Source organism: Astatotilapia calliptera, chromosome 7 (genome assembly GCF_900246225.1).
Source record: "Astatotilapia calliptera chromosome 7, fAstCal1.2, whole genome shotgun sequence".
NCBI classification, from domain to species: domain Eukaryota; kingdom Metazoa; phylum Chordata; class Actinopteri; order Cichliformes; family Cichlidae; genus Astatotilapia; species Astatotilapia calliptera.
In genome coordinates, this window is record NC_039308.1 from 13,207,532 (window position 1) to 13,273,324 (window position 65,793).

Here is a 65,793-nt window from a genome sequence, read left to right on the forward strand (position 1 = left end):
GGAGTCACAGCTCCCCGATACCTTGTGTACTCTCTACATGGGTTGATGTGCCAGAGGCACCACCCTCATTTGTCACTCTGTCAGAAAGATGGCTGTAATGCTGGTAATGGTGGGGATATGAAAGAAGTCGGGATCCCTAGATGGAGCAGTGTGGAACAAACGGTGCCTCTGTGTGATGGCTTTGAGTCATCAACAGCTCTTAAGTGTGGCAGAATTGAAATTTACAAGTGCAGAGGTCAAACCCAGGATACATGCTAGTTACAGTGTGCGACATGGAACAGAAGTTTCTTGTGTACAGTAGGCCTTTTGTCTCTCTTTTCTCTACTTTACAAATGAAGTATAGGTACAAGTGGCATCATGTACTGCTGCTTTATGTTGATTGCTCAATGCTGAAATCATTGTCAGACAAAAAATAGTCAAAAAATTTGTATGACATACACCACAGCCCTCTCCCGTTGTACGCTGGCTCCCACCCCCTCTTCCAATCATCGCTTCTCTTCTTTCCAAATCATTTCCGCCAAATCCGTTTTGATACGACACCACAACGCAGCGCAAAGCGAAGATAATCCTTGACATTTTTATCATTCACACACACCCCACCCCTCCCCTTTTATTTAGTCTGCGCTCCCCTTGCCTGTCTTGTTTGCTGATAAAATCTGCCAGCCGATGCAAGCCTTGGTGGATCGCACATCAAAAAGGTCCATTTCTCCCCAGAGGGTGACGAAGTGTCAAAATAATATTCCTCTGTGTGCTCTGGGTGGCAGCCTAATTTAAAAACTTAATTTGATGATTGTCGCCATTTACATGTTGTTCTAGGCTGACTATAATGCTCAGATCCCCTTGCATTCTGGATTACTACTACAAAAAAGCTAGGGTTAATAAATAAAAGATTAAAGCTTCTTTTGACAGTGAAAATAGATATTCTGCATAGATCAGGACAAAAATAATAAGAGGAACTTACTCTAACTTACTTTATTACTTTTTGGGTCCTTTATAGAGGACCTCACAGTTGTCATTTTATTATTTATACTGATTATAAAAAAGATAAACAGTCATATAGACCAGCGGTCCGCAACCTTTTTTGCGCCACAGACCGGTTTATGTCCGACAATATTTTCATGGACCAGCCTTTAAGGTGTTGTGGATAAATACAACAAAATAAAACCAGTACCGGTACCAAAAAAAAGAAGATTTATTCATAAAACACAGGAAAAGACCCGGGGAAACAGAGTTAACGATAAAAACAATAAAAGAAAATAACAATAAAAACCAATAAAAACCCTGGAAACCAAAAAATAACAATAAAAACCAATAAAAACCCTGGAAACCATACATTTCACACCCGAGCCTCAACTCTCGCGGCCGGGTACCAAACGACTCACAGACCAGTTCTAGTCTGTGGCCTGGGGGTTGGGGATCGCTGATATAGACAATTTAATTGCAACATAAGGCAGAGGTTTTTTTTGTTAAGGTTAGCGTCATTAAACGAAAGCCTGTTGCTGACATTTCATCTTAAATTTTAGCACCCGCCAGATTTCAGCTGTTTGCTTTAACTTCCTCTACTGCCACAGGAAAGCTGGAAGATCAGCAATAATTTTGGTTTCTGATTTTAAATTCTCTTATTAATTTGCCATGTAAGGTTATTTGCTGAACTTGAACTTCCCACATTTGAATAAAAACCAAAAAGAGTTCTAAAAACTTTTGACCTCTAAATCAAAACCTAAACTTTGGGCAACTTGCAATATGTAACCTTGTACTGCAAAGCGATATAAATTACCTCTGGGATGTAACATTGTTTCTTTAAAGAGCTTATTGTTGTGGCATGTATAGGCTTCCATATGTAAGAAGTTAAAGATGAAAAGTAGAATAGTTTGAGTCTTGGACCTGAAAGACTTTTCACACAACAATAATAGTCCTGATTAATAAAAAGAAAAGTACATGTTCAGAAATATTTTCAGTATTCAGTCTGTGATAAAGCTTACAGTCACTGAGAGATGACAAGAAGCAGAAAAATCAGGGGGGTAAAAAGCCAAAGAGATGTGTCCAAAAATCTACTCAAAGCCTCAGTTGTCACGCTCTGCCTTGAGAATTAATCTCATCTGTTCATATTAAAGCAAAAGAATCTCTTTATTTAAAAAAATGTTGCAACTTTTCAATGCTGGTCCAACATTTTAAAGCTTTCCTGTAATATTGCACAGATTTTTCCCAACTGGTTCAGCGGAATGAACAATCCCGGCCAAGGCCATGGTTTTGATTTTAATAGCAGCGAGCACAAACACTATAAATTTACAGTCACCGGAGAGAGTTTTTTTAATAGGCGCTCAACTTTGCAAAGGCAGTAACTCTCCCGGTGTAACTTTCACTCTGAAATGCTCCCACTGTTTGCTGAGGTAGCTGAGGCAGCTGGCAGGACTCAGTGCTCAGCCTGACAAGGTGCTTTGAAATACCAATCACTGAGTTTATTCAACAGGGAGTGCTCGTAAATATGTCGAGTGGGAAAATATACAATGCCATACTTTGGGTTTTTTTCTGGTAACGAAGGAGAGTTATGGTCTCAGCAGTGTGTACACCTTTCAGGTGATATAATATATGCTCGGTCTTGTTCTAAAACCCATTTATCAAAGATGACAGTAGAAAGAAGTGCTAGTTCTGTTATCCTCCTGACACTCCCCAGTAACCTCACTCCAGCACCACCCACATGATATTCACAAATGCACATGGATACATGAGACACCCGTGCAGGCTGGCTGTGGCCACGATGTGAGTCATTTACAGCAGCATGTGGCAGGAAGTGAGGAGAAGACAAAATAACACCTCAAAGTGTAAGTTTTTTCTTCTCATTTCTAGTCAGCAGATGTTATTTTTATTTTTGCTGAAATGACAAGAGCTGCCCTTTGTAATTGTGATGAAGTTGGTTCCTAATGATCCCTGGGTTGTTTTTAAAAAGAGAAACCTAACTATGTCAAATTCTGTAGATGTAGACATAAATAAAAGAAAAAGAAAAGCAGTTTTTCCCAAGTGAGAGTTGAGCCAAGACCTCTGCTGATTTTATACATGTGTGTAGCATGTTTATGCTTTCCAGTCAAATCTTATATGTACCCAGTAAAACATCAAACTACAGTAGCTTTTCTCTCTTTAATCTGTCTGTCTATTAAAATGAAGTACTTTTCTAAGGTCTTTCAGTTTTCAAGGCAATCCACAAAACCAGCTGTCATGAGGAAATGAGATTCTTTATGCCTCGTGAAACTACAGCTTGCACAAAGAAACTACAACTCTACTACACCCTAACATGGTTTTCTCTCTATCCATGAACCTCCAGGACGCTCCTAAAATAATCGTTCCAACTTTCTTTCTGTAATACCTGCTGTAGAAAACCCAGGATGGAACTGCAAGTTACCTCTTTAAGTCTGTAAGTTACTGTACAATCTAACATCCAGCATTAACTGTTAAAGACGGAGGATGACAATGCCCACTGGTGTCAGTGATTTGAAGAGAGATAAAGCAGGGAGGAGTGAGGCTTACAAATAGCTAATGCATCTTCAGGATGTGAGTTAATGGGAAAGTCGCGCAAGTAATTGTAAATATAAAGTGCAATCAATGTGAAAAGTTCTGGTTTGACATCTTAGAGAATAAGACCATGTTGTTGGTCTTAAAGGTACGGTTTTATCCTGGTTTAAATCTTACCTCTCAGGGGGGCAACACACCTCGTCCTCTGCCCCTATTTATTGTGGTGTGCCCCAAGGGTCCGTACTCAGTCCTGCTCTTTTCTCTTTGTACATGTTGCCGTTGGGATAAATTTTTAAAAAATATAACATCTCCTTTCACTGTTATGCCGATGATATCCAGATTTATTCACCTTTGAAATCCGATGTGTCTGCTTCTTTGCAACCTCCAACACTCTTCTCTTTACCGGCTTCAGTTAGGTCAGAATGCAGCTGCGCGTCTCTTAACAGGTACTAGAATCTATGAACATATCCCACCAATTTTAGCCAACTACATTGGCTCCCTGTTAAATATCGCATAGATTTTAAAATTCTTTTGTTCACGTTTAAAATTCGAAATAATTTAACGCCCAGCTATCTTTTCGAACTCCTCCACTTGTACAATCTCAATACAGCACTTAGATCGTCCAATCTGATGATCCTAGCACAACCTAGGTCTCGACTGAAGTCCAGAGGTGACCGGGCCTGTGCAACCGTAGCACTTAGACTCTGGAATAACCTCCCTGTTCATCGTACCGCCGAGTCTATCCAGTCTTTTAAATCAACTCTTACTTTGGCTTTTGATTCTAACTAGTTGGCTGTTATCTGGCTTGTTGTGTTGTCACCTAGTGTTTCCTGTTCTGTTTTTATTGTTTTGTTTAATTGTCTCATGCTTTTACTGACTGTGAAGCACTATGGTCAACTTTGTTGTTTTTAATATGTGCTATATAAATGCATTTTGATTTGACTTGATACAGTGAGATTAATTCAACTTTACAATGTATGTTTCTGTTCGGGGCTGTACTAACATAGTATGCAGCAACTATATTTATTGATGTAAGGAAACAAAATGTGAACTTCTTAGAATAAATCAAGAAAATACAGCATTTAAAACAATGTAAATTGTATGTATTTCTAACTGTTGACTCTTTGTTCTATTTTGTGCATGTACATGCTACGGAGATTATATTGTAGTTCAGCTCCTTTGTTATGCCACATCAATACGTGCGACAGCCAAAAGGTTTGCTGTGTCTTTCAGCACAGTCTCAAGCGCATGGAGGAGATTTCAGGAGATAGGCTGTCCTAGAGCAACTGCCTAACAGGACCGTAGAAGGTCCTAACCTGTCAGCAGGACCTGTATCCTGTAACCTGCAACCCACCGCAGACACTAGTGTGAATCAGAAATAGAGTTCATGTGGGTATCCCAATCTCTTCCAATGAACCCTGCCCAGGACCGTGGCACCTTGTTGGTACCAGAATTGACAGGTCCACTAATGCCGCACAGATGAGAGCTGGTTCACCCTGATCACATAAGACAAAACTGAAAGTTCTTGTTGAAGCTGCGGAGAACTTTATGCCGCCTGTACCATCATTTAGCATGACTGGTTTGGTGGTGGGTTAGTGATGGTCTTGGGAGGCATATCCATGGAGGGATGCACAGACCTCTACAGGCTAGGCAACAGCACCCTGATTTCAAGAGGAAATCCTTCAACTCATTGTCAGGCCCCTACACTGGTGCAGTGGGTCCCGGATTCCTTTTGGTGCATGACAATGCACCGGCCTCATGTGGTGTTTTTCCCCCTGAGATCTGTTAAAAAAATTTTGAGGAGTGTTTAATCAAACATTTAACCTCCTTGTAATGAAGCCACGTGTGATACCTGCAAAAAACACCTTACTTTTTTCTCAGCTTCACCAGTGCGTGGCTTTTGTTTTCATTTCAGGTAGAGAACTTTCAAACATAGCACGTTCCCACATTTTTATAAGGTGATCGTTCTCCCACTGTCATTGTTTCCCCTGGAAATTTGAAGTAATTACACCATATGCTGTGGGCTGTAATGTAAGGTGTTGTGAAACTGTGAAACCAGCAGCAAACAAATTGTGTAGAGATCCATTTCGACTTCCAGGGGTTATATGTGCGTACTAAACAACAGAGTTGTGATATTTTTACCAGATGTGTTATCAATGTTTCTGCCAATAAGCTGAGTGACACCGAGGGGAAAAAAAGAAGAAATAACTGAGTCAACATCCTGCATGAGTAACTGAACGCAAGTGGTAGAGAATCGGTGGGAGGTGAACAGAGGGGAAAGAGTGATCCATTCTTCATACATATCAGGAGTAATGTGTATTTATGATTCTGTGGAAAATCACGACAGCATCTCACCCTCTAAAGTTCTTGTGGGCTTGGAGCTGGAGGGGAAACTGCCCTACTTCAGTAGAAATCTGAGGTCAGCGCAGAAAATATTTCACGGTGTGTCAGACGGCTTCTGCGCACGGTGAATAATGTTCAACATGACACTGTAATGCTTGTTCAGGTGAAAAACGGTTCCTTCCTCAACTTTCTGGGGCAGTGGTAATAATATTCCATCCAGTGGTGGGGCTCTGTGTGAAATATGGCACTACTTCAAATTCATGTATTCATCCTGGAGAGATAAATTAGACCCCAGACATTTCAATCTAACTTCCTAAATAGAGCATTTTGTCATCACTAACTAAAGGAGAGAGGGGGTGGGGTGGATGTGTGTGTGTGTGTGTGTGTGTGGGGGGGGGGGGGGTTGGCTGATCAGCGGAATAATTCATGATTCGTGACATTTTTAAGCATCAGGAACAGCGGTAAAATATACTGTAAATAATTACCACGCACAACAGGAAGACAAAAATACTACTTTACTGTGAAATAATTCCTCATCCTCTTCGAGTTTGCAGCCGAGCATGAACTGCGTCCTTTGTGCGGACTTCTGCAGTCAAAAATCAAGCAGAAAATAAACTAAGAGTGCTGCAGCAGTCGGGTAAGATTGTTTGTTTGAGGTGACGTGGCTGATAGGCGTTGATTTACTTACACAATAATGGCCTTTTAATTGAGCTCTTCCGTCCTTTCTAACATCAAAGGCTGACAAGTGGTTTGACAACTGCGTTTCTCTCCCCCCCTCCTCTCTGACTGACAGGCGCAATACGGTTGCCTTCTTCCCACTCAGCTTCCCTCTTCTGTCACGAAGCCTGAAACTCGACACCTTTGCCTAAGGGACAAACTGTATGTCCAAGAGAATTTGAAATTAAAGCAGAGTTTTCCCTGTAGAAAACAGAGAGTAACTGCAGGGCAGTTTGATTTTATTTGGCTCCGCATTAGGCAAAATGTGCAACATGCACGCTCTTGGTTTGATTTATTTGGAAAGACAGAAGTACAAATAAAGAAAGCAATCTCATTTACCACCTTCTAGTGTTGCCATAGTCTGTTAAACCACAAGTCAAGTGTGATGACAGACTTTGTCTGTGTTGCTGGCATGTCTTGAGGGAGAGCAGAGGAGGCGTGTGGTGTGTGGAGCGATGACAGATGTGGGACGAATGCTGAAATGCATCCCTCCTCTGTAATGGTGTGTTTTAAGGGTGGAAATGGTTGCCACTGACCAGTGATTATGTGGCTGTATGCATGCGGGAACACAGCCTACGTTTGGCATAGTTCACATTTGGGTTTCTAAATGGTGCATGGATTCATTCTTGACATTTATGAATGAGGGTTGTGCTGAGGGTTAAGTAAATAAAGCCATCAAAGTGGGGCACATTCAAAGGACAGAGTCATCTCTGCTGCTTCCTCTCATTCTTTCATTTTCTCCCTCGTTCTGCTCTGTTTAAACAACCTACTGGTTTTTCCATCAAAGCGGCTTATTGAACAGGATGAATCAATATGTGACAGAGATCCTGGTCCAGTGCTCTGTTACAGCTAACTGCTTTTTCTTTGATTTCATAGACAGGCCCAGGATTAATGGGATCCAGTATGAGAGCAATTGACTCCTCTGTTACTTGCTTTCTCATCATTAGCACAAGGAATCATTACCAATTTTAAATGGCTCAAAGAGAACACATTTACAACTCAAAAGACTTTAATTTGACTGACTGGCATTACAAGTATTTTTTTTTTCATTTGTATGGGGGGAAAAGGCAAAGTTTCAGTTAAGTTACAGTGAAAAATCGGGATTTCTTATCTTTGTGCATATTTGTCACACTTACAAGCTTCAGATCACCAAACCAATTTTAATATTAGACAGAAAAAGCAAGAGTACCTGCCAGTCCTGTTAAATCAAAAATCACATAAATTGAACCTGGCTAAAAGTGAAGTAGGGTAACAGGTGGGAAACAAAGTCATTAACATCTATCAGCCTGGAAAGCCAGTTCTAAGGCTTTGGGACTTCAGCGAAACACAGTGAGAGCTTTTATCCATAAATGGAGAAAACCTGGAATAGTGGTGAACCTTCTCAGAGTGGTCAGCCCAGTAAGAAGTAATCAACTCCAGATCAACATCTAAAGAACTGCTGGTCTCACTTGCTTCAGTTAACATTCATGATTCAACAATAGGCAAGAGACTGGGCAAAAATGGCATCCAGGGGAGGAGAAAACCATTGCTGACCAAAAGGCACATAAAGGCTCGTCTCACATTTGACATCCCCAAATGATCCCCCAAACGTTTGGGAAAGATTTTTGTGGACTGACGAGACAAAAGTTTAACTTTTTGGAAGGTTGAGTCGCGTTATATCTGGCGTAAAACTAACACAACAATTCATCCCAACAGTCAAGCGTGGTAGTGTGATTGCCTGTTCTATTTTTTTTGGACAGAACAGTTCTCATAATTTGGCTAAAAGCTGTTTTCCATTACACTTTAACAATCTCCAGCTGGCTGCATGTCAGGTGGTTACAGAACATATGTAAATTGTATCCACATCACCCATCCCCACAACTACATCCTAAAGACTGCAGTGGAATTTTGGCACAGTTACAAACTGACTGGTTGTCACCACAATCGACTTCGTTCTTAGTGGATATGTCAAAGTAATCAACAAATACAGGATAAGTTTCTGTTTAGTTATTTAAGAATTGACTTTCTTGTCTATTTGCAGGGACACATCCACACTTTTAATACCTAATGTGATTCATGCTGTGGCACATCAAATGACTGCTTGCACGTGAGACTTGTAGAGATTAAACTCCATGAACAGGCATTGTTTAAAAATGTAGGCAATCCCTTTCATAAACCCTTTTGGTGAGATTTTCCCAGACGATGAACACTGGCTTTAGATAAGTCAGTGGCATAAACCCTGACAAATGTGATAAGCCTGACCTCCACTTTGCCTCTGTTTTGAACAGAAGATCAGTTGTAAATGATTACGTGGTAAAGGCAACAGGGTGCAAAGGAAACCTTTGTTTAGTGCCTCCAGGGTTGTTCTGTCACAATCAATTTCCCTGCAACTGTCAAGAAAAGGTCTGGAAGACTGTTAAAATGCCTTGAAGAGAGATATTGTTTTTGTGGTTTAGCAAAAGTCTTCCTACTTATGATGTGCTCATACCAGGCATGAAACCCCATATGGCGTTAATTTTGTGCCACTATTCTGAGCGCAGGTAAAAAAAAAAAATTGAGCGCACGTAAAAAAAGTTTGCAGGTGCAAGTGTTGTATTTTGAGGAGAAATTTATTTTGAGCGGAAAAAAAGCTGAATTTGAGTGAACAAAATTCATTGCTGCTTGCAAAAAATGTATTTCAGTGTTTGCTATTATCCACACACACACAACAGCGTTTGTTTTAGTTCAAAGGCTTTATGGTTTTTCCTATAATACCTGGTGGTGTAGTCGGCCGATTTCTTGTCAGTTCAGCCTTATATATTATGTTTAACCCGAGTGACCACCCGGTCAGCTGGTGGGTAACAGGCATCTCCGAAAACGTTAGAGCACTTTTGCAAATATGTGATGTCTTGATAAATCGAGCAGGTATTTGAAGTTTACACAGCACCATTCTCTCCTGAAAATATCTTAAAAGTTTATTTCGTGACCCAGACAGAGTAATATTTCAAACTCCACCACTCTGTGTTCCTCTGCCACTGCCTTGTTTTAGTTTTGGATTAAATGGATTCTGGGATATTGCATTTCGTCATTTCGAGCTGATTGGAGACCAAAACAGCCAATCAGATTTTTTTGCATCCAAGTCTGTGATTGGCTGGTTTTGTGGCACAACTATAACGGTGTAGAGAGATAGAGTTGAGCGTGCACGGGCAGAAATATTGAGAGCGCAAGCAACACATTGCGAGCAACAGTTGCATCTGCAAACTTTTTTTACGTACGCTCAAATTTTTTTCACCTGCGCTCAGAATAGTGGCACAAAAATAACGCCATAACCCCACCCCATCCCCCAACACCACCACCACCACAATTCCCATCCCATACATACCCACATCTTCAAGCAGTTGAACATACTGTGTCTTGGCATGCAACAAACACATTAGTCAAATGAACTGCCCTTTGGAGGTCATACTCTGGCATGGTCACCTAGTGTGAGGTCACCTTTTATTTGTTCAAGCTTCCCCCTTCCTGCACAGTTTACACTTTTTATAGAGATTTAGGTTCATTGTAGAAAACAAATGCCCCCCTATTCAGAGTCAGGAACCACATTTCCAGGTAAAATGACTACTGTGAGCAGAGTTTATCTGATCTAGTGATTTCTTCTAAATTTCTCTGAACTTTGTATTAGTATCTTAGTTTCAGTCCAGTCGAGAATGGATTTTTTCTAAAATCAGTCTGGTAAGACCTTGTTATGGTTTCTTAGTGCTAGTTCATTTAGTATTGCTTACTCACATTAGAATTCAAACTGAAAGATACACAGAACCATGGGCGCAACTTTGTGCTGAACATTGGGGGGGTCAAGATCTCTGTCTAAATAAATAAATAAATCAAGGTAAATTCCCAGATAATTAAACACGCAACTATTTTTCTGGTAATACCTGAAATGAGTAAAGAAATTCAACAGCCTATTTATGCAAGATAACTCAGTGTTTTATTGGGGGGGGGGGGTATTATATTGGTTGGGTCTGATTATTAGGGGGGGTCATAACCCCCTAACCCCCTGGGAAATTACACCCCTGCACAGAACAGAAAAAGGCTATAACTGCAAATTTTTAAAAAGTATTTTAAAGGAATCACTTTTGGAATAAATTTAGTGAATAACTAAATTAAACCTGTTGTATTTAGCCTTTCCTAAAATGCACCACAAATAGTCTGCCAACAAAAAGAAGATCAGATCACTGGTTTTTGCTATAATAGCTTTAACTCAGCCTAATCCCACATGTTGTCATGTAAGTTAGTAACTTGAAATGCTCAGTATAATTTGTTCTAATCCTGTCTTGGGAATTATGCATTAGTCTTTCAATTGCACCCTTATTTTCACAATAATCGTTGGGAAGTTGTATCATTCAACTTAGATAAAACAAGCTGCATTAAACGGTCTACATAATTCCATCAAATCAGTTAAAACAGAATTCCTGCTTTGGCACTCCAACCTTTTTATTTTAGAGTACCGTCGCCAGCAGGCAGCTCAGAGTTTTTGGAATAAGATCTCCTCCCAAAAAAAGGGAAAAAGCACCAAATCTCGAGGGGTGTGAAAAAACATCTTTGATGTCAGATTTCAGTGAACAGCAGAGCAAAATCTGATTGCAGGCTGGCATCCGCTGGCAGCCTCATCTCCCTGGATCGTTCCACCCACAGGAAAAATGCATCTGTGCTTCTGAGAGTGTGAGTCTCCTGCACGCTCATCTAGGTGTGTACAGAAGAGCTGCTTCGCTTTAAATGTGTAAGAAAGACATTTTAAAACAGTTTGAAAAACAGTCTTTAATAAAATTTAAGCATTAAGATGACAAATCTGGTTAATTGCCCAATGAATTCATTTTCATTGCTGAACAGTATTCATATGCTTATGAGAAGTATAAATTATATATATTATATATAAATCTATAAATAAATATTATTTATAAATATTATTGATAAATACAGTGGTCCCTCGCTATAACACCTTTCACCTTTCGCTGTCTCACTGTTTCGCAGATTTTTTTGGTGCAATTTTGCATGCTTTTTTTTTATGTGAGGGCGGTGCAGGACGTGTATGAGGACAGCGAGAAGGTGCCATAGGAGTGACAGATGAGTTTAGGTGGGTGTGGGATTACATGTTTGTAGTGGTCATGGGCAGGCTGGCATGTGAGTCTCCTTGGGCTATATGGTCTATAATATTGTAATCTGCAATGAGAGTAGGTATATACATACATGTATGCAGGCAATTCTCTTAATCAATTTCACTTAATCTTGATTTAGAATGAAAACTCCATAATAATGAGGTCATATCTGCTGTGTTTGCACAGGGTTACCACATCAAAGACAAAAAAGAATAGACTATCAATCAGTCTTTGGCTTTTAGCAGAGTGCAAACAATGTTTATGATACGGTGTCGTAGAGGGGCTCTTTAATAGTTGTTTTAGTCTGTCTTTCAATTTTAGTTCCATTGTTTTGCCAAGTGTTGCTCCTTTGATTATTTTGAGATAAGGGAACAAGAGGAAAGTCATTTTAAATTAAATAACAGGAAGTAGTTATCGCTGGCTGTGCCACAGCTTGTTAATGATCAACCTCAAGGAAAGTCATGGAAGGTTAAAGAGAAGAGCTTGATTGTTTTCTGGGACCTCTTTGTTAGTATTTGACCTTGGCTATTTTTTCCTCTCTGCTCACCTACCTTTTGTCTTTCCTCGCTCCACAAACATTCTCCAACTTATATTATGAATACATCCACACTTTTGCTACCTTGGAATTGATATACAAGACTGTATATACTGTGTTGGAGGGCTCACGGGTATGTTTATGTATTTTATTCCATTATAAGTTTAAGATTATTTATATTGGATTTTTTCCATTTAATATGTTTTAAAGAAAAACACATTTTAAACGCAATGCAGAAACCACAATGTTTAGTCTGCCTGGGGTCTTTTATTTTGAAGGTTGATCTAGATTCTGTACTGTCTTCCTCTGTCTGACTTCCTGCGCCCCTCACCTGCTCCATGCTGCTTGATGTGATTACTTTAAAATATACATATAATAAGTAATAATAAGTATTATTTTAGTAGTAGTTCTGGCGAAATTCTAGGAACCAAAACACAACATAACCACACTTAATGTATTCCTATGGGTTTATAATGTTAATGTGTATATTTTAACCCAAGCCACAATGCTTTTTTTTTCTTTAAGTCTACCCAGTGATAGTAAAAGCAAAAAAACTTCTGCAAATTTGGACTTTATCACTCTGCAAAGGATCTGATAACTCTTTAAAAGGCGACTGTCAATTGACAGCACCCCATTTTGCTGTGTCCTGTTCACTAAGGCACCAAATTTAAAGACACTGCAACACTAGCATCACCTGACAGAACAGCAGCATTTGATGCCTTGGATATGTGGTTGAGATGTTGCCTGTTATTAGTTGTTTAAAGGTTATATTTAATATGACCTGACGCGCGCTCCATCATCCAGGTAAGGAAATCCCAAAAAGCTGAAAGTGTTGACCTGGATGTAGCGCTTTGCCACGCTGCCCCTCCTTGAGCCTGGCTGGCTGAAGGTTTCTTCCTGTCCAAAGGGAGTTCTTCTTTCCTGCTGTCACTAAGTGCTTGTGCATAGGGGGTCATCCGATTGTTGGAGTTTTCTCCGTATTATTGTGGGGTCTTAACCTTACAATATAAAGTGCCTATTGCTGTGATTTGGCATTTTATAAATAAAATTCAATTTAATTATCCTAAATGGCCTGTATTTGTATAGCACCACAATCCTATGACTGTCTTAATGTTTTCTCAGTCTCTTGTAATGACTTGTGTACTTTTTTCTCCTATTGGTACTTCCCTACCACCATTAGACTGTTTTACCAACACATACATCAAACTGCTCCTCTGGTTTCCCTGCTGTGTGCTCCACAGTGGTGCAGACTCTGACCTTGTTTCCTGATGAGATGGTGCTTCCATTCTGTACTTCTTATCACAAATGTGACATTGATGGATGGTTGTGAGTAGCTGTGCTGCTGTTTAATCCATGAGTTCAAGGTACCAGCTACTCTAACCAAATATTTGCTTTTTTTAGGGATCTGCTGATTCAGGGGTAGGCAATTAATTTTCTCAAGGGGCCACATGAGAAACTTTGACAGTTGTGGGGGACCACACCATTACACTTTTAAAGATATAAAATTAATATTAAGAAGAACTTAATTCAACTTACTGATGTGGCTCTCTGCAACAGTTCCACATGTGGACCTTTGGGAGAATAAAACCCACAGCTCTGTAGCAGATTTTAGATCACTAGCAAGAGCTGGAAGGAATGCCAAAAAAAAGAAATATTCATAGTTGACAGCATTTCTAGAAGGAACACAAGAATAAACTTATCACCCTCTCTTTATATTTACATGGGAACCATTGCTTTTGAAGATTAAGGAGGACCCTGCGAGATATATACAAAAATCCGTCAGCTAATTCACATTATGCAGCCTTTTGCCCACAGGTTATGAAGGATTAGGAATGATTTTGCACTCAATTGAGGCTGCAAAGGATTCAGAGAATCAAAGCCCCTTAGATTCAGACTATTTTGGGCTTCTGCTAATAGTTCTTGTCAGCCATAATTTTTAAGTACTTTAACCAATTCATTGTATAATTAGGTTAACAAAATTAGCTCATTGCAAAGTCAGTCAGCAGGCGGTAATGCAATAAAGTTATTAACATTCCAGATTTATATAACCATTAATATGGAGGTGATTTGTCTTTATCACATTTTTCTTCACTGGTGAAAGTGGCATAAATTAATAAAAGAAATTAGACTGCATTGTGACATGTTCTGTATACTTTATTGATTTTTGTGTGTGTAGAGTTGCTCAGAGCAAAAGCCAGAAGACAAACGATGTGTCACTCTGCACGTCAAAAGTAAACGCAAACCTAAAAGTTGAAGCAAAAGGTTAAAAGCAAATGCAAAGTAAAGTGACATTTGAAGTCTTAATGGAATAAGAATGACTCAATGTGAAGCAGCTTGTAAACAGACAGGTACACTTTAGAAGGGTTAGCATTAAGTATGTGGTCTTCTCTCAGCTGCCTATTATGTTTGCTCCATGTGTTTACTTTTATTATTGTAATAATACCCTGTACAGCATACTGTATGCAGTATGCAATGACAGAGATATGCAAAAAAAAGAAAGAAAGAAAAGAAGTAGGTCACGCTATTAGATTTACTGCACAGCACATACATGATCCGGTTTTTCTGGACACCATACAGATATAAACATTTCATATCTCCATATTTAGAGATCAAATTACAATCACCAGTGCAATGTGGTTTATAAATGATGCTCAGTGTGCCAGGATATCCATCCATCCATTCGCTTGTCCTTTTCAGGGTCGCGGGGGGCACTGGAGCCTATCCCAGCTGTCATAGGGCGAGAGGGTTCACCCTGGACAGGTCGCCAGTCTGTCGCTAACACACAGAGACAGACAACCATTCGCACTCACATTTATTCCTGCATTCATGCAATTTAGATTAATCAATTAACCTATCCCCACAAACTGCATGACGGTGGGAGGAAGCTGGAGTGCTCCCACGCAAACACGGGGAGAACATGCAAACTCCATACAGAACTCAGGACCTTCTTGCTGTGCGGCAACAGTGCTAACCACCGTGCCACCGTGCTATCCAAGAAAATATCCAACAAAAATACACCTACATTCTTACATCAGCAACACCAGCCTGAACTTCTGATACACTGCAGGATGGATCCATGCTTTGTAGTGCTGTCAGCGTTAATCTTGTTAAAGTGACGTTAACGCTATAACTGCATTAATGTGGCAAATCTCCGTTAACGAGTTACCGCGGATCGCATTAGCGCGGTTAGCTCATTAACGCATTGATGCCGTGCATCCCCACCATAATAGTGTAGTTCATAAATATCTGCATGTTAATATGCTAAACGATGTGCAAATTATTGAATCAGTGTTAAAATATTACCATCGGTTATTGGGGATTTTGCACTAACTTTTAGAAATACAGTACCCACAACCCATGACTTTTATTTTGTTTATATTTACAGTGTACCCAAAGTTAATGGATTTCTTTAATGCTGAGGAACACTGTGTGCACCAGTGTGACAAGACAAGAAAAATAAGGACATAAATATGGGCTCTTTTTTCCTTTTCCTTTTTCTAGAATGATGCTGTTGGCAATAATGGAGGCATGGTGATCTCTGGCAATGAAAAACAAGCATCTGGACTCACAAACCCCCTTTTGGTTTTTGTCCTTTTACGCAATGCTTTGCTTGTCGTCAACTGAAAGATGACTCATGTGTCTGCACACTTTGTTCTCTGCACCATTACCCTCACAAAAGAGCATTTTTAGTTTTAATAAGAGGTTTCTGAACCGCGTCCCAGCAGACTCATGGTATCCCTCTCTGCGAAGTTGACAGCAGACTATTTTCTTGTGTTCGGTGAAAGTTCTCGTCCTTCCCTTTGATCCTTGTTTCATGAAATGATACGATTCGAATTGGCATTTGACTAAAGTTTTGTCTTCCAAATTTGCTCGTGATTGTGTGGTTTTATTTAAACGCTGAAACGCCACATGCCAAATATTTGTTGCACACAAGCTTATGATCCAATGGTTGGGATTTTGTGGTCCCCACAGAGCGTCTACTTCGTTGCTTAAACAAACTTGTTTTTCCATGACCTCAAAAAAGTTCGATTATCAGATATTTTCTTTTAATCATTAATTGTTGACACGACTTTGGAAAAATGCCCACCAATTTCAGCCTTTATGTTTGTGCAAATTGAGATGTAGGAAACCATAGATTAAGCAATTTTGGCTTAAAATGAAGGATAACATCTGTCCAGGGGTTTAGAGCATATAATTATCTGATTTGAAGATGCAGATTATTAATTTGTCTGCCAAAATAAATATTTTTACAGTATTACTTTGGAAGTTCTTTTGCCATTTATGGAAAACAAAGTCAAAGAGTTATAAACTCCTGTATACAGTAAAATAAACACATTTAGTTTACCGTACTGTTTTCAGTTTCTTCCATAAAATCGTAAGACTCGAAGATGTAATTTGTAAGATTAAAATCGTGGTTGGAAATCCTTAGATTGTGACCCTGTAGGAAAATGTTGTTTCAACAAAGTTCTACAAATGTTCAGTATATGCGAAAAAGTCAACACTGTATTAAAATCTAATCGAAATTCATCTTGCTCATTTTTACTTTCCATTTAATCATCTCACAACTGCTTAAATTTATTGACCTACTCCTTGAAATAGCCCAACCTCTTGGTTGGTTGTTTTTCCAACAAGACATTTTTGGTTTATTTTTATTTTAACTCTTTTTATGGATTCTGTTAATAATGTTAATGGAGTGTTTTGGAGTGTTGCATTGTTACTTTAAGTAAATGGTTTGAATACTTTATCCAGTTACTTAACCTCCATCATATAAATGTCTTAAATGCAGGATATAACAAACTTATAGCATCAGAAGTAACGTATTCATCCAACAGAAGGTCAGCCCTGTGAGTAATACATTATCATTAATTAAATATTGAAGCAGCTTTAGAGGGAGTTCTTTTTTTCCCCTACAGTTAGTGGTTTCTGACCTTTGGGTTAAGCTTCGCCAATGGGCCAACAGAAATATCTGAGGTTATGAAATTATTAATGGAAGGGGAAAAGAAGAAAACACCGTAAAACAAAGTAATTATGCATAAATTTAAATGAATTTAAATTGATTTTTTTCTGGGATCATGTTGTGCCTCAAGATTTGATTAAATGGGGTGAATTTATTGGGACTTCCAGCAAATTCACCAGCAGGGCTCAAAAAAAGTCCAAGAAACCCCCTCCCCCTCCAAGAGCTACACCTTAGACTCTAGTTACAGGCTTCAGTTAGCATGTTAAATGTTAAAGTTCATGACCGTGCAATTAGAAAAAGGCAGAACAGGTGTGGCGTGTTTGGAAAGATTGCCAGGAGAAAGGCCTCTGTGTTTGTGAAAAGAGCATGGCAACATGGCAAACCTTTGCAAACGTCTCACCTGAACAAAGCACAGGATTTCAGGATTAATGTCCTTTGGACTGATGAAACCAACTTAGAGATGTTTGGTCACAATGCATTGCCATATTTGGCAAAAACCAGGGTGAAGATTTGAGCTTGCAGCCGCAGGACCTGATACCTTGCAGTTACTGAGTAGGCCATGAACTCCTCTGCATGCCCAACTATTCTGTAGTCATATGTAAGGCCATCTGTGCATAAACAAATGCCCACATTTTTCTTCTTCACTCTACATATGTATTTTCTGTAGAACATAGTGGAAGACATCCACATCATCAAATCACACACATGGAATTTTGCAGTGTGAGAAACTGTGTAAACAAAACACGTTTCATATTTCAGATTCCTCAGAGTTTGCCTTGATGACAGCTTTGCACGCTATCAGCTGTATCTTAAGCAGCTTCATGAGGCTGTCACCTGGAATGGTCCTTGATAAACAGATGAGCCTTGTTCACAGTTAATATGTGGAATTTCTTGCCTTATTGGTGTGTTTGTGCTGGTGTACAGCAAATAGGCCTATTCAGCCACTACACTGATCCATATTATGGCAGGTTCTTCTTAACTAATCAGAGTGGATTGTAATGTAATTGAGCATGTGGAACGGTGAGTGTGAGGGAGCTTGAAAGTTGTGTGCAGTTTCAAAAACTATGAAGGGACCATCACAGGCAAGTAAGATGACAAGTTAATTCTGCTACAACTGACACATTACAAATGGACACAAGTAGACACGTTTCGCTTTAAAATGTATATGCATATGTACACTAAATATGGAAATTTAAATACAAATAAATTGTTTCTTGAAATCCTTTTTTAAACTGTAAAATGTTTGAATATTGCTGCAGACCTGCTGAAAGACTATTCCATAGTTTGATTCCACAAACACAAAAGGTTTTCACTGTTGTGTTTGCTTTAAAAAGTTTTACTTTATTCTTTGCTTTAGATTATTACCCCCACCCCAAATGGGGGTAATAATATCACAGAACTTTTTTAAATATATCTCCTGGTAACAGTTTAATCCATGCTTTATAGAGTACTTGTGCAGTGCCAAAGCAACATCCTATAATACTGTGGAAAAACTTCTGTTTTTGCAAACTCACACCATCATTTAGTATTTGAGACATCCTGTTCTCTAAGTTTTTAATAAACAAAAACAACAAAACGGTCACTAAATTGTATGGGCATATTGTTTAATGCACATGGGTTTGTATAGGAACCATGGACTAGCAGTTTATATATGCATATATCTGTTCACAAACAGCTACTTTCTGCTCATTTGTATATGTATCTTTAAAAACTATGATTTTATCTAATAAAAATTTATACAACTGTTATTCTTCAGAGCCATAATAATTAGCATGGTGTCAACAGAACCCTTTGGTATTGTGGTCCAGTTCAGATTTAGCTGTGCACAAACCATGAGTGCCAAAATGAATTAAATAAACACATCATTCAATAATTAACTGCATGTTCTTAATCAGTTATAGTCCATCAGTCGATGGACTACTTGAATGACTCTAAATTGTCAGAAATCTTTCAGTCCGGCTTTAAGCCATTTCACAGTACGGAGACAGCCCTCGTAAAAGTTATGAATGACATCCTGATAGTGACAGACCGTGGTAAATATACAGTGCTGGTCTTGTTGGACATGACCGCTGCATTTGACACAGTGCTGATCTCCCGCTTACAGCACTGTGTGGGAATTTCTGGTTCGGCACTTTTGTGGTTAAAGTCCTATCTCTTAAATAGGACCTTTTGTGTTAAGTTGGGGTCGTCTTCATCCTCTGTGGCCCCTCTGCTGTGGGGTGTGCCACAGGGATCTATTCTTGTGCCGTTATTGTTTTCACTGTACCTTTTGCCTCTTGGCGCGATTTTCCGAAAACATAAAGTGCCATTCCATCTGCAGATGACTGCCAGCTCTATTTACCTTTTAGTCATTCTGATAGTCTCCCAAGTCGACCTCTGCTTGACTGCCTTACTGATGTCAAAGCATGGATGGCAAAAAACCTTTTAAATTTTAATGATCGATTGTATTTGGCCCAAATTGTTTTTCTCATACTCCAGATGTTGATCTTGCAGCTTTGACTTTCCAACTAAAGAGTTCGATCACAAATCTTAGATTATTGCAATTCTCTTTTAATAGGAATTGGGCAGGGCACTTTGTCACGCTTGCAATTAGTGCAAAATGCTGCGGCACGATTTTTATAAAGTCCTTTTATTGGTTTTTAAATCTCTAAATGGTCTGGCACCTGTTTATTTGTCTGACTTGTTGAAGCCCCACGTCCCCACTCGTTCCCTTCGGTCAGCTGAGCAGTTGCTGCTTTCGGTGCCAAAGTCACGGCTGAAACTTAGAGGAGACCGAGTGTTCTCTGTTGCAGCGCAGATGCTTTGGCTACATCAGTGCCAGTTTTTAAGTCTTTATTAAAAACCTCTTTTTATTCCCTGGCTTTTAACTCTGTGGGTAACTGATATTTATATATTTTATTTTATTTTTTAATTTTATTGCTATGTCTGGTTTTATTACTATGTGCATATTAGTATTGTACAGCACTTTGGTCTACCAGGTGTGTTTTTAAAGTGCTATATAAATAAATGATGATGATGATGAATTAATCAAATAATTCTACGAATAATTATTTAATCATCAATTATTTATTTCCCAATTTAATAAACTCGGGACACATTTAATTAAATATTTCATAACTTATTCGTTTAATTCATTTTTGGCACTCGTGGCTTTCCATATACTCCACATACTTGAAAATGATATTTCAGTATAGTATTTGAGTAAATATACCCTGTGACACCACTCCCCCCCACGGATGATCATATAAACAAATCAAAAGAGTAACGATCGTCACTTGCAGACCGAGGTGGCTCCGCCTTCACGAACGTCCTCCCCGCCCCGCTTATTACCGATGCGGCCACCCAGCGGACGGACGGCGGCTGCTGCACTTTGAAGTCCGCCAGTTGTGATCAGTGAGCTGCTGAAGTCCTGCACGGAGACACGCAGTGGGACGTTTCCCGAGCACTCGGATTCTCAAGTGGCTCTTTTCTCGTTTGCGCCTTGCCAAAAAGGACACCGTGCTCTTTTTTGTGGACTTTATTATTATTTTTATTTATTTATTTTGTGGGGTTTGAAGTCGGAATACAGGAGACGTGTTTGGGACGAGGATGCTCCAAATGAAGTAGCGCACTGGGGCTGAAAGGCTTCTCCGTCCTTCGGGACATTTAAGGACGGCCGTCTGTGTTTCATGTCCGCTGGATTATATTTACCAAACCCATTTTGAATCATTATTTTTATTTATTATTATTTTTTATCCTTTATTTTATTATTACTATTTTTTATAAGTTTTTTTTTTTAAAATAAAGTAACGCACGTCCACGGCCACCCCCTGCGCCCTCTCTCCAATGAAATATCTCCCTTCAGGATCAGCTGTTGATCGAGTTAGCGCGCGGATCGAGCTCAGTGAGACCAGCGTTCCTAAGAAGTCCCGTCCCGGTGCTGCGCTCTCTTTGTTGACCCCTCTGGACCCACTTCGACAGGCAAAGCGGCTTCCTATCCGAGTTATCAAGATGTTGACGGCGCACACCGGACACTTGCTACACCCGGAATATTTACAGCCTCTAACACCCGCACCAGTGAGCATCGAGGTATTTATGGACTTTTTTTAAATTTATTTATTTTTTTAGCGTTCCTTTGTAGAGAGGACTGTTCTTACACTGCAGATCTGTGGATATGTCGCAACACAGGGCTGAAATCTGCTATGACAACAGATAAAAACAATCCCGCATTTGCAGGGAGCTGATAATATGCTGTGGTCTGTGTTTTTTAACTCCACACGCTGACACACACACGCGCACTGCGATAAACTGATATCTATTTAATTCTATTCGCAATTTACTCCAAAATTAAAAACTGATTTGTTGATAAATTGTTAAAGTTAATGAAGATTTGCTTAGATAATCAAATCCTTTTCTTGCTTTTGTTGTCTGCTAACATGTGATGTAATAATTATTATTATTATTTTCACTTAAGTGAATAGCTTTTTTGTATTAACCTACTTTAGTGTCTAAAAGAAGCCATCCCACCTTCCCAGAGCACAGGGTGAAGTTCTCAAATGTCAGATGTTTTCCTAAAGAACAAAGGCACTGAGTGCAGTGTAATCGATGTTACAGAAGGGCATTTTTTTCTTTGTTTTTATGCTTTAAAAATGCTGATTTATTTGTAATCATCTGAAGCTTAAAGCTTAAACACCCCCCCCCCCCCCCTGACTTCTAGGAAGTTACAAAGACCCCTCTGGCATTTTATGCACAGAGCAATAAAGCATTTGGTACATAATAACTGTCAGCAGGCCTACACAAAGTCACACAAAACTTCTGGGTGTTTTGTTGTTTAGTTTTTTTGGAAAGCTTTAAAAAATGTAGTAAAACTTGTTTAATTTTGTTGTAGCTGGATGCAAAGAAGAGTCCCCTTGCCCTGCTTGCTCAGACCTGCTCTCAAATTGGTAAACCGGACCCTCCTTCTTCCTCCAAGCTCAACTCCTCCTGCAGTCAGGGGGACAAGGAGCCCAGCAGTCGGTCATCTGTCTCCAGCCTGAAGCTCGGCGAGCACCGCCACGCCCTGGAGGACAAATCCAGCTTCAAGCCCTACAACAAAGGCAGCGGTGAATGTCGCAGAGACGGAGCCACCAGCAGCAGCGGCTCCGGCAGTGACAAAGTCGGCTTCAGGGTGCCCAGCAGCAGTAGCACTACCGCTAATGGAAATTCAACCAGTGGCCAGCAGTCCTATCCGCCTCACGCTGTGTCGCCCAGCTCCAGAGCCAGGAGCAGCACCCCACCGGGACATGCTCAGCAGCTTTCCAAACAGAGCCACTCTCCAGGTGGACAGCACGCCCCACACTCCCAGAGTCCCACTGGTGAATCTGCACGTGACCAGAGCAGTCCCACCAGCACGAGCAGCAATAATAATAACAACAATAACATAAATCCCAAAAAAGACGCTGAGGTAAACAAGGCCAGCTCGGACAGCCCGCACCACGCTAACTCCAGTCACGTTCGGGCCAGCACAAACTGCAGTAACGGAAGCTCTGACGGAGGCTCCAACCATGACGCAGGCAAAGCAGAGCCCACCCAGCCTAACCTTGGCCCTGGACACATTACGCCCATTTCTCCTTATAAGACCAGCCAGCCGCTCTTCCCTCTGCCTTCCTCAAATATGGGCTACCATGGATCTGTAGTGGGGGGCTACGCAGGCTACCCATCCCAGTTTGTTCCTGGGCTGGACCCGACCAAGTCGAGCCTGAGCGTGGGCAGCATGGGCGTACCAGGAAAGCACCCAAGCTCCAGCCCTCTTACGGGCGCCTCCCCTCCCTCCTTCATGCAGGGTTTATGCAGGGACCCCTACTGTCTAAGTTACCCAAGTGTATCCCATCTTGGTGGAAGCAACTGCAACTCCTGCATCCACGACCCTTCCTCCACCCTCAAATCCAGCTTCCCCCTGGTGTATCCCTCCCACCCCCTCCACTCTCTCCACCAAAGCTCCTTGTCATCCAGTGCATCCTCCTCCCTCTCTCATCCCCTCTACACGTACGGCTTCATGCTCCCCAACGATCCCCTGCCACACGCTTGCAACTGGGTCTCAGCCGGAGGGCCGTGCGACAAGCGCTTCGCAACGTCAGACGAACTCCTGGCTCACCTCCGCACGCACACAGCCCTGCCGGTGGGGATGGACAGTAAGCTGCTCTCTGCTTCCTCCTCAGGGCCTGCCTCCTGCCACCTTCACCTCCCACATCAGAACAGTCCAGGCTCCATGCACAGCTCTCTTTCTCTCAGGGCTCCCCCCAGCCTGGGTCTGGCTCGCTATCACCCCTACAGTAAGGTCCATCTCCCCTCTGGACCCTCCTCCATCTCCCTGCACTCTCTGCCCACCACAGGTCCATACTACCCTCATTACGCACTCTACAGTCAAAGACTGGGGTCTGCGTCGGCTCTGGGATACCAGTGATGCACCACCTACTTAAATCTTTAGAGGAATGGTTCAACGTGTTGGGAAATAATGCTTATTTGTTTCCTGGCTAAGAGTCAGATGAGAAGATTGACGCCGCTGGCGAATTTCTATTTTAAATATGAAGCCAGTTCATTTAGCTTAGCTTAGCATGGAGAAGGGGTAAAATACTGAACGAGCTAGCAGAGATTTTAGCTGAGGAGCAGGTTAACACGTGCCCCTCACAGAGTTCACTCCATCTTCAGCCTGTACGCTAAGCTTAGTATCTGCTGGCTGTCGCTTCATATTGAGTGTGTGTGTTCATCTGCTCAGCCAGGACGTTAATAAGCGCCCTCCCCAAAACGTCTTGATGGTTACTTTAACTTTAATCACTGCAACTTGCTGCTTCCTTTGACTTCGCAGCAGCTTCAAGTGGAACTGGGAGGGACTTGCGACTCCTGGATTTTAACTTGAGAGCATCTTCAACTTTTTTTTTCTTGGTTCTTTATACATTATCTGTTTATACAAGATTTCTTGTTTCAAACCAGGACCTACTGCTAAAATTCAGTGGACACGCAGCTCTTGCATGTCTGCACATTGCTCGGATGCTTCTGCAGCAGGCGCAACTGCTCTGAGAGGACACTTGCCGCCCTGTGGACTCGCCTGATTGATGGATGGACGCTGCGTGACAGCTCTGGGATTTTCAGGGTTCTCGTTGCAAATGTTGATGATGATGATTTTGAAATGGCAGCGAGCTCCAGCATCGGGATCGGTGTTAGTGTGACTGCAGTGGCTTTCTCCCTGCATCAGATGCCTGTAAGCTCAGCGCAGTGCACACACTTGGTTTGCCCCCGTGGTTTGTGATCATCTGTTTTGGTTCCTTGGTTTTTTTTTTCTTTTATTCCTACTGAGAACTTGTATTTATTTTATAAAAGGGGAGCTGACTGTAAACTTTACCACATAAATCTCTCCTCGTTTTCAAGTGCACACACGGCAGGTGTGGAATGCGTTGTGTCTTAAAACTTCTCCGAGAATGAATGTTACAGTCACATCTCTCTCCGAGCTCCTCGCCTCTTTTGATTGTTTTTATTTTCACACGGCAAATCGACTGAGATGTGATATTTTTTGTAAACTTGGAGCACCCTGTGGTGGGATCCAATGAAAGGGGAGGTCATATTTTAGTAAATAAATAACACTGAAGATGTATATTTTGTTGTCTTCATTTCTGATGTGAATGGCTTTCAGTCAAAGATTTCTCTTTATTAGCTTTTTGTAGTGCATTTGTTAACCCAAGGTTTAATTCACTGTGTTGCCTTTGTTGGAAATACTTGACAACCAACACCTGACAAATGATATTTCTTGATTAATAACAAGACGTTTACTTATGTCAGCACTTCTCAGAAAAATCAGTACCGACAAGAAAAGTGTCCGAAACATCTCCCAGACCAGTTCTGCCACTTTGCAGATTCCTACCTTTTAAAGGAAAAACAAGTGAAGTGGTGAAAGGCAGGCGTAAACCCTTCTGAGCATATATGTCAGCGAGGCGACAGTATAGGTGATCCAGATGTGTACAGGCAGCTATTCTTGCAGCGAAAACAGTTACTTGATTGACGACGTCGGGTGTGCTTTACCGCTGAGCTCCAGCTTATTCCGTGTCAACCTCAAGCTAAAGCATCCTGATTTAATGCTCCCAGATTTAGCGTTCAAGTGCGCTTCGTGAAAAATGGCGACATTTGTGCCTGTCGAGATGTAATGTATATACACTGTAGCCACTAGCAGCAGCTTTCCGTGCGATCGAGACGGAGCCCTGACAGTTGCTCAGGTTACCGCAGCCAGCGCGTGATTGGCAGCAGTAATATGCCATTTCCTAGCAACATGACTCCGTGACACCCTTGGCAAAGTATAGATGACCCATGCTGGTCAATCACAACTCTGACAAGGCTCCCAGAGGGGTCAAAGCGGCCTGTAACAAGAGAGAGCGCTCCTGTTTCAGTGGTCTGACTTGCTGTCGTGGGGCTGTCTGAGTTCGGCAGCCCCCCCCCCCCCCGAGTGTTTTGTGTTGTCAGATATGCCCCAGAAAACAGACACTCTTTAGTTTATTAGCTCTAAGAAATAAGTTGGCAGTTGTTACCAGTTAAGTTTCACTTCTCTCTTTCAGTGCCAGACTTCAGGATATTTTGAGTTGTTTTCGTTGGATTTCTCTCCACATTTCCTCTTCAGGTGTTATCAGTCACTTGTGTTTACTGTAGCAAAGATGCTATGGCGTTGGCTTGGGATGCCACCTATTGGTGACCAGTGATATCTGTATGTTACCAGGAGGCAACATCACCTGCCTCTGTGGTAATCTTCTACTCATTTGCTTGAAAATGGTTTAAGTAATGTTAATGAAATTATTCAAGAGGCCAGAAATGGAAAAAGGCCACGCACGCCTTTCTTTTTGCTGAAGGGTAGTAACCCAGTTTTTTATTTCTTTCGGAGGTGAAAACACCTCTCAACATTTTGTCATCCCAAATTTAGATTTAACCCTTTCCTTGTGAAATGTATCACCTCAGTTTAATATTAAAGATCAGTTATAAATTTGAGGTCACAAAATATCAGCAGATCCACTTTATATTAGTTTAGGGTAGCAAAAAATGTTAGGGGGTTCAACCCCCAGTGGATGTTTAGCTCATTCTACAACAGTGATAATAACTCATTCACCACCACAAGTTATTAAAAAATATAGAGCGGCTTTTGGCAACTTCAAATTACGTTTGTAATATCCAATCTGGTGTTTAAACACATTTACAGTCTTCAGATATTAAGGTTTAAATTACACTATGACTTTATATTTACTAATGCCGAGGCAAACTGAACCAGTCCAGTGCTGTGATATTATCACAGGACACTGAGGGGGTGTTTTGCAATGAATCCTGGTGACACTGGTAATTTGTTTTTCCTAGTGGCCCCATGAGGTTAGTATGTTTGATTTAGAGCAACTCAACTCCTATGGGATGAATTACCAAACAATTTTCTACAGACAATAACTTTTCTGCGGTGACCTGGAGGTGAGACAAACAGCATCATTACACAAAACAAAACAAGACGAAGAACACGGTTTCACGAAACAAAAGCATTCAGGATATGTTTCCATTTTATTGTTTTGTGAAATATTCTTTATTTATTTCTAATTTTTCATTTTAGGTCCACCATACCTTGAAGCCTGTTTAGCTAGCTTACAAAAAACAAACAAAATTCTCTGTAATTTAATATATAGATAAAAGTTTAGATCTAAATCAACTAATTTAAATAAGGCAAGTGACATTCAATTAAAATTTACTTATATAGCACCAAATTGTAACAGTCACTTCAAGTTGCTTTTTTATATTGTAAGGTAGAGACACTAAAATCATGTAGAGAAACCCCCAACATCCAGCCAACCATCTATGAACAAGCACTTGGAGACAGTGAGAAGAGAAAACTCCCTCTTAACAGGAAGAAATCTCTGACAGGATTTTCATTATAAAAACACAGAAAAATGCTATGAAAATAATTCAGTAACCACAGAGGTCTTGAGTCCCGCCCAGCTCTTAAAAAAATAACCGCATTGTAATGGTTTTTTAAATCTAATTTTAAACGAAAAATCTAATTAATATGTGCAATAATTCTAATCTCAACTTTTCTTCTTCAGAAACTCACAATCAAATGCAACAATACAAACAGTTTAAGATGCTAGCATTAAACCATCCTTCCACTTGTTTGGCCAGTTGTACCGTTTATTTAACATTAAATATAAAAAAATGTCAAAATGCATGATCATAAATTACTGTTAGTTTAAAGAAAGAATTAATAAATATTGCACTATAGTAGATTCCAGAGAAATCACACTGTTTTGTTGCCAGATTTTTTTTTTTTGCTTTCTTGTGCCTGCAGCACTTTACCCTCTTCTACCCACATATGAAAATCACTAGACAGCGATAAAGACATCTTATTCCACTGATGTCTTGATGTCCAAGTTTGAAGTCAATAAATGTGTGGAAAAAAAAGACTCACTGCATGAATGAGTCAGTAAATGAAGCAGTGAATGATGGTTAGGTTATGGTTGATCTTTCCACGAAGGAGCGTGACTGTTCCCCTCTATCAGCCCATCGCAGCAGCTGCACCATCACTTGCAAAGCCAACAAACCACGTGCACAACATTTCTTCTTTCTTCAGCGATGGCCCTCACACCAAGGCTTTCTAGCTGCAGGATATTACAGACAGCAACCCTGACTGCAACTAAATAACATGAATTAAGAAGCTAGACGGTCTCAGTTAGCGTTAGCTAGCTTGGTTAGCAAAACCATTAACAAACATACAGGCTAATTAGCGCCACGTAACAGACTAATGAAATATTTCAGTTTTATGGTAAATTCTAGGATGGTCTGCACCACATAGCACATCACAGTATTATTCAGATAAACCATTAAAAATGCTCCAACATAGTGGATGAGGCCTAGCAGACACATGACCGCACTATCACCTGTCAGTCAATGCGGTCATGCACCCAACTCCAGTATTCAGATGGATGTGTTGTTAACAAAAAACAACAAAAAAACTCACTGAGATGTGTTACACATGGGAAGACTATACATAGAGGCCAAAAATTGTATTCAGGTTGTTAATATGCTTTTTTTTATGCTGTATAGTTGAACGTTTTAACATGGGAGTCTAAGGACAATGACTCCATTTAGCAGCCAGCCTGAAATGGCACCGAGAGGATCTTCTGCATTGGGTTCATGTTTTTTATCTCTGGAGAGTACCACTTGGCACAGCTCATTGACTGTATAAAAGTCAGTGAACACAGTCATGTGTGCGCTGACTTGCAGCAACCTCACAGAGCTGCTGACTGTATGAAATCTTCATAGAAAGGGACACAATGTTTACAGTTTTTGCATTTTAAACATTGTAAACATACTTTACTTATTAACCACTGATTCAGGTTTGTTTTGAGTAGTCGTTATATTTATTTCTTTTTTCCTCAAACCTTTTTTGGGGGGACGAAATGTTCTGTGCAAAGGGAACTGAGAAGCAGCAGGAGGGGAGATGGAGGGCACCCACTGACTATTACATCTATATTTAAACAATATGGTTTACCCATGGTTTCATCCATCACATAACAGCGCTGCTTTTCCAATGTGTTGGTTGCAGACATCTTTGTTTTCTTTTTAAATTTAGCACTCTAATTTAAAACCAGTGTTGCAAACACATTTCGCTGTAATGTATAAAAAGCCTTCTGGTATTATTCTGGTTGATATAAGTGAGTCCTTGGAGCAGCCTGACAGCCCTGATGATTAATGGTGACAGACTGTGGAGCTGCCCCTTCATTACATGACAAGCCTCTAACCTCTCTATCAGCCCAAACCGGTGCAGATGAAACACTGGGAGAAATTAGATTTTAAAAATGCAGATTTTTTTTTAATCGATCGATTGATCTCCAGAATTTTTTGTTGTGTCTTCTCCTTTGATGTCAGACGCTGTGAAATTTCCTGCATTAAAATCATTAGGCGTAGTCACAAATTACAAACATCTGCCCCGATGCTTCTTTTCTGACTCGTCTCTGAGTTACAGATCACACACTGTTTCCCAGAAATGGACTCCTCTGCTTTCATTTTGTCTTCTCTCCAACTTTATCACTTCATCCATCATCCGACTATGAGGGCTTTTCAAGCAGTCCAAAAATAAAGCGGACACAGATGTCAGCCATGCTGTACTGATGTTTCTAAACCACCATAAACCCATCACTTACATCCACCCACGGGCTGGGAGAAATGTTGAAAATACACTTTTCTTGCTTAAAGAAAAAAGAATAAAAGCTCTGTCACCCCATCCACTACACTACTACTCGTATGTTAAATTACCCACATCCAACAATAAATCTGCCTGCACTGGAGCAGGTATTTTTATTTCTGAAAAAAAGAATTACTGAGACCTCTCTTGCCTTATGGCTTTTTTTTTAAGTCAACAGAATGAGTTTAGTGGTGTACAAGAGGGCAAATGCAATTATGGCTTCTCTGCTAATGTGCATGGCCTCAGCTGGTTTTTATCTGGCTGAGCTGTAAGGGCTCCTAGATCAGTTGTCAGCTCTCATGCATCATAAACCCAGTGCTTAACAGAGAAACGTGCTTTGGCAGTGACCAGTGGAGGCCTGGAGGCCAGCAGCGGCTGCCGGTGGTTTTGGCACATGGAGAGAGGGGGACACGATCCTCTGCCTTCCGCATCTGGATCCTCACAGCCACATTCTCTCATTCCTCGTGGTTTTTACCCTCTTCACGAACACAACACGCCATAATTGGCTAGTGTGACCCATAGCAGACGCCACACCGGAGACTTTGGGAGGTCAAAGAAAAGGCTCCAAAATACACACATGTGGACGGCAACATAAAGCAAGGCAGAGAGAGCTATCTGATTGAGAAAGAGAGAGAGAGAGAAGCTTCATGGAAATAAGCAGACGTGATTACTCAAATACAGTCATTAAGGAGGAAACGTTGTTTTTCAAGCTGTCAGGATGATTAATGATCGAGAGCAAATTCCACTCAAATGCTGTTGTTTAGTCTAACCAGCAGACCTGATCTTTGCCACTATGTTACAACAGAAATGATGTGTGCGTCCAGCAATGTGGTGTGTTGAAGTGAAAAAAAGGCGAAATACTGAAATAGATACAGGGAAAAGAATGTGTCACACGTTTTGTCATTCCTGTAGTGACTGCTACTAGTATTCCAAGAGGGATGAGAAATGCACGTCACATAATCTGCAAATAAAAAGCAGATTTGCAAACGTGCACAAGAATTTGCATAAAATGTCATGTTTATAACTCCATTACCCAAACAAATGCTGCTCAGTTTGGGACACACTGAACATCAAGTTGCTTTTAAACATTCACTGATTTAGCAGATCATTCGTATGTAAATGCACAGTCATATGCTACCTTTCCACATGAAGTATGAAGGAATACTTCTTTTTATTGCGCTCATATTAGCGCCCTTTATTAGCATGCGTGGCTAGCCACAAATGAACATGTTGTAGGCTTATGTTAGAAAACCAATACATTTATCTCAAACGGCACATTCACTAATTAATATTTGCTAATTTTATGCCAGATGAAAGCTAAGCTAATACCATTGGCAAGGAATGCACGCGTCCTTAACAGTTACCTTGCTAGTAGCTACCTGCATTTAGGATATTTAGGATAAAATAATAAGTGCACTCTGGGGTACATACCTGGAGAAGGGTCAGGCAGTCAAAAGCTGAAGCAAAACACCCCTTGCATTTGTGACAACGAGCACTGACAGCAAACTGCAACTGCACTTTTGAGCATTCAATTCTCAACACCATCAAGCTATTTTAAGCCTGCACCACTACTTGTTGATATTTCCATCCATATACAATTTATCCCTGGGGACTGTTTAATACCAGGTTTTTGTACCCATTCCTACATATGAGCTGCTTCTCTATTTACACATTTTCCACAAAGCTAGCTAGGATTATGAAAGCCATTTCCACGGAAGCCTGCTGTTGTTTATTCTAAGCTGAAATCAAGGACCCATTGTTTGAAATATTTAACAAAATTTCAAGAAAAACCTTGCCAGCATGATCACAAATTGCATGCACAAATTGTGAGTTTAAAGCAGGACATGTGTAGACCAGCAGGGCTTAGCAAACGGTCAGCTTCCAAAATGATTTCTTTCCTCAATATTGGTTATAAAGAAAAACGTTTCCTGCAATTTCAAATGTCGATTTCTAATGAAAAGCAATCTAAAGATGCTGTCTTCTGGTTTCCATCATGTGCACCACATTCATTCAAAGTTCATGTTATGCTGCAATAGATCACCTGGCCTGAAGTTGTAAGTGTCAACACATTCTAGAAAATTAGCCTTCTTTGTGAGTTTTCCAGTGCACACATGCCAAAGTCCTCAGAAACTCCAGATGTTCGGCAAATCGCGCTGGAAGGCTGATAAGGAATCAGCTTTCAACAGATGTCTTGTGCCTGGACTCGCTGATTTAGTAGCTGTGAATGATGAAACAGTGTTTCAGTGTCTCGCAGCCTGACTGTCTTTTATCATTATTCAAGCAGCTGTGAATCTGGGTGACATCATGTCAGCGGATGGGAGTGAGAATGAGATGGTACATTAGGTTTTTCACATTTTTGTGTGTTTGAATATTTGATGTATTTGACTTGAAGGAGTCTCTGCTGGCTAACTGATCACATACAATGATGGGAATGTGGAACTTAAGCATAAATAATCCTGCTCCAAGTTGCGTTCATCAGCTGTTAAATGGCTAAAAGTTTCCTACTGATAATGAAAATAGCAAGAAATTCAGACCTGAAATATGGAAGGATCCAATAATTAAATACGCATCCGCTAGCCATTGGCTAAAAATATTCCAGATATCAGACTGACTGTATTAACAGTCTAATCAGGGTAAAGTTATCAATAAAAAACTGTGAGCATGAAAGGAAACAGCACCAGAAGTGCTGCTGTTGATCAAGAGGAGGTGGTGTCTGACAGCACCAATGACTGACACAAACAGTGAGGGAGTTGGACAGATGAGAGCCACAGGCGCTGGGAGCGGGGGCGTACGAGGGTCAACACATCGCCTTTGCAATGAGTGTGGCCCAGCAGCTGTATGCATAGGGGAGCCTTGGCCTCTTGCTCTGCATGTCAGGGGCCGTGATTAATGACCCACAGGCCTTGCTCTTAACACCCCCGCTGCCCCGCAGAAGTCACTGCAGCCACTGCACGTTTAGCTAATGGGCATAGCCAGCGACAGACAGGCACAGGAGATGAGGGGTTACGTATGAGTGCACGTGCGTATATGGAGGCAGACTCAAAATGAGAGCAATTTACCGCTTACAAAACACTGCATACCACTGTTGCAGTCTCTATGTAATTTCAGGGTGAGAGCAATGATTTTTTTAGATTAGTGTGTGCCTGTGTAGTGTCGAAGCTGAGAGGGTGCCCGTGCCTGTGTACTGGTTCCCAGCTTGTCAGGCAGCTGTCGAGGAGTGATTTATGACCACTAGACTCCAACCTGTCTTCACTGCCAGTTCAGTATTGTTACAACTGACAGCTAATGAGGCCAGACATGCTTTCAAGCAGAGCACTTAACAGGACTTCAATCTTCCCCCGTCACAAGTACCATTTTTGCACTCTCTCTCTCTCACACACACAGCAGCCTCCTTTCTCTGTGCTTTCCTTGTTCTCTGTCTTTCTGTGGTGGAACATATGACAGGCACTGAAAAGGCTTCTGCCTACAGAAGATGTTTCTTAGAAGGCAACAGCAGCAGAGAGCAGCACTCTTTCTCACACACATGAACACATACTGGCTAAGTTCGACTTCATCTAATTATCACCCTTTTTGATTGGGCTTTAAAATAATGAAAATGTGTTCACGCACTTAGTTGCTGAGTATTACGTGAGGAGATTGGTAATGCTCTCTTGTCCTGTAAACATTATTTAGCTAGAGCGAGGCAAGCACTAGCTTAGCTTTGCTTAGCATAAACACGGGAGGGAAACAAAGATTTCAAAACACGGCTCCACTTCTTTTACTTGACGTGTACAGCAGCAACTCTCTTTTAAAGTTGCCTGAAGTACAGTGAACACAGCAATTAGCTGCTGGAATGGTAATTTTGCTAACGTCATTAGCTTTGTCAGTATCTAGAACTTGCTAACGTACCTTGAAAAATCCTCTGCTGCTTTATACATATTCATTTTAGTGGGACCTTCAACCAAACTGTCATGCATTTCCAGTTATACTAAGAATTCAATTTCATATTAATATTAATTTATTTAATTGTAAATTTTCATATGCATTTACCATTAAATAGCACATGATGCATTTATAAAATTAAATACTAAATATTAAAGATTAAACTCCTTTTTACCCAGTATTTCACAACTGGTGTCAGTTCCACTTCATTCAATGTCAAACGTACAGAGACTTAAAAAACAATAATTAATAAGTCTGTAATGAGATTTTCTAACCACCATGTATGATCTCACAGTAAATCTGATTCTCTGGAAGGGCTAAGGCCTTATTTTGGGAACTCCTGCAATAAAACAGCATATAGTAGACTGTGAATACAACAAAATAAAGTAGTATTTTGAAAATAAAATTGAAGTAGAATTTTAAAATTGAAGTAGATTTACATTTTTATACAGATTCCTGAATCAGGAACAAGTGTGTCTTTATTGTACGAGTAATTTGTTTTAATTTGTTCAGGGAACAAAGAAGGACAAATATTTCACTAAATCGTACAGCTCCTTTAAGTCTGGACAAATGGTTATTCTTCATATTATGTATTCACACTTGCATTGTTGCATGCATTATTATCAGCCAAAACAGCGAAACTGAACATAGTTTTGGCTGTTAGTTATTGAATTCCAGTATTTATAAAAAAAAAAAAAGAGAGAGAGAGAACCAAACACACAGGATTGCTGTTTTCCAGTGCTCATTCAGCGTAAAGTCACTCTGGCAGCTTTCCTTCCTTTAACCCCCAATTCTTTGTCAGCCATGATTAATGGCAAACCTACTAGCTGCTAGCTTGCATTGCACTGCTGGCCATGCCATTGTCTCCTGGATACTTAATGAACTCTGACAAGTCTTCTGTTCCTGCACTGACTTTAAATACAGCAACAGCGACCCCTGGAGGTAGAAAAGGGCGTTTCATTCAATTTCACAATAAATTACATGCAGCACAGTGACACTTTCTTCTGTTTTAGTGATAAAGACTGCAGTTATCTGAACTCAACTAGCATAGTTTATAGCAAAATTAGGTTAACAGTACAATGAAAATTCAATCTTCTTGGGTGTATCCACTGTAGTGACATCCAAACATAGGCTACTTTGAGCTGCACCTTTGCCATAAAGCATTACCACAGGAGATAACTCTGAATTATAGATTTTGCAGATTTACACTGGGAGTTGTGTTGCCTCCTAAATCAAACCAGGGATTGTTTTAGTTAATTCAGTACAATGTAATTCACTGCACTGTAAGCTATGGTTGTTGGCTGCGCGCATCCATGACGCAAACATCCCATTCCACCAAATCCCAAAGGCCCCCACAATCAGCTGAGACCAGGTGATTGTGGGAGCCACTGTGGACTCAATGTCAGGTTTTTAAAAAATCAGTTTGAGATGCTAGAAGGACAGGAGGATAGACGTGGCCAGCAAAAATATCTCATGTGAGCTGTGGTGTTTAAATAATGCTCAGAGGGTCCAAAGTGTACCAAAAAATATCCTCCACACACCACACACACTCTCAAAGGCCACTTCACAGAATCACAGGTGATTTAAGTGACTTCAGATGCCAGATGAGCTGGGTTGATTATTTTAAAAACTGCTGATGTGCTGGGATTTTCCCATAAAACCATCTCCAGGGTTTACATAAAATGGTCCAAAAGAAAAGAAAAGAAAAAATATCCAGAGGGTGACAATTTTCTCAGAGATATAATATGTTGAGAACAATAGCCAGTCTGATTCTAGCTGACAGGAAGGCAACAGCAACTCAGATATTGTTACAATCAGTACGCAGAAGAGCATTTCTGGATGCACAGCACATAGTACCTGGAAACAGGTGGACTGCAGCAGCAGCAGCAGAAGACCACACCAAGTGTCACTGCTGTCAGCTAAGAACAGGAAGCTGAGGATCATTCACACAGGTCACAAAACTTTACAGGTTTGAAGTTGGAGTCTAAAGGAGGCCAAGTTCATAGACAAGGATGGTTCTACCCATGATTACTGAGAAGAGATCGGCAGAAGTAAAAAAGACCAACAGGCATGTGTGTTTTTTACTCCACAAATAAAGAGTCTTGATTGCATACTACACAATACTAATCAAACTGGATGTGATCTGAAGACTCAGTTGCAATTTTTTGAAACTATTACATATTTTAAATGTAAAATCTTCTGGAAACTTTCAAGTTTGTTATAGTATATCTGTTACATGACATGTACAATTTTCTCTGCATTACCTATTTACTTGCATCCTTACAATGTGATCATGGATTGTCTCTCTTTGTTGTTGTTTCTTTCAGCTGCTCTGGGATCACTACTTCAGATGGATTCGCATATTTGCTATGGTACAGGCTTTTTCCCCTATTCCTAATACAACCCTCCGGACTTGTGTCTCCTCCCCATCTCAAACCAGAAATGTTATTGTCAACAATTGCCAAAATAAATAAATAATACTGGTATTTAAATTGTTGTAACTTTCTAGCCTAAAATCTGTACACCAAGCTAGAAAGAACACTTCTGTCACAGAAACTGCATTCATTTTTTTTTTTTTTTTGGTAAACTCACTTTTATATAATCTTTCAGCTTCATAATTAATTATGAAGCTGAAAAGTGTCCCTGACATTAAAACATGTCTCTTTTAAAGAGAAATTGCAACAAATATAACAGCACAGTTCTTTGAAGATATTTTAAGCAGCCAAAAAGGACTGCCCTGATTATAATGTAGGGACAACAAGGGGCATCGGGGATGTCAAACATAAGGCCCAGGACCCAGAACCAAAGACTCAGATGACGCCCACTGATAAATTGAACTTTTTCCTCTTATATTGGGATATCTGAGAGATTAAATGTGCAGTTAAACTTCTCTGCACTGAGAGAAAGACGAGTTTCACTTGTCTGCCCCCCTAATATCAAAGTGTGCATTATGTGGCTCACGATGTAAAATGAGTTTGACACCCCTGCTCTATTTATCAGTATAAGCAAAAGCATTACAAATAGAAAACAAATAGAAACACTGGGAATCACTTTTCGGCACACAGGCGATCTTTGGTGAACGGTTAACCGAGAGAATAGTTTCAGGTAATCTCACTTGAAAACACATTTATCACGGTTTACACTCTGCTGCCCTCTGCTGGAGGTCTACCATAAGTACAATCACATTTCTGGAGTTTTAAGCGTATAAACATTTGGTGAGGGAAACAGTCACTCTTTCAGAGGAGTCCTGGAAACCTTCACTTAAAGCTTACGCAAAGCTTTGACGTAACATTTAGTGTGCGTGAGCATTTTATTACAAGCAGATAACAGCCTGTCCCAGCAGGAGTCCTCTTTGCTCTTTCCCTGTTGCTCCTGACGTTGGTCCCAGCTGCTCCCTCCCCCTTCCCGGCTCCTCCTCTGTGTGGCTTCTTGGTCCACAGACCGATTGTCCCAAACTTTAAATCCTTCCTGAAGCTTCTCCCTTATCTGCGGCGCGAGAGCGAAAGCAGAAGCCGATGGCAGAAGTATGAGATATGGTACTGATGACCGAGCAGGCGGACAGACCTCTGACCCCGTTATTCTCAGCAGAACAACTTCCCTGCAAGGACTCCCGAGGGAACCGCTCGACGTGAGTGTGGGAAAGATGCAGCCAGGGCCCGAGGCTGCCTTTCAGTTTAAGTTGGGGGAAAGCGATTGATGGGGGTGGGGGTTTAAGCGTTGGGCTTATTTGCATCTGCATCCTGCTTCAGAGTGTGGATTTGAATTAAAGGCCTCTGCTGGCTCTGTAAAAGCACGAATTTAGCGAGTACGTGGCACGAAATACAGCCAAGATAGGGTTAATTTGCATTCCAGATGGCAAAAGTTATGTTGTAGCGCCGAAGGCCAATTTTACGCCTGCCCCGTCTCTTTAACTCAAAGAGATGTTTCTGTGCGTTTGAATGGGAATCTCCAGAATCTCGGTGCCCCAACATGTTTTGTTCCTGTGATATAAACCATTACAGCAACACCGGGTAATACGAGCACGGGGAGAGACAAGTGGAAACCTGAGGCAGCTGCTTTTTGAGAACGTTTAAAGATTACGTGAGAGGTGTTCGCTACGGCACAAGTTTGCCAGCTTCTCCCAGGAGAACAGAGAGCAGCGACTTAACTGTGTCATGTCTGCAGGTCTGAGGTGGACAATGGAGGCGAAGGGAGGCAGCGGAAGCACGGAAGGTCACCTGGGGACCTCCAGCTCTGTCTGGAGACAGCGTCTGACCAGTCCAAGAGCAGGAGGAAACCACTCGGCGTCAGGTGGACAATGTGTATATTTTTATTGTTTATAAGCACTATATAAACCTTTAATGACAAGTAATAAATTAATAACAAGTTCATTTTAATGTCAAACATAAAAGGACTAAATTAAAGTGAAAAGAAAGGATTTTTTTGGACTTGTTTTTTAGTTCAAAATGTGCTAGTTTTCCATTTTAACTGCAGCTCTGCAGCTGCGCCCATCCTCCTACATACCTGCACGACCAGAGAGCTGTTTACTGATTATGTTGCTGCTGTTCAAGCAGCTTTTACTTAACCACGTATGACATGCTGCGGAGCCAAATTAGAGGGGTTTACTTTTTTGCCTGATAACAGTGTTTAGTGATAGTTTGAGTTATAAATCTGTGACAGTACTTTTCCTTCTGCAGTTACTGTTACTCGTCCTCCTCAGGTGTTGCCATGATAGTTAACTGTAAACACTGACCTTTCATTTGCCAGACTGAAACCTGTGGAGCAGCTTTCGCCAGTGCTAAGTCCATGTGACTTAGAAACAAAGTTTGAAAGGAAGAAATGGCAGCCTACCCAGGTAAAAGAACAACAACAACAAAAACAACCCACATACTGATCCATTGACAAATACCACCAAACCCCAAACTGTTTTTATGTATATACATTTGCCATTTTCTTAATTTAAAACTTTGCCTTTCAGTTGTCAAAAACAAACACCCAGTTCCATAAGTTATTTAAGGAGGTCAGCAAAGATGAGCAGCTCAAGCAAAGTAAGTTTCACCTTTTGCTTTCAGGCAAAAAACAAAGGAATGTGACAGTATTAATGTGAAAATGTAACCAACAGGTTACACTTGTGCCCTCCAGAGAGATATTTTGTATCAGGGCAAGTTGTTTGTCTCTGATAACTGGATCTGCTTCCACTCCAAAGTCTTTGGCAAAGATACCAAGGTACGTCACTGTTAACTCTAGTGAGGAATTTATCTGAAATCTTTGCGATTAGCTTGTTTGTTAAAGAACATGAGGTCTTGTCCTTCACAGATTTCAATCCCGGCGATGTCCGTGACACTTATCAAAAAAACGAAAACAGCGCTGTTAGTGCCAAACGCCCTCGTGATCGAAACTCCGAGTGAACAGGTAAGAAAGCATTTGATGCAGTCAGCTTTTCCCCGACTTTCCTCTCAACCCGCTACCTGGCAGATGGGGGGCTGTAGTTGAGTCTTGTTCTGTTAGAAGTCAATAGGGCGATCGTGGCTCAAGAGTCGGCAGTTCGTCTTGTAATCGGAAGGTTGCCGGTTCGAGCCCCGGCTCCGACAGCCTCGGTTGTTGTGTCCTTGGGCAAGACACTTTGCCCGTTGCCTACTGGTGGTGGTCAGAGGGCCCGGTGGCGCCAGTGTCCGGTAGCCTCGCCTCTGTCAGTGCGCCCCAGGGTGGCTGTGGCTACAATGTAGCTTGCCATCACCAGTGTGTGGATGATTGAAAAATGTAAAGCGCTTTGGGGTCCTTAGGGACTAAGTAAAGCGCTCTACAAATACAGGCCATTTACCATTTACTTCCTGTTAAAAGGGGAATTTTTTATCTCCACAGTCACCAAATGCCGCTTCTGCAGTATATGCTAAAAGTAAAATGGAATTAAAATGAAAGTGATGCTAAATCTCTCTTTTCCAGCATGTGTTTGTGTCATTCCTCTCTCGAAACGCCACCTACAAGCTTCTGAAGTCAATCTGCCTTCATTTAGAGGTAAATGGCATCTTCTATACGGGTTATGCAACTTGTTCTAGCGGTATTCATTAGCTAGCTACATTTAGTCTTCTGCAGGAAATCTACGTCCTAATTTACAACACAACCATTGTAAGTTAGAATATATTACTTTACAAAAACACTGAGCATTTTCTCTTCACCCTGCACCACAACCTTCCACACCATTCGAGTCATTGCAGGCTACGTAAACCTGAGGTGTTGTTACATTTGTCGAGATGTGCTCGTCAGGTCATGTGGAACGTTCCAGTTAGAGTTCCTGCTGAACCATAATTCAGGCATTACTGCTGAAACACGTCATGTTCTTTGCACTTTAATAAATCAAATTAACTACATTTTTTAGAGAGTGTCTGTACTTTCTTTCTCTTCTGTGTTTCTTTAAGACTGGGCAGTTACCAGAAGTTACTTTGTATCTTGGACGCAGTATATTAAACATTAGTGTGTTCCAGCTTCCTCTCTTGTTACACTGTAAACTCTGTGTATATTAAATTGTGTCTAAATCCAATACTGGGCTCTAGCAAAGGCCCAGTACTGAAAAGTATCAAAATTCAAAAGTTAGCAACTAGTTAGCAAGTAGCTAACAGAGACAGTTTAGCATTTAGCTGCTAAAGAGCCAGGTACTCAATGCAGGAGTTGCAAGCAAATGGAAGGGGGTGATTTTTAATTTAGTCAGCTAAACAGAGAGAAATATGTTCACTAAATGCCTGTAAACACACAACTCTAGCTTAGCTTTTTTTCCTCACGTGTGTTTAAATAGGCAACTGTTTGTTAATGCAGATGAAAACTTTGCTAAAGCAAATAGTGAAAAGGCAGCGTCTAACCAAAACGGAGGGAGTGACTTCATTTTTCTGCACGTTGTGTGCATAGAAACAGACAACCAAATGAATTCTGCTGCTGGATTCTGTCTGAATAGGCAACTGTTTGCAGACAGTTTCATAAGTCAATACCAGCTAAGTCTGTTGTCATTACAGGTGGATAAGTCCTGTGGCAGCCCCGTGACTTCCTCTTGTGAAAACAGCTTCAGAATCAAGTGCCCATCGTCACTTCCTCTGGTCAGTAAGGGGTCTGTTCTTTTTCTGAGATGTTTATTTGTTATTTTCTGTTGCGATAGAAAGAGCTATACACATAGCTTGTTTTCATGTGATACAACGCCTACATTGTATGTGGTGACCCATGTTTCATGTGGGCTGCAGGACTTTTCTAGAGACTTCTCTGACCTCGATGGAGTTGTGCAGCAGAGACGGCAGGAAATGATGGAGAGCAGCAGCTCCGGGTCTCAGACTCCAGATTATGACAAGTTAGCTGGTGTGTCACCCATCTTCTTTCCTCCTGTGTAATTATATAGCTACTGTGTACTCGCTCTAATCTACTGTACACAGTTTGTAGAGTCATTGTTTGTCTCTGTAAGGGGTGTCAGGTGTCACTGTGGCTTAGACAGCCTTTAGTATTTAGCTGGAGTCAAGCCAAGTGAGCCTCTGGGACTTTGTTTTTATTATAGTGAAGACACTTTTCACAGAAAGAAATCTCATTAAATAATTAACGTAATCTCCATTTTATTCTCAATGACAGCCATCAGCACTGACACAATTAGTTTTTTTTTTTTTTTATATTTTACAGACTAAAAGGACATGTCACATTTGCGAGCTTGTTAGCCTCTTAACATTTATTCAAAGTCGCCAGCCACTGGAGTCACAGCGTTTTTCTCTGTTGCTTTGAGCAGACTTCAGCGGCCTCCCAGGCACATTTCTGAACACAGCGAAGAGCGGAGAAGTTTCAGTCCACGCAGATATTCACCTCCAGACTCCCAGCCAAAAGCACGGACCCGCCCTCAAGAGCGGTACTTTGATAATGGCTTTCTAAAAAAGAAAAGATGCTTTGTTGCTAATGCTTCTGTAGTTTTCGATTTCACTGTTTAGCAGGAGCTATTGAATGTTGATAAACGGAAAAGTTTCAGTTGGATATCAGGATAATCCACGCTTTTGCCACTGACCTTTATTAAAAAACCTATTTTGACAAAATTAGAAGAATTATATTTGTACATTATATCTGCAAACTACAAAAGAAGGCCTGAGAACAGCTCAATATCCCAGCCTGCCGCTATCACACCCCAGCTTACCAGTCAGCATGTCATATCTTCTTTGTTTGATAACCAATAGTTTAAAGACCAAGTTTAAAGACAGCTGACATACTCATACTGTTGTATATGCTACAGTTAGAGGCACACGTGTCTTGTGGAAACAGATGCAGAACACAGAAATTAGAAATTTGACATTCTATCATAAAGTATTTGTAACATTTCTTTATTTCTTTCTAAATAGTTCCTTGCCTTGTTGATGAACATTACCAGAGATACTCATTTTTTTCCTTTGTTGCTTTCACATGTAGACCCAAGCAAGCCAACGCGGGGAGCTTCTCCAAAAGACAAGTCCTCACAGCCGATGTCATTACAAGCCATCCTCCTCATCTATCTGTTTCTGTGAGCAGCCTCTCATTATGTGGAATTTGAGAAGCCCGAGCAGTCTGACAGACACTTGTTAGGATGTCAAAATCATTTACATCATTTGGCTTAGTGACTGTTCTTTTTGGCTATGATTTGAATCCTCGTGTTTCACTGTGTTTCTGTGTATTTAACAGAGTCGGCGTTCTTGTCTTGTCCTCCTGTTACATGGCGTTCAAGATTGTGGCTCTCGAGCAACGTTTGAACTCTTTGGTTTCAACAGGAGAACATATGTACAGTGAGTAAGTAAGGATTTAAACTTCTTTAGAAACTTTAAGGATTGTGAAATACACATATTCACCACATTTCCAAATGCATGGTTTTTCTTAGGTAGCGCAACTTTCTCATTATTTGGTTAATAATTTGGTGTAAATCTTAATGCAGCAACACTGCGAGCCAAAGGTCACAGGATGAAGTGAATGCTGAGATCTACGGGGAACTGTCGACCAACCTGTTCAAGCTGGAGAAGGTTTGTCAGATTTTGTGAGCTAAACAGCAGTTATAGGTGCTAATAAAAATTGTATTGTTAGATATAATATTTGAACTTAAAATATTGCAAACTAGATCTGGCTGATTTGTCATTATAATAGAGTCAGCAAAGCAATAATTAGAGCCTGAACAACATAGGATTTTTAAGACTGATACTGATATTTATGTGATTAAGAAATCTGGAGTATTGGCTGATATTTTCTCAGATATCCGAAACAAAATAGATATTCATAGCATTTCTTATTTAAAGTAACTTACGAGTTATTTCTAAGATTATATGACAATACAGTTTAAAAATATTCTTCCGTTATTGTGCTATCAAGTCGCTCATTTACCTTCTGGCCGATTCTGCTCGGATCAGCTGTTTATTGTTGTGTTGCAGAGTGCCCCCTGGTGGACAAACTGTGCAAACAGCTTTAAGGTAGCTGCAGGTTTTTTTTTTCCTGTTGCTTCTTTACTCTTTAAATTTGTATTTACTGGCCATTACAAATGCTGATACTGATATATCAGCAAATAGCTGTGGGGCCAATATATTGGTCAGGTTATAACTTCTGGCCAAACTAGTGCATTTTAAAGTAGCCAATCACACCGGAAAGCTGTAAGCAGCTGTGCCTGGATGTGCCCTCAGAGGTGCTGTCCTCCTCATATGACATCATCTTAATATTGATGTCCCTCTGCAGCTAGTGCACTTTGCCTCATTCCAAGCAGCTGTAAATGCAATCAACACAGACAGTCAGTACTGCGCAATGCACTGTTGACAGGAGACTTTTAGCAGTGTGATAGAAAAATGTAACATAAACCAGTAATGCTAAAACAAATCCAGGGAATCCAGTCTAATAAATTGTACCTTCTTTGCTTTACTGTCACTCTGACTGACACTGACTGTGCTGTTCTCTCCTGATTGCAAAGTCAGGATTCCCTTTAATACTGAAACAGGTGAAAATACTAAAAACATGTATAAGGGTGACAGACCAGGGATAGCAAACTCATTTTACATTGTGGGCCACATACAGCCCACTTTAATCTTAAGCGAGCCAAACCAGTGAAACTCTTCTTTTTGTTACTGTACAGAAGTTTAACTACACTTTTAACCCTAATGAGAAAGAAGTCATTTTTCTAAACGACATAGAAATGCTAATGTAGTAAATGAAAGAAAGCACGACTGGGAATTGATAAGAATTTAACTGATTCCACTTTCAATATCAGTTATTGATTCTCATTGACCCTGCCTGACAGTCACCACCATCGCCATCAGTAAGGACACAAATATGATCTTTCTCTTAGATATGAACACAAAGCAAAGATCAAAACCAGCATGAAGAAGCTTTAAAGCGATCACAAACAGGAGGCTGCAGACTGACTGCTCATCAGTCTGTCATCAGACAGTACCTGTTGAAGTTCAGAGTCTGGCTGCTAGGCTGGGGTCAGGATTCATTCAGCTAACATCACTCTGGGTTCTTGGCTAGCTTAGCATTAGCATGCTATCTGTGCAGGTGCCTGCAAAGAGCTGAAGTTGTGTTAACAGCATAATGCAATTGTTTCTGTCCTGGATGCAGTATGCACTTTACTATGGCGCTGTCATAATAAAGTGCAAAAAACCCCAAAAACGACTATACTATATTTATTTACTACTTAAATATTTATTTGTGCACATGGATTTAATTATTGGGGCCAAAGCGCTCACCGTGTGACAATCCTTGTACGCGTGTGTGCACCTCTTGACCTTTGTAACCTGGCGCAGCTGGATTGAAGATGCGAGTGTAGGATCATCTTTTTTGCCCCCATTTTAATGACATCACACCCAGAAATGTGACTCCTTGTAAAACCACAACATTTTGGTTTTTTGTTTATAGTATTTTTTTTATTTACATTACATTCATTCTGATAGAAACAGAAAGGTACAAAAAACAGAAAAACAGAGATTCAGTAAGACTATGGTGAAGGTGACTTTTATTAAGATGCACATTTTAGAAAAAAGAAATTTCAGAAGTCTTGGCTTCAGAAATATTTTACTGGGAATGAAATGATGATTGATGGTGTCACATTTTAAATCTAACCACAGTTGTACAAAGCCAGCTGTTGCCTTCAAGGACCCAGTCTTTATGCTAAGCTAAGCTAATCAACATGTTTAACATAATTGTGAATTATAAAGTATCCCTCACTTGCGTTTGTTTTTTCCACACCACAGATTCAGAAAAACCTCCAGAAACTCCTGGAGGAGACTTAAAAGAAGACTGTGGTCTGTTGTAGTGTCCACAGAGAAGAGCGAGTGCTGTGTAGAAGAGATCGTGCTTGAGCTGTGCAGATCAGCCGTGATCAGATTTGGTCATAACTTTCTTGCCAAAGCATGGACAGCTCATACACAAAGCATTCTTTAGACTGTGTGAAGTGAAATTGTGCAATAATGACTTCTTTCCCTTTTGCACTCAGGTCTATTTGATTTTAACAGAAAGCTGTGCTGAAGCAGTGTGCTAGTTTGCTAGTGGTAGTGTTAGCGAAGTGACTATGTTTTATTTATTTAGCTTTCATGTTACATTTCACAGTAGTAAGATTGTTAATAAGTTGTCAGGTCCAAAGGTTCTATTTCATGTCAAGGTCAATGTTTTTGTCAGCATTAAAATGTCAGTAAGTTATATTTTTATCATGCTTATGACTCACTCATCAAAAGATTGTACAACACTCAGCTTGTTCTTATGGTGTGATGTCAACAGATATGTATAAATATACACTTTGCTTTGTGAAATCACACAACAGTAAGAGCAAATCAGAGTTTAAAATATATTTTTTATTGTAAGTGTGGAATTTTTAATTTTCATACGAACCAACTGCTGTTTCATTCAGATGCAATTGTATAGTTTCTCAAACCTAGCAGCGTGTACTGCATTTACCCTGTTCCCATTCTGTTTTCACTTTGTTTGTGTGCATGAAAAACAAAAAAAAAATGTGTTTTAACTTTAGTTGTGACCCTTCAGATCACAGCTTCTGCCTTTGTGATTGTATCACAGCTCTAAAATAAACGGTTTTTCATGAAGTGTTTCTTGAAACTGGCGTTAACAGCTTTTTTACTTAGGAGCACCAGGTTACATAAGGCTGATCACTCAGCCAGGTGACGCGCCTGCAGACCACAGACAAATGAATGCAAACAGCACCGATGTAACACAAGAACATGATGACTGGCCTGCTCACAGCAGTGAAAGAAGAACTCTCTTTACTACAGTGTACAATAACACTTTACCACAAATAAAAGACTAATGTGTGCGCTTTTTAAAATTCTGCAGTGGGAGTTTGTTTTTGTTGTAATTTTTCCCCTACAGTGTTTTTATTGGGTGACAGGTAAAGGTAGACCAGTTTGGCATGGAGTAATACATGGAGAAAGTGATTTGGAACTGGCTTCTTGACATAAGCCACACCTTACCTGAAAAAGACGTCATCTGGATGGCAACGTGTTACTCCAAAATTCCCATCTTAAACAAGCTCGGCCTCAGAAAACATATTGATCTTGTTTTTTTAATCTTTGCATTGAATGTTATCTTGCATTTGTGAACTGCTGTTCAGTCACACTTCAGTACAGTTCAGTAATGGTGCTCAGCATTGTCCTTGTGTAGTTTTCTCTGATTTCAATTCAGAACATTATGCACCATAATCGTTGATAATACCACATTATTTGTAATTTTATGTTGAGAAATAAGTGATGGACATTTAAAACTGAAACATAGTTCAAACTGTTCCGATGATGAGGATGCTGCTGTGACTTATAAAGTGTCCCCTTATTTTTATTTGTTCTCTAAATAGTGTCACCAACATTAGCTACCCCAAATCACTAGAGATTATCAGTTCATTTTAACATTCCAGGTGACAGCAAGTCAAAATTATGTTACCTGTCCAGCAGCAGCCTGCATTAAGCTTTAATATTGCTATAAACTGAAATGGATCAGTGTACGCCTTTTATTCACTGTTATGTTTAAGTTTTGGGTGACGGCACAAAGACTGAGAGAGGTGGATAGAGAGGGAGAGAGTAGGATGAACACAGCAAAGAGAGAGCAAAAAGAAACAGGTAAGAGTGGACATGTGGTCAAATTCACCAAAAATTATATATATAGGCCTATTGTATGCCTCTTTAAAATGTGTGACATTTAAGGGATCTTTATTGTGTGATTGAAATTAAAATTGTCCTTAAGGTAAGTTTACTCAGTTACAACAATAAAGTACAAATTCAGTTCCATTCAGTTTTATTTATATAGCACCGAATCCCAACAACAGTGACCTCGTGACATGGTATATTATAAGGTAAAGACCCTACAACATTAGAGATAAAACCCCAAGAATCAGATGACCCTCTGTGAGCACTTGGCAACAGTGGGAAGGGAAAACTCCCATTTCAAAGGAAGAAACCTCGGGCTCAGAGGTGGCTACCATCTGTCGTGACTGGTTGGGTGTGAGGGCTCTCTGGATGAGAGCCAGAGTTATATTAATAACTAATGATTAAATGCAAAGTGGTGTATAAATACATGGAGGGTGTAGTTGCAGTTAAGTAAAATGTGAAAAAGTCATCATGTAAATGAACAAAACATTACTTTAAAAAGAGTATTTACAGTGCAGTATTCAGTTATAAAATGGGTGACTTTCAGTATTTGTACTTCATTCCCTACTTTGCATTGTACTTTGTAGAAAGAAAAAAAAACCTTGAGCAGCTCAACATGCTAATCACACTAATACATGTACTTAGTCATTCAACTACTGTACTGTACTGTACTACATATTGGGCCCAATATGAGGCCATGAAAAGCGCAGTGAATGGTTTTTAAAGTACATTTAATGATATATCAGTACAGATGCTCAGAAATTTACAAATGATAGAAATACATATGTTGAAACAGACTGAAAAAAATTGGCTGTCAGGAAAAAAAACTGTCTTATAAAATTCGCGATTTTTTTGCTTCCGGAACAAATGCACAAAAAGACCCCAAAAAAGAAATCTTTCTACCTTCTGCAAAGTTCATCGCCCCAGAAAAGACAAGTCAAAACAAGTAAAAAAAAATAAAAATGTAACAGCCTCCCGATTATGACCGATATATCATTTACGTCACTGATACATCCGTAACTGAAATTAACTCAGAACAATTTGTTTATTTTTTTAAATGGTCATTCAGAATCAGAAGATTATTTACGGTGATGTTTTTGGTGGGAGTGAAACAACAATCTACTGATAAAACCAATAAAAATAAGATATGATAATAAGAAATAACCACTGTTGGAAGCCTTATTTACTCTTATCGCCTTAATCATGTGCAGTAATTAAAGTTGAAATGAGAAACTTTGCATTTGAAAGATGCTCTTCTACTGGGCACTCAAAATGCTTTCTTACAACAAGCATCATTCATCCACACCTTCATACATAATGTGCGCACATTTTAAATATAAATTAATATTACTGTAGCAGTATTTTTTTTAAAAAAAAAAAGATAAAATGGCCACATTTAAGAAGGCAGGACCTGCAGTTATTGTCCTTTTCCAGACATTTATCTGGCACTTACTTTGGGGTTTTCTGCAGCTCGTCCTCGGGGCCCTCCAGACACAGAGACAGCAGGTCGTAACCCAGGATCTTCTGGGCTATGGTGAACATTTCTTTAATGTTGGGGTATTTCAAAAGTCCTCTGCCCATGCCCACAAACTGGCTGCCCTGACTGGGGAAGAGGAGCACGGAGCAGCCGCTGCTTTTGGGTCTCCGCTGAGGCGCCGCTGCTGGCTCGCTGTTCGGGGGAAAAGCGGGGGCTTCAGCCGGAGGAGGGTAATCTCCAGCCGTGGAACCGGGCTTGTTGGTGGACAGCGTCCTGCTCAGAGAGACCAGCGACCTGACCTTCCCTCTGGAAGATGCCGCCATCCTGACTGCCACTGATGCCAACATGAGCTGTTCCTCATCCAACGACGTGTCTGCAGATGAAATAAGACGCACAGCCCGCCCGGACAAACTGTAATCACCAAAAGAGTCAACTTTGCTTGAACTCAATTCTGATATCTGCTCGGCATGACACCTCACAGGGAGACGAAAACAACCGCCAGAGGAGAAAAGAACAAAATCTTCAGCGAAGGAAGATGATATCTCCAATAAAACTATTTTTGAAGCCATTATGGGACTTGACAAAAAATTTGAAGCACAACTGGAGGATATCAAGGAACAAAACAGACAAAGTGCAGCTATGGTTGCCAGCTTGGCTAAGGCTGTAGAGTTTAACGCTGCAGAGATAGCTGATTGCAAACTGAAAGTTGTTAAACTGGCAAATGCGAATGAACTGCTGCTTAAAGAAAACGAAGACTTGAAAAGAAGAGTGAGAGAACAAGAGCGCTACCGAATGAGGTGGTGCCTAAAACTGAAAGGGGTGAAGGAAGACAAAGACGAAAACATTAGAGTGAAGGTTTTGCAAACGCTTCAGAAGATTGCCCCTGACTTGAACTTAGAAGAGGCTGTTGATATTGTCCACCGCTTAGGGAAACAAGTTGATGGCAGAAACAGAAACATCATTATTCTATTCACACAGAGGCGAATTAAAGAAGAATTGTGGAGGCGCACCAAAGATTCTTCAACCTGCAAGCAAGAAGGCATCAGCTTCACAGAGATGTTGCTGCAGGAGGACATACAAGATCGACAGCGCCTATGGCCTCTGGTGGAGGAAGAAAGACGTGCAAAACTACAAATATCTGTAGTTTCCACTCCGTATATTTTCAAAACAAACTCGTTACTTTGGGTTTAACGCATTTGGGGGAAGTTAATATTTCACGTCACTGCAGGCCTTCAAACAATGAGATTTGAGCCTAAACAGTGAAAGGCAGTCACATTTTAATCAGTAGAGGATGTCGCATAAAAAGAGATGAAAGAACAAACCATGTACTGTAGTTTTGATTTATTTATTTTTAGCACAACACCAGAACAACCCCACGTGCCCATAATTTGCGGTACTTCAGAAAAAAAGGAGTGAACATAAAAGGGAGTAAAATGTTGTGTCAGGTAATTTCAAATGCAGCATTTCTATCACCTCAACAAACACTAACTGTGTCACAGTGTGTTGCTATCTAAAGCTCTACTTGCTGTATTTCACAGGAAGAGAAAGAATGAGAGCTAACTTCACTCAGAGATATAGAAAGAAAGAGAAAGAAACCAGGCTGTATTTAAAGGTAAGGACTGCTTAGTGATATTTGATAAAATGTAGTTGTATTTTCACAGGGACATAAAGTGCTTGTCTTACTCCCTTCTTCTAGCTCGAAATTACTTGCCAAGTGGTAAGGACCGTTCATGGTCACACGGTGAGAACATTGGTGTTGACTATGAAGAGATAGGGTCAGACAGGGGAGGGGCCAGTCAGATTTATCAACTCAACCTCCTTAAAGCATGGAGAGAGGCTGAAACCAATCTCTGGTGAGCCCGGTTAAGGAAAGAGATGAGTTGGTGCCTGAGATGCCAAATTCCAACATCCTCATTCCCGCCATTGAGATAACACTCTCACACAGGCCCAGAGAGCAGATGTTGCTGCATTGCAGATGTGTTATACCCCCTGCCCAGCCGAATGACTCTCAAAAAGAAAATTTTGCAGAAAATCAATGTGATCGCTTGGATCACTGGAATTATCATCTCGATATCTCTTGTCCTTCTTTCATTTCAGACGTCTTGAAAACAAGTTTTAACAAAGTCCTGGAGAAGTGCCCAATGCTGGAGGACCTCCTGCTTTACCCCTGGCTCAGATAAACTCCTCTCTGACACAAACACACACGCATACTGAATTCACATCTTGCCATACAAATGTGATACAGTAACCAAATTTCTTTCTTTCAGAAAAAAAGAAAATTGGGAGATTCAAAAATTTCCTCACAGTAATGTTTGCATCAGTCTATCAGACGAATCCCCTCCAAGTCCAATATTTACATCAGTTACAGTGATAATGCTTGGTGTCTACTTTCAGCCACCGCAGTAGAATGCCAGGAATGAATCTCATTGAAATTGTAGTTGCATTTGCTATTTCATTTAATTGTCATGGATGATACACAGATAACCCAACAGCAAACAGAGGAAAACAATGGGCTTAAATACACAGAGGGATAAATGAGGGAATAAGACACAGGATGAGAGCACAGCTGCGAGAAATCACAAACAACAAGACCATGGGGAAGGAAAACTGAAAACACTAACATAGTCTAAGGAGCTTAGAAAGAAAACGTCTGGACTTCTTTAAGTTGCTTGAAGATGTTCAAGCAAAGTTTAAGTTCTTTTCATCCGAGAAGGTGAAACATCTTCAAGCAACTTCAAGTCCAGACGCTTTCTTTCCAAACTCCTTAGACTACGATGACCTAGATGACTGAGAACCTTCACAGACATGAAAACACTAACACAGCACAAAGTAAAACAGCAAACAAGAGACTTTTACAAAGACACAGAGTTGACACAGAGACATGACTGACTGGGGAGAAATTGGGGAACATGGAAACAAGAGTGACTAGACATGACACGTGGGACACAGGGGCAAGGCAAAGTAACAGAAACCTAAAGCCTAAGAATATAACACAAGAAGAAAACAATAAAGAGAACCAAAAACATACATAAGAATAATCAATGAATATAAATGAACAAACACAAAACACTGGGTCACAGACTCACTACCATGACAGTTAAATGTACATAATAAATATTTTAAATCAGATGACAATGTAGCTGACACTGTGTTTATTATAATGTGTGTGGTCAACCACAAATCTTCATACTGTCATCCATAGATGAGGTCTTTATACAAATGATGAAAGATAATGAAAGAAACTGTTTAATTGATATGAAATGATTGAATTATAAGAAATATTATGGCTTTGTCTGCCAGTGTTTTTCTGTAAACTACTTTGAACTACTGGCAGTCAGTGAAGTCACTGAAAGGCAAGATTCTATGTTGTGTTGCCGTAGTTTCCAGAGTTTACTTATAAAGCTCACTTACAGAATTCAGTTAGAAAAGTCAAGTATTTGAAGGGTGCACATTTGAAGGAATATTAACTCAATCTTAGCTCATTACGGTTTACATTTTCGATTTTAAAGGGTCTCCGAAATTACAATGAAAAAGGAAACAAGAAAAATTGCCACTCCAGCCGATAAGAAAGATTCAGGAGATCAAGGTAAGTAAAATAATAAAATCAAATCCTGGTAAAATCCAAATCCTAGAAATGTTGACACTGTGTGAATCATTTTTGGAGCAATTGAATCATATGTTTAATTGAAAATAGCTTTAATACAAGATGTCTAATCAAAGAAAGGTTACCGGTCTTTTGGTAAAATAATGTAATAAGTTTATTCTTGGACTCAACAGTAAAAACAGACCAACAAGTGCCATCAAGATCTAAGACTTAGTAAACCTAGTATCAACTCGCACTGATCAGTTATTTTTTTCATCCCAAGATTAAACTTGTGATCATTTAAGCAAAAGCAATTTCAAATTCTTTGCCATCAAACTGCTTCCAGTCTTGATGTCGGGGACTCTTTTTCACCACTGTGTTGTTGTCGTTTATAGATTGTAAGAGCAGGACTGCTAAAAGAAAGGCCAGTCCTGAAAAGAAGACCCCAATGAAAAGGAGGAGGGTCGCTGAGCAGGCTGGTCCTTCCACCAGCTCAGATGTGGTCAAAGGAGTGAAGCGCAAGGTTGTGCAAGATGAAGAGGACACAACAAAGAAAGCAAAGAGGGCTAAACTTCTTGACCATATGAGCGGTGACAAGGAGCAAGCATCCTCCTCGTTGGACTCTGGTAAAGGTAGGCTAATTAGTTGAATAAGGGGGTAGATTAAGTGTGGTTGCTAGGTTTAAGATATTGGTGTTTAGTGTTTGTGTCTATCATCCAGTGAGCTGATGTGCTTTTGGTGTTTTCCACATCTCCAGACTTGAACAACAAACAGGTGTGCGCAAAAAATGGCAAAAGAAAGGCCACGGGAGACGACAGAGAGTCACCCAAGAAAAAAAAAAGGAATGTGGACCAGGACAAAAAATCAGTGGCAGACCAAAAACGTAAGTAGCAAGCAGCTTGGGTTTTATATTCAGGGGAAGGGCAAAAGGAGCATTTAGGCTACAGAGGAGAGTAATTTGTGTCACAGCTGTGATAAAACAAGATTTGCTGTTTTGTCTGTTCAGGTGAATTCCAAGCCAGATATGTGGAGGAGCACCAGCTCGGAGAAGGAGGCTGCGGAGCAGTGTTTTCTGGCTACCGGATAGAAGATCGTTTTCCAGTAAGTGTTCAGATGATGGTAGTAAGACAGGCAGTAACGCAGATAATGGATAATATCGTAAACTGAGACGTCTGCTGTGTTTCCACCTTTCATTATGTCATACTGAGGAAATGCTCACCAATGCTCTGTGTCTTCTAGGTTGCCATCAAACACATTCCCAAAAATAAAGTCTACTGCAAAGTGGCGGTAAGCGTCCAACACTTGAATTAGTTTTACATTACTGGATTGAATGCGGCGTTCCTCATCATCCACTTTGTTGTAATATTTCAGGATGAAAGCGGGAAGATGCTCTCGGTGGAAGTGGCCATTATGGTTAAACTTGCAGGTGAAGCAGAAGGGTCAGTGGGAATATCAGCACCTGTGTCCTTGCTGGAGTGGTTCGACCTTGGCAAAGAGCTGATCCTGGTGCTGGAGAGACCTGTCCCCGCTGTGGACCTGCAAAAATACAAAGCAGAATATGGAAGAACCTTACCAGAGGACAAGGCCAAGGTAGGTTGACTGGGAGAGCCTTAGACTGTACAGCATTCAATCAAGGCAGAAAAGCATTAACTCATTATTGTGTTTTTCATCTTTTCCAGGTCATTCTGAAGCAACTAGTTGATGCTGTAAAGGAACTTGAGGATAAACACATCTTTCATCGGGACATCAAGGGAGAAAACATTCTGATTGAGACCGGCTCCGATGTGCCTCGAGTTCGCATCATTGACTTTGGACTGAGCTGCTTTGTTAAACAGCGATCTCTGTATCGCGTCTTCTATGGTAACATATTCTGCTCCTGCTTTTCACAGATGTAACAATTTGTGTCTTTTGTTTTAGAAGAAATTGTAATTGTGTCTGTTTGTTAGGCACTCCTCTTCACACCCCTCCCGAGTGGTACAGGAGGAGCTGCTACAGGTGTGGACCCACCACGGTGTGGCAAATGGGAGTGGTGTTGTATGAAGCGCTTCATGCACGGCACTTTAGTACCGAGAGGTTCCTCGCAAAGAAACTGAGCATCAAAAAGCGTCTGTCCGCAGGTAAGAAAACTTCACACTTCCAGATTCACTGATGTCTTGGATCACTAGAACTATCATCTTCATCTTTTGGATCTTTTCTTTCTTTCAAGAATGCCAGAATTTCTTGGAGGCGTGTTTAACTATAGCCCCGGAGAAGCGCCCAACACTGGAGGAGCTCCAGCTTCACCCCTGGCTAAGATAACACACACAAACACACAATTCACACCTTATCATATAAGTGTGATACATTGTGGTAACCTCCTTTCTTTTTTCTGTTGGACAGGAATGGGTCAATCTTAAAAAATAAATAAATAAAAAATTAGCTTTTTCGGACTTCCTGTAACCCCCCCAGCCATCCCAGGAAAGGGGATCTCTCTTTGAATGGGCTTTCCCGAGGTTTCTTCCCATCGATCTGGCCCCCTGGGGAGTTTTTCCTCGTCTTCATAGAGAGCTTGGGCTGGGTCAGGAGCTCCATCAAAACTGTCTTTATTTGATGACATTAAAGTCATCAAATAAAGATGTGTTTTACTTAAAGTAAAATTGGATCAAAATAAAACTTGTTTAATTCATCTTTGCTGAGGATTCTCCTTCATTACTATTTTGTTTTGTTTTGTTTTTTTTACCCATGGTGCATTTTGACAAATAAGAAAACTGAATCAGGTTAAAGTGTGCACAAAGACAGTCACACTGCAAATGATCTGAAGACTTGCATCTGTTGCTCTAACCCCCAACTAGTTTAGACAGATTTCCAGGTTCTACCAGAGGTTTTTTCCTTCAAGAAGGGAGTTTTCCCTTCCCACTGTTGCTGAGTGTTTGCTCATAGTGGGTTGTAAAAGCATAAAAGTTAATAAGAGGCATTCATAGCAGAGTTATCACAGAGGGAACTATATAGCTTAAATGTACAATTTCTACAGGACGAATTATAACTTCATTATATATAAAAGCTTCTGTGGATAATTACTCCTATTTGTAACTTTACACAAGAGAAAGTTTGGTGTCACACTATTTATAACAGGTTGGGTTTTGTCCTCTGAGTTGAGCCTTTGGTTGCAGTTTATTGAAGAATTTCCTCTAAAGTAGCTGTTGATAAAGATTTAAAGTCCTGTTTATATACAGAAATATGCTTTAGTTCATGTTTTTTACATGTCTGCCTCAGTGGATCAGTAGAAGATCTGGCACAGGAAACTAGATGATGAAAAAAGGGTACGAATACACATATATATCTATATCTATATAGATACAGATATATAAACACACACACACACAGGTTGCAACGTAGTATTTTCATTTTTTCTTAGCATTTCTTTAACGCCTTGGTGCAAAAGAATACCTGCATCTGTGTGTTGGAAAAAAGAACTACAAATTTGGAAAGGAATTTATTCATGTTCTTACTCATAGATGGAGTACATGGTTTAAAAAACACTGAGGAAACAGATATGAGGCGGCTGTATTAACATAAAAACATTAATACAGTTAAAAATGAATAAAAAGTTGCACGCTTAAACTTATTTCTCTACAGTTTGTACAATTAATCCATGTAACAATAGGTTCTCTCTTAATATAGTAGTTATTAAAAGATCTTTACATAAAAATACATTTTTAAGTACTCTCCAGTGGAAGTCTGTTGTGGCTTATGTTTCTAAATGACACAACCATAAAGCAGCCCACAGAATATACAAATATGTCTTTGATAAGTGAATGTTGGCTCCCACAATGGCCTGTTAAGTTATTGCAAAAATAATTTACTGCATAATATGTCAGATTAGAACATGTTATAAGCACAAAACTGAAGGGGAAACAATAAAAACAAAAATGAAAAAACAAATACTAAATTAAGTTAAAGGATATTTCTTACTATACTATATAATTGTATAATGTTGCGTTTGATTGCAAAAGAAAACCCACCAAGAAAAAAAGAAAGAAAGAAAAAGAGAGAATAGTTTAATATATTCAAAACACATTCTTTTCTTTTATTTAAGCTGTAGCGAGATTCAGATGGACAAAAGAGAAAGAAAATTATTACAGATTTGTTTTATTAATCATGAATAAACTTTATTATACACAACTCTAAATTTCAGTTGGTCTTAGTCAGATGTGTTTTTAATTAAATCCTGCAACACTGTGCTCGCTGCCATCACTTTATATCTTAGTGTGCAATTCAAATATATACTTATTACAATATTTTTCCCCCTTAACTCTCAACTCGCGTTTTTAAAATGTCTGTGATCATATTTGTCCGTTGACTTCTGTCTGGGCCTCGAACGATTCATCAGACAGGTTGGCAGCCTCCAACTGATGCTCCAGACTTTCATCATCGCCTCTATTCTGATCAACTCTTATCTTAAACTTAGTGATGAACTCATTACTGGCCAGCGCGTCCTCCTTTTTAGGGCATGTGGGCTTTGATAACAGCCGGCTTTCCAGTCGCTCTCCAAAGAAAATTCACAAAACATTTCTTATTTGGTAAGCTTGTTAACAAATTTTAGTTCAGTTTTGCTGAAAGTTATAGCATGCATCAAGTAAGAAGCAATTGGTTTTTAAAAAGCATATACATTCCCCAAAACATTTTTATTATGTGCATTTTGGAGAATAAAAGATTGTACACAATTTCCCTTTTTAAAGTAAAAAGATTATTAAGTCTAATTCTTACTTATTCAGTAGATTAAAGTGTTGAAACATCATTATTCATAAAATATGCACATTACAAAATTAAAGTTATTCAAAAACTACTCAAGTACTTACTCCAATACTCACATTATTCAAGTAAATTTAATTTTTGCCAATGTAATGTCACATAAAATCTTAATCTGAATAAGGGATTTGAACCCCACTGTCACGGCCAGGGGATCAGCAGGCCGCTGACTAGTAGTGTTCTCTCTCTCTCTCTCGCCAGGGCGGAACTCATGGTGGGTTCACGCCCTCGGCCCACGCCCCTCTGAGGAGGAAACACCTGGGCCTCATCAGTGCAGCCAGCATTTAAGCCAGGGAGTGGCTTCTACTCATCACTGGATCGTTGTGTGTGACTCGCGTCAGTGCAGCCCGGCTCTGAGCAAGTTCTCTTTTGCTTCCCTGTGCAAAACCTCTAACGTGTGTTTCCTTCTGTACATAGATCCCCTGGACCCGACTCTGCATCCCCCGAGCGGTGTTTGGAGAGAGAGTCAGAAGAGGAGAAATTGTCTTTTCCCTACCTGGATTTCCCCAGAGCCTTTTCCCTGTCACCGCTTTGTATATAGCACTATCCCCTGCACTGTTTGTATATACACCTGGTGGAACTGTAATAAATACAGACTGTGCCTCTGAGTCCTGCGTGTGAGTCCTCAAGCGAACCGTGACACCCACACAGATGAGAGCTTAGCAGTGAAGCTCTCTCTTAAAATTTGAGTTATAAAGTCAGAAGTTATCACTGACAGAGATCCATGTTCTTTTAACATAAGAAAGAATATTTGCTGAAATTGACATTAATCCAAGCCCTTAAAACGCCATTTTGGATTAAGCATTTCCTTTTAGAAAAGTCTTCAATGAGCAGGAAGCTCCAGTACTGAAAAAAGAAGCCAACATCAACTGCTAAACGTGCTAAAAGTAAGTAAGTCCCCGTAGACTCCTATGATCAAAACACATACAGTATAAAAGTTATAGGTTACAGATCTGAAAAGTAAAACAAATGTCAAAGTGCAAAAAGACTTATGGTCCCATAGAAGTCTATTCCATTTGCCTGGAATTAGGTGAACACCTTTGTGACAAATTTAATGGCTCAGTCATTTGTTTCATGTCATATTTAATAAAAGACTGACATGGTGGCATGTGGAATTGTCCATTTTGCACATATTTGGTCATTCTAAGCGTCAGAAGGGGAAAGATCATTCTGGGAATGCCTACTGGCGAAGGATGTGTGACTGACAAGTCCAGTGTGTGAAGTTTAACTACAGTCTAAGGAGCTTGGAAAGAAAAGCATCTGGACTTCTTTAAGTTTCTTGAAGATGTTTCACTTCTCATCTGAGAAGCTTCTTCAGTTCAGAATTTCTTCAGAGAACTGAAGAAGCTTCTTGAATGAGAGGTGAAATGCTCTTCAAGAAACTTAAAGAAGTCCAGATGCTTTTCTTTCCAAGCTCCTTAGACTACGATGACCTGAACGACTGAGAACCTTAACAGACAGTTCTTCCCTTCATTCATCATGCCTGATTTCAAAACACCAAGATGGCAGTCGTGAAAACACTCATCTTGAGTCTTCATGGGACTATGGTGAGATCAGTTATGCCTCTTATGATGCTGTCCCAGACTTCAAAGCAGTATAAAACATGTTTGCAGCCTGTAACAACTGTGCATGCGGTTATTTTTCGTTTTAAGATTTCCGTGTTTAAATCATAATAAGATTTATTTTTAATTTTAATTAACTTGAGGTGAGTCAGATTCTTTCATTCAAGTCACTGAATGAATCTCTTGACATGTTTGGGGGTAGGTGCCTTTTGTAGCATTTTAATGCAATTATCTGACAGATTATATGGTCTACACCATAGGTGTCAAACTCTGGCCAAATTTGGCCCGCAACCTAATTACATTTGGCCCGCGAAGCCATACCAAATTACTATTAGAGCTGGCCTACTGGTATTATACAGCTAATATATATTGTTTAGTATTAAGCTTTGCTTGTTCCATATTCAGTTTTTCAGCAAAATGTGTTTGAGTCCATAAGAAAAGATTCATTCTTATATCTGGAGGAATAAATATATTTCAATAAATATTAAAGTTAGCCCGCGACTTTGATCCAGTTTTGAATTTTGGCCCACTGTGTATTTGAGTTTGACACCCCTGGTCTACACTGTTATTAACTATACTAACACTCTGTTCCAGAAGTCTGTGCTGCAAAGAGGCAAAGTGAATACCGCACCTGCAGGAGTAATGGGGGTCATCAGTCGGTTCAGCTGGATGTTCCAGTGCCGTACCTGTTGACTGGCATTCCTCAGCCTCTCCTGAACCTCCTGGAAACAAAAATCATGCAGGCATCTTCATCAGTGTTGTTTTAGAAGAGCACTAAATAAGATGCTGCTCACAAAGCCAGTCAAAACAAACTTGTTCACCTCCAGACGCTGGTGACTTCTTTGGCGAGATGCCTGCAGATCCTGGAGCTCCTGAGAGGCAGAGTTGAGGGCTGAGGGGGTGTCCTCATCGGGACTGCCATCTGACAGCTCCTGTATGGGGCTGAGGTTTTGCATTGTACGTTGCTGCTCCTGGAGGAGCTGGAAATGTTTCCTCTTTTCATCTTCAGCCTGCAGCAACCTGAAGGAGGGGAAAAAGGGAAGAAGCAACTGAAAATGTTAATACTTCTCATGGATATCTCAGATCTCCATCACAAATAAAATAATAAAGGGCCATAATAAGAGTTAGAAATCCATTGTTACCGCTCAAGCTCCAGTCTGGCCCTCTCCTCCTCCAGCCGAGCCTGGATCTCCATATTAAGGGCAACTTCCAGCTGCTGCTGTGTCAGCTCCAGCTCCCTGATCCTCTTCTTCTGTTGTTCAGCCTCCTTTTCCTTCACCTGCATCTCAGCCTGCATGCTGTCTTTTATCTATGCACACACACACACACACAGCTACATAAACAGATGCACCAACAGAGCGGTATAAACTGACCTATTCCTGAATTACCTTTTCCTGGACTGTCATAACCATTTTTCCAAATCATTAAAGACTAGGTGCGAATTTTATAATGACAGTCAACATTTTGCTGGAGTTCTCAAAGATCAAAGTCAAGGAGAAAAGACTCTGTACATAATTGGTGTCAAGTGGAAAACTTTTTTTTTTTACCATCACAGCCTCTTTCAGCTGTCTTTCCAGTTCCAGCTGCACCTCCCTCTGCTTCCTCCGCTCTCTCTCCTCTGCCTCCCTTCGGCGAGTTTCCAGTTCCCGTGCATGCTGTGAAACAGATGAAAGAGACATTGTTTGCTTTGTGTTTTCACCTCTATCCAGCAGGTGACACTAGGCCATCAGCTTCGAGGTTCAACGTATTGTGCTTTCAGCGGTGCTCTTCTTGATAACTTGGTTGAAGTAAGTGGGTATTTGAGTTCATGTTGCTTTCCTTACAGCTGTAAGTAATCTGCTCATTCCGCTTTTGATCTTTGGCACCAACAAGTGATTTTTTCCCAGAGAAGTGCTGCTCACAGGAGATTTCCTCCATTTCAGACCATTTTCTATAAACCGGTTAGATGGTTGTACAGTTTCTGAAATACTCAGACAAGCCTGTCCGACACAAACAACAATGCATGTTCAAAGTCATTTAAATCCCCTTTGACCTTCAGCAGGTCATCTTATTAATGTATACATGCCTAAATGCACTGAGCTGCTGCTATGTGATAGGCTGATTAGGTATTTGACCTAATGAGCAGCTCAACAGGTGTATCTAACAAAAATTTGGCCAGTGAGTGTACAGTGGGGCAAAAAAGTATTTAGTTAGCCACCGATTGTGCAAGTTCCCCCACTTAACATAAGAGTTATGAGTTATAAGATGCAGGTCGATGTGTAAAAATAACTCAGTTGTTTGGTGGTGGCTATGGCAGGGCTTCCACAGAGGCCAGCAGGTGGATGAGGGAAGGGGAAGCAGGAGGAGAGCCCCGAGGCGGCCACCAGTCCAAGTGTCAGGTGAACTGAACTTCAGGTAAGAAGTTATGACCTGCAGTCTATCTGGGTCAGATATGAACTAAGTTTAGGTGGAGTTTATTTTCGTTGTGCTGACTTTTTACAGTCAGTTACAATACCTCATACTGTGTGAGCTAGCATGACAAGTTTATACAGATGTTCGGTTGCTATGATGTTACTGATAGTGAACTTTATTTTATTCATAAGGTTAGTTAGTAGAGTTGCCAACAGCTCCTTAAAAAATGGAATGGTCCCTCATTCATAGAAAATATTACGGGTTTGGTATTGAGCTGAGAAGAGACGCAGTTTGTCCCGGACTTCAGCTAGGATGGAAAAAGACACAAAACTGGAGTTATTCTGTCTTTACGCTGCACAGCTGCCTCTTCTCCTCTCATTATCTCTCCTCTCTCTCCTGTTGCTACTTCAATCATGAAACTGATCAATGATCAGGGCCCTGTTTCAGGAAGCCGGTTTGGAAAACTCAGAGTGAAAAACGACACTCACGGTTGAGTAACCCCGAACTGTCCAACTCGGAATATTCGGTTTCAGAAAGGCTGATAACAATTAGTTCAGTCAACGCGGAGTTGCTTTAACCCCAAGTGAAGCGCGCGGACGAGGATACATAAAGCCCTGATAAGCGGAGCACAGATTAAGCGAGTCACCATGGAGACGGAGGGAAAGAAGGCGCGGTCAATGTATCTTACAGCGCTTGAGGCCGAAATTCTGATGGCAGCATATGCTGATAACATACAAATTCCGCGGAAAAAAGTAACACAGCCACAGCTGCAAAAGAAAGTGAGCATGCATGGCAAAACATAGCCGACAGAGTCAATGCGTGAGTGTTAATATAAACATTGATCGAGGGATTTCCACCCATTTAACACGTTATTTTATCATATGTTATTTTATTTGTTATTTTATACATTTTATTTTGTGACGTGATGTGAGCGCAGGTGCAACCCAACAGGCCCCAAACGTTCCTGGCAGCAAGTAAAAATGAAATATAAAAATATAGTCCAAACAGGTAAGGTGTAATTGTATTATGAGCCATAGTGCTTGGTCTGTTTGTCCTATGTAAATCAATTGCAGTTAGAGGCTATATTAATTTTCTGTCTGTAAGCACTTATTGAAATTATCTGAGCACATTACAAGTACATATTTGCTTACTCTGTATGCTCAAATGTGGCCCGTTATAGCCAACAGAAAAGAAGCGGAGGCCTGAAAAACAGGTGGGGGTCCTCCACCACCACCACTCACAGAGGCTGAGCAGTTGGCCCTCAGCCAAAACAGTGGGCGCCCTGTGGCCGAAGGCATCTCTGCGGGGACATCCTCTGAGTCAATAACCCCGCAAGACACAAGTGCCTACATAGGGGGTAAATTCAAAATAATACATGATGTGCATACATCCTTTCTTCACAGTCACCTTTGCAGTGCTACTCATTCATTTGATAAACTCTTTACCATAATGAATTATTTTGTAGTGAAGTTATTTTCCTACTGATTTTGCCTTCCCTCAGTCTTGGTTGTCTTTGAGAGCATAATGACAATGAAGTGTAAGGTGATTGGTATGTTTGTTAATTGCCATTTGGTCCCTTGTAAGTTATAAGTGACCTGTATGAACCTCATATTCTATCAGTTGATGGTGATGGTGTACTGCATCTGGTGCAGCCTCCTGTTGAGCCAGACCAACATGCAGTTGTGAGTAATACTCCACAGATTATATGAGTTTACAGTAGAACAGCAATGTTGTTTATTTCTTTACTACAGGAAAATAATGAAGAAACATTGACAGCTGTTACAGAGGAGGAAGCAACAGAGACACTTTATGAGGTTTACATCTTTTAATACTTTGTGTACAGGAAATACAGGCGACCAATAAAGCCAGTTGAACAAAAAATCTGTTTATTCTTCTTTCAACATGTTGAGGTGATGGGTCAAAGGAAATGATTGTGACATATGGTGTCTCTGACTGCTCTTCCATCTTGTATGTCCGTGGGAGGGTCAGGATGTTCATGGTTTGGATCACTGCTGATGTCTGGTTCAGAAGGACAGTGTTCTCCTCTAATTGTGGCAATGTTGTGAAGAATCACACATGCCACAATAATGTCACATGCCCTTTCTGGGGTGACCCTGAGTCTTTGCAGGCACTGGAACCGGGCCTTAAGCATTCCGATAGTCATTTCAATTCTGGCTCTTGTCCTGCAATTAGCCAGATTATATCGCTGCTGTGGGCCCAGTTCAGGGTCAGGGTAAGGGGTAAGCAAATAGGGTAAACATGGATACCCCCTATCACCAAGCAAGTAGCCAGTGAACTCTCCTAAGACAGAAGGATACACTTCAGTTCAAATGTCCCTGAAGCAATTGGTCTTTATATATTTTAAAGTATTCTCAACTCACCATGTCCAAATTTTGTGCTCAGTGTACATTCACGGAATATTTGTGAGTCATGGACAGAGCCTGGCCACTTGGCTTCCACATTTGTGATAATGTTGGCAGCATCATATATGATCTTCACAGTGCAGAGAACACAAATTAGCATCCATTACTATGATGAAATAATTTGTTAGTTTGAAATGCTACAGGGAACTATGTACCTGCACATTAATGCTGTGGAAAGACTTCCTGTTCACATAGTCTCCTTCATTTACTGAAGGAGCAATGATTGGAATGTGAGTGCCATCTATACAGCCAATCACGCCTGGGAACCCTGAAAATAAATGTGCAATTTAAGTAGTAGTCCAAGTATCACCACATCATACATTAAGTTTTGGTCATCCTGATACCTGCAATTTTGTGGCATCCCTCTTTGATAAATCTTGTGGGTCTGTGACCGGGGAACACCACAAACGAGTACAGGAGACGTTTCAGTGCAACTGTAACATTCCTGACTGCCCGACAGACGGTAGCCTTGGAAACGTGCTCAGCGTCACCAATATTATACAGAAAGCTCCCGTTTGCAAAAAACCGAAGTGCAATACAAATAATATGTAATGAACTGAGAGCATGTCCGCGATGTGTCACATGCGTAATATATGGCCTGAGGATGTTATCCAAATAACTTATAGATTGTGCTGAGAAACGGTAACGTTCACACAGAAAATCATCAGGAAATGATAAAATGTCCAAACGCGCTCTGATCACTCTCTCCCGGCGGAGAGCTCTGCGGAGAATTTGGGCTTCACGATCTACTGGCTCTTCAAGGAAGTGGCACGCCATGTCCGACACTTCCTACTGTCAGGTTTCCGACAAAGGGGCGGAGACAGTCAGGGTTAGTTGTAGTAAACCTGCTAGGGGGCAGGTTAGCTTCATGGCGTGTGTCGTCATAGTGACTCACTCAGGCTGCAGCTGAACTCGCTTTGTGAAACCGAAAACCCAGAGTTTTCGTTAACTCAGGGTATACTTACTCAGTTTTTCCACTAAACCGGCTTCCTGAAACAGGGCCCAGCTGATCGTCTCTCTTGTTTGTTTATCACCCACTTTGAGCCAGAAAGAGGAAACCAGCAGATGTCGCGCTAAACAGCAGCAGCACGTTTAAGCTTGATCAGCTGTTGTTAGAATTTATTTAGTTAGAATGTTTGCTGGAGCCACAGCTGTAAAGCTGTAAAGCTGCTGGTCATGATGTCGGTTTGGATATGTGGTGAGAGGGAAACATGAAGATGAAACCAGGAGATGTCCTTACTGAATCATCAGAGCTGAACAGGTGATGGAGAAACAGGTTTACCTTTTAGGTGACAGGAATGAGTTGAAGTTATGAACTGTTTCTGAGAGATAAATAACACCAGGATCCTTTTTTTATGTAGCTGACAGCTGGTAACTGTGCAGGGGCGGGTCTAGCAAAGTGTTGCCAGGGGGCCAGGTAGGGCATTAACAGGGAGAGGAGGGCATAAAGAAATACTTTTCTTTTTTATTCTCATTTAAAATATCTAGCTTTTATTAAATAATTATCTGAATCTTGCGAAGAAAGTTTTTATCTGACGTAAAATGTATAGAAATCATACATATACCAAAAAGACTGTACATCACTGTCACAACAGCATTTGTTTTCATTCAAAGGCTTTATGGCTTTAATACCTGGTGGGCCAATCTGTAGTGAAAATGCCCAATTTTTTGTCCCAGTCCAGCCCTGCAGGTTAATACTGGCAGTGTCACCATGCCAGCTGACTGCATTTCATCATCAGCCAGTGTTGTTCTCAATATTACCAAAGTAAGGCAGCATATAAAGTATTTACTTGCTTTCAGGTTTTATTCAAATGTTAGTCTTTTCAGTTGTTTCTCCACTTTTTTCCTGTTTCAAAATCAAACACCAGTTTGTGAGAAGATTATCTTCTTTTTTTTTTTTTTAACAGGCATTGGTTTTGCATTGGAATTGGCTAATTTGCCAATTGTATGTTAAAAATGTTCGTATTTTAATATTCAAAAATGTTTTTGCCCAAAACACATGTGCACTACATGTCAGTAAAAATACTATGCAAATATTGATGTCCTTGAATGCTGAATAAACACTGACTGATTGTATCTCTTGTACTTAATCAACACAGTATCTAAACACTTTGCACCGTAGTGGTTAAAATCTCATTCTAATAAGGTTACGGTTATTAGGTTTACAGGGTTATTGAATTATGGTGAACGGTTGGTAGAATTGTTTTTAACATTATCTGCCAATTACATCTGCCACCCTTCTCCAAATCTGTGCCCCTACCTGGCCCCCCCAACAAAAATTTTCTAGACACGCCACTGCGGATTTCACCTCCTATTTCAATTGAATTTTATTTATACAGCGTCAAATCACGACAACAGGCGCCTCAACGTGCTTTATATGATAAGGTAGACTACAATAATACATAAAGAGAAAAAACACAACAGTCATATGAGCAAACACGCACACCAGCGCTGTTGTGGCGGGTGTGTCTAAACAGCGACACCTGCCGTGCAGGAGAATACTGCAGGGAGTACTCGCGCCCTCAGCTCTGGAATAAATGGTACCGACGTCACTGTTTGCGGCCAGTGTAAACGGGCCCATTACATTACAGTCTCCGGCAGCAGAGCAGCCCGCCTCCTCTGGATTGTGGACCAATGACTCGGACGCCTCTACATCTCGTCTGCCTCTCAACCCGCGTTCAGCCCCTCGCATGACGTAACGCCCAATCTGAAAGTGCAATGGCGATATTGGACAATAACAGCCATCGCGCTTGGGGTCCACATCTATATTATGTGGCTAAGGTTCAAGAAAACACCTCCAGCCGGCTGCAAAACCACATATAATATCGGCACAGAGCGCGAGCGTCAACCTGCGACCAGGAAAGGTGATCTCCCAGCCTCTGCACGCGATGACAGCTTAGAATAAATCGCTGGTGAGTCCAAACTCTGCTGATTGCAACAGCATTCGCCAAAGGGGAAAAAAGGCTTTTCCAGTAAATGGTCTCTTGCAGGCAGCAAGCCTGAGATTTCAAAGGGGCGTGGCGGTATGCTGGGTACTACTTCTGACTAACGGATGCTGATAGCTTAGCAACAGCGACGGGGAAGGAGAGCAGAGACAATGGATGTGCCATTTGTCAGCATCGTTACTGGGCAGGCTGAGCTGAGCGCGTGTTTGCTGGACTAGAGAGAGAGACACGATCCTCGCCACTTTG

General features: G+C 40.6%; 5 protein-coding genes across 9 annotated transcripts in view; 4 read left to right on the top strand and 1 right to left on the bottom strand.

Moving 5' to 3' along the window:
• The first annotated feature begins 20,516 nt into the window (after nucleotides 1–20,516).
• Nucleotides 20,517–24,774, top strand: LOC113025444 (zinc finger protein 703-like). The gene is made up of 2 exons (XM_026173170.1): nucleotides 20,517–21,238; nucleotides 22,038–24,774. The coding sequence occupies exons 1-2, from the start codon at nucleotides 20,996–20,998 to the stop codon at nucleotides 23,589–23,591; spliced, it is 1,797 nt and encodes a 598-aa protein (XP_026028955.1). The 5' UTR covers nucleotides 20,517–20,995; the 3' UTR covers nucleotides 23,592–24,774.
• An 11,899-nt stretch (nucleotides 24,775–36,673) lies between these two features.
• Nucleotides 36,674–45,341, top strand: LOC113025446 (GRAM domain-containing protein 2B-like). 4 transcript variants are annotated; one of them, XM_026173171.1, is made up of 14 exons: nucleotides 36,674–36,927; nucleotides 37,464–37,598; nucleotides 38,046–38,133; nucleotides 38,257–38,326; nucleotides 38,401–38,504; nucleotides 38,595–38,690; nucleotides 39,222–39,293; nucleotides 40,283–40,363; nucleotides 40,505–40,616; nucleotides 41,032–41,148; nucleotides 41,697–41,787; nucleotides 41,946–42,050; nucleotides 42,193–42,277; nucleotides 42,680–43,785. In XM_026173171.1, the coding sequence occupies exons 1-14, from the start codon at nucleotides 36,833–36,835 to the stop codon at nucleotides 42,791–42,793; spliced, it is 1,365 nt and encodes a 454-aa protein (XP_026028956.1). In that variant the 5' UTR covers nucleotides 36,674–36,832; the 3' UTR covers nucleotides 42,794–43,785. The 4 variants fall into 4 exon arrangements, with proteins under 4 accessions (XP_026028956.1, XP_026028957.1, XP_026028958.1 ...); XM_026173172.1 differs by having other exon boundaries at nucleotides 36,675–36,927; nucleotides 37,464–37,589; nucleotides 42,680–43,784; XM_026173173.1 differs by lacking the exon at nucleotides 42,680–43,785 and adding an exon at nucleotides 44,486–45,341 and having other exon boundaries at nucleotides 36,676–36,927.
• Nucleotides 45,342–51,005: 5,664 nt separating this feature from the next.
• Nucleotides 51,006–54,103, top strand: LOC113025447 (serine/threonine-protein kinase pim-1-like). The gene is made up of 9 exons (XM_026173176.1): nucleotides 51,006–51,441; nucleotides 51,834–52,070; nucleotides 52,196–52,321; nucleotides 52,445–52,539; nucleotides 52,678–52,725; nucleotides 52,810–53,028; nucleotides 53,118–53,298; nucleotides 53,385–53,555; nucleotides 53,645–54,103. The coding sequence occupies exons 1-9, from the start codon at nucleotides 51,381–51,383 to the stop codon at nucleotides 53,734–53,736; spliced, it is 1,230 nt and encodes a 409-aa protein (XP_026028961.1). The 5' UTR covers nucleotides 51,006–51,380; the 3' UTR covers nucleotides 53,737–54,103.
• A 1,392-nt stretch (nucleotides 54,104–55,495) lies between these two features.
• Nucleotides 55,496–59,826, bottom strand: LOC113025453 (differentially expressed in FDCP 6 homolog). 2 transcript variants are annotated; one of them, XM_026173184.1, is made up of 6 exons: nucleotides 59,612–59,826; nucleotides 59,336–59,443; nucleotides 58,931–59,097; nucleotides 58,610–58,808; nucleotides 58,420–58,510; nucleotides 55,496–55,963 (listed from the first exon to the last, which is right to left on the bottom strand). In XM_026173184.1, the coding sequence occupies exons 1-6, from the start codon at nucleotides 59,630–59,632 to the stop codon at nucleotides 55,761–55,763; spliced, it is 789 nt and encodes a 262-aa protein (XP_026028969.1). In that variant the 5' UTR covers nucleotides 59,633–59,826; the 3' UTR covers nucleotides 55,496–55,760. The 2 variants fall into 2 exon arrangements, with proteins under 2 accessions (XP_026028969.1, XP_026028968.1); XM_026173183.1 differs by having other exon boundaries at nucleotides 59,336–59,826.
• A 5,298-nt stretch (nucleotides 59,827–65,124) lies between these two features.
• The window catches only part of LOC113025455 (TNF receptor-associated factor 2-like), a 9,267-nt gene continuing 8,598 nt past the window's right edge, over nucleotides 65,125–65,793 (top strand). The window contains exon 1 of the mRNA XM_026173186.1: nucleotides 65,125–65,514. The gene's annotated coding sequence lies outside the window, so the exon portion shown is untranslated. The remainder of the gene's footprint in view (nucleotides 65,515–65,793) is intronic.

What these genes read in the sequence shown, in the direction of transcription:
- LOC113025447 (XM_026173176.1), top strand. Translation starts at nt 51,381, where the DNA reads ATGAAAAAGGAAACAAGAAAAATTGCCACTCCAGCCGATAAGAAAGAT. An exon ending in ATCAGTGGCAGACCAAAAAC is followed by an intron (nt 52,322 to 52,444) that starts GTAAGTAGCAAG and finishes TTGTCTGTTCAG; the next exon opens with GTGAATTCCAAGCCAGATAT. An exon ending in GGATAGAAGATCGTTTTCCA is followed by an intron (nt 52,540 to 52,677) that starts GTAAGTGTTCAG and finishes TGTGTCTTCTAG; the next exon opens with GTTGCCATCAAACACATTCC.
- LOC113025446 (XM_026173171.1), top strand. Translation starts at nt 36,833, where the DNA reads ATGGTACTGATGACCGAGCAGGCGGACAGACCTCTGACCCCGTTATTC. An exon ending in CAATCTGCCTTCATTTAGAG is followed by an intron (nt 39,294 to 40,282) that starts GTAAATGGCATC and finishes TTGTCATTACAG; the next exon opens with GTGGATAAGTCCTGTGGCAG. An exon ending in GGAGAACATATGTACAGTGA is followed by an intron (nt 42,051 to 42,192) that starts GTAAGTAAGGAT and finishes ATCTTAATGCAG; the next exon opens with CAACACTGCGAGCCAAAGGT.
- LOC113025444 (XM_026173170.1), top strand. Translation starts at nt 20,996, where the DNA reads ATGAAATATCTCCCTTCAGGATCAGCTGTTGATCGAGTTAGCGCGCGG. An exon ending in CCGCACCAGTGAGCATCGAG is followed by an intron (nt 21,239 to 22,037) that starts GTATTTATGGAC and finishes ATTTTGTTGTAG; the next exon opens with CTGGATGCAAAGAAGAGTCC.
- LOC113025453 (XM_026173183.1), bottom strand. Translation starts at nt 59,467, where the DNA reads ATGTCTCTTTCATCTGTTTCACAGCATGCACGGGAACTGGAAACTCGC. An exon ending in AGCTGAAAGAGGCTGTGATG is followed by an intron (nt 59,098 to 59,335) that starts GTAAAAAAAAAA and finishes GTGTGTGCATAG; the next exon opens with ATAAAAGACAGCATGCAGGC. An exon ending in GAAGTCACCAGCGTCTGGAG is followed by an intron (nt 58,511 to 58,609) that starts GTGAACAAGTTT and finishes TTTTGTTTCCAG; the next exon opens with GAGGTTCAGGAGAGGCTGAG.